We start from the raw sequence: 72,089 nt of genomic DNA, 5'->3' as shown, positions 1-72,089 counted from the left end.
GCATGTGCAAGTCAAGTGCTTGTTTTCACCTGGCTTTGGTGAAGCTACAATATTAGATCCATTGTCAGCTGCCATAAAGCACATTTGTACACAATAAGGAGTGAGACAATGTGCCACAACCTCCTTTCCTTTCTCCCAGAGATGAAGTCACTGTAGGTTCTGCTGTCAAGCTCTTATATATACAAAGTAGCTTGATGGTGAATGACATTTGGCGGATGCTGAACCAAGCTTTTCTGATGAAAGCTACAGTGGATGGTGATTCTGTGACCACTGATATCAAAGACTTTGTTGCCTTGAGCATGGGTCCACATGTCTTTATTGGACTTTATTAGCCTGAAAATGATCTATTGCCATGCCCACTTGATCTACACATTGTCGTAAGAGCATGGTACTGACGTTTGCATGAAGTATTGCTTATCAGCAAGGCCAAGTAGTATCTGAATCAGTGGCTTTCTTATAAGAAATAAGGCAGTACATCCATTGCCAGCATTATACCAAGGTCATAAAAGGGCACAACTTTTGGAGTCGTTTCTAATATTTTGTGAAGCACTCAGAAGGCTAAGCAATAGCGGGTTTATGCATTGAGGGAGAAATACATTTTCTACATGGAGCAGAATCTGCAGGACAAGATTTTGTTCCAAGAAAGCTTGTGAAAATCTGCAAATTAGCAAGAATCTCTGGTGTAGTGGTACGGGATAGTAGTTTAAATGTGCCAATTGCATGCAGTGAAATGGTGAGAGACTACCCTTGCACCATTTCCATTTCCCAAGAATGCAGATGATGCCATATCTTGTGGCCCCAAAAGGACATGTTACACACATCTTCACCCAGCCTAACTCAGAAGACACTTTTCTTGCAGATGTTGCAGATGGTTAGCTGAGCTTGTTGCTTTTCTGATGTTGAATAACTAACTCCATGTGGCTGACTGTTTGGGTGGACTGATAGGATCCTAACATTTTCGGCTCCTTTTGGTATGCTTGATGTAATTTGTAAAAGATGCTGTCAGGGTGCTGTTGACTGAGGGTCCAGTGCTGTTATTGTGAATGATTGAAAAACTGGATTATCACTAGCATGTGTTTTCCAGACCACTGTTGGCAAAGACTGTACATTGACACACAAGGAGTGCCTGAAGAATGTTTTCTGTGTACAATGCTTACACCTAACAAGGACATGGGCTTGTTTATGCTTCCATCATCCTCTTATGTATTTGTGTCATCCTCACAGTCTGCAGTATGCATTGTCGGAAAAGATTTGTCTGATTCTTGATCTTGAATCAGGGTATGAGGATAACCTTTGTCATTTGTTTCATTGTCATCTGGAATCAGAGGTGGGACATTTACAAGAGTCACCTCTTTTTCTTCATCTGTGTAATTGTATTTTTGTTCCTGAGCTAATGTCATGTCTTATCCCTCTTGTGCCCCTTCTTCTGGTAGCTCAACTGCTTCTCATCTCCTGCACTCCATCCTCTGGCCCCTGATGTATGTGCAATGGGTCTGCATTCACAATTACATTTCTTTCCAATGCCCTAGATTCTTCTCAGGGAATGGCCCTTGTTCTTTGAGGTTGAAGAGATCTTCAGCATCTGACTGACTGACATGTATGCACATAATCCACATATTATGTGGGCGTCTCCAACACAAACAGCAACTTCTGTAGTTGGTGTAAAATGCCCAACAGATACACTCATACACCAACTCTTTTCCCATATCCTACTATACTTGACTACAGAAGATTTAGTCATGTTAGCTTAATATGCAACATCCCTTCAATACATGCATGTGGGGATATCAAAGCTTTAATCTTTTCCTAGGTATGGTAAATGCACATGGGGTTCTCAATGCTATGACCTTCTTCTATGCCTGCCAAATGCTTTGGCCTTCTCATATGATTAGTAAATTCTGGTGTTCACACTCCTATTGCCATCTTCCACACCGGCACTATGTACATGGGGTTCATGGTACTTTTGCCTTCTCCTCCCCCTAATGGCATGTGTGGTTCACAGTGCTTTGTCCTACCAAATGCACATATAGTTCTAACCTCAGTCTTCACCTACACCCATAAAATGTATGTGGGGTTTCACAGTGTGTTTGCCTTCTCTAACAGAATGCGTGTGTGTTGCAGTGCTCACCCACACAATATTTGCGCAAACCCCCTGCAAATCATGTGTCCTCAAGCTCCACTTTAAAACAACCTAATACCTGACAACTACTTAGATCCTATTATTTATTTAAGTGTACTGTTACTTAACTATCCTGCAAATTGCATCTCTAAAAGACATAATCTGCTCCTGTTTCTTCAATGACAACTATTGACTGATGTGTCTTGCAACTAACCTGTATTTATATAGTAAGAAAGCTGAAGCACTTTGCTCGATCCTCTGACGAAACCCATACAGTTTGACATGGATTAAGCCACTGCAAAATCTATGTGTTCAAGTTGTGCCTTAACAGTTCCATCCATGCATACTTATGTTTGTTCTGGGTGTTTTTTACAATAAGGTTTGGAATGCAGATCTATGCTGTGTGTGAAACATTTGTTATATTGTAATTTTATGTTTTAGGAAAAATGTATTATTTTTAAAATAAAGATTTCACCAACCTATCAAATCTATACTTTTGTTTGTTTGTTTGTTTATTTTATTCATTTCTAATGCGCACCAGACCCGAGGGTAAACGGGCGCAGCAATAAGGGTATGCGAAGCTTACAATGGTTGCAAAGGTTACAAGATACATTTTACATAATGAAAATACTATAGACAGGATAGGCAGCAATACAGTATATTATATACAGGTATTATACAGAAATATACAATGAGTTATATACAGGATATGCCGTTAAATAATGCTTGCCGGTGGGGTATCATCAGGCAGAGCAGTACAAGGCCATTTATAGTAAACAATCTGTATCTCTAATAGAGGCAAGAGGATGGTGGGGGTTGCTGATTAGTTGATCGATTGCTTCAAGTGATTGATGTAGTTGGTTATAAATTTAAGGTAGGATTTCTCGGCACATATAGTTTGGGGCAGTGAATTCCATACTTGGGCTGCCTGTGCGGGGAAACTAGCACCTCCGGCCTTGGACAATTTAAATCTTGGGATGATAAGGGTATTGGCATAGGTGCTTCTGGAGGGTCTGGATGATTGTCTTTCTATGAATCTATCCGAGAGATAGGGAGGTGCCGCGTTGTTCAGGGCTTTGTGAGTGAGGGAGGCCACTTTCAGTAAGATTTTGTCTTGGGTCGATAACCACTTGTTATTTCGCCATATCTTAGAGATGTGGGTTCATTTGGGTATTCCAAGAGCTGCTCTCAGGGCATTATTTTGTAGAATTTGTATTCTATGCGGGATGGATTTGTTCGCTCCAATAGAAAGGGCATTACAATAATCAAGTCTGGATAAGATGAGGGCTCTCGCTAGGATAAGACAATTCTCATCAGAGATGAAATGTTTACCAGCTCTGATAAGCTTACATGTATAAGCTGTGGCTGAGGCCAGAGAATTTACCTGTTTGTTGAAGGAGAGGGTGGCATCTAGGTAGAAGCCAAGAGTCTTCACTTCCTTGGCAACGTTGATAGTGTTTCCATCGATTTCAAAGGCGTGGTATTTCTGGCCTAGTTTTTTGAGGGTGGAGTGTGTACCTAGAATGAGTAGCTCTGTTTTATCCTCATTCAGGCATAGACCATGAGTAGCCATCCATGCCTGGCCAAATCCTTGTTGTAATCCCCAGAAAGTGGGAGGAGAATCTGGGTATCATCTGCATAATTTCCGGTGACATTTTTTCTTCTCTAGCCAGCTATGAAGAGACACATTGCAATCAGGAGGCACATATGGATATCCTGATTCAACGAAAGGCAGCCTGCCTATGGACAGTGCTGTGTATATATCAAAGAACAATGGCAATTAAATAGTAATACAAGTACATGAAGTGATACCTAGAATGTCTGCTGGATAATGTAATTGAGCAGTACAATGTCTTATTTGGTGACAGTACACAGTCTACAGTCTCTGCGCTAATATCACCAAAACATACATGAGTCTGATTTACGAAGCTAAATGAGTAGCTTAAGTAAGAGCCTAAGTTCTACTTAAGCTATCTATTTTGTTTGAGCTTAGTAAATGTATTCTTAGACTTACTTAATTTACTTATTTAGGTTAGTAAATCAATTCCATATAACAGGGCCTGTGGTATCAGCCTGTCGTTATGGTTAAGTTGCTCAACCCATAGGAAGAACACTTTTTGGGTGGCTTATACCTTTGCCCCCCTTGGATGAATCCTCACCAAACATTAAAAAAAAACTATATGCCCCCCTCGGATTGATTCTGCAAAGTTTGGTGAGGTTTCGTACAAAGGGGGAACATTTATTGGGGGGTCCCAAAATGTGTGGTTTTCGTCATAGATGTAATGGAAAAAGAAATTGCTCATGCCAACAGCCCAAACCACTGGACGATTTTCATTAAATTTGAGACAGGCGTGGAGGCGTGGACCCAAAACCATGCTTTTGGAAATTGGGTGTAAATCCGTTCAGTCATTAAAAAAAAAAACGGGCAAAAAGTAGGTAAAAAAGTGTGTGATAATTGGGTTCAGCCTCCAGACTCACTTCCCGCTTCATACCGCAGACACTCCTCTGGACAAATCGGGGGGCGGAATGATGTCCATTGACATCTGACATGCCCGCTGATTGGATGGTGAAAAGTGTGAGGTGCGTCATATTTAATGAAAGGGCTGCCATGTTGGATCCAGGACAGCGGCCTGTGTCCATGGATAGAGCAGCAGGGAAAAAGTCTGGAAAACAGATTTTGGGTTATTTGGTGGCTGAAAGAGGGCCTGGAAAGAGTGGGGGAGTGGAAGAAAGATGATATGGAGCTTTTTTTATAGGTGAAAAAGGGGCGTGCAGGTGCCACTGAGACTGCAGACACTGCAGTAGTCCGCAAACAAAGCTGTGAACTAACAGCTTGGAAAAAACATTTGGAGATATTTGGTGGTTGAAAGAGGGCTTGGAAAGGGTAGGGGAGTGGAATAAAGATAATAATGATTTTTTTTTTATAAAAAAGGGGTTTGCAGATGCCACAGAGTCTGCGGTCAGTTTTGGTGTCTATGGACATTATTTGAATTGCAGAGAGGTCCGGGGGCAGTTATTTTGAAAGTGTATTATATGTACCTGTTATATGGTTTAATTATTGTGGTGGTTGTGGCCAGTGGCCAGATTCTTGGCCCAAAGAATCTGGCGACTGGCCACAACTATTATAGTAATATGTGTATAGTAGTTATAGTAACTCTAGGGGGAGTAGAAAGTATGTGGTATTTATGATTGTAGTACAATTGAGGGTAGTGCTTATGGAATATGTATTTGTCTACACTTGACACAGTTACTTAGTTTTATACAGTAGTAAAGCTGGAATTTCTGCCTCGTTTTCTGTGAGAAAAAAACAGTATAATTTGTTTTGCACAACGGTTGAAAAGTTTTAATTGCACACAATTTTCTACATTTACTTTTTAGACCCTCATAAACAGTGCATTCTAGGTACTATGTTTGGTATAACATTAGTGTGTGCTACACTGCTGTTCTATTGGCTTGAATAATAATTGGGTCATTGGGAAAACACATCCATAGAGGATAAAAAGAAACTACAATTATGTGAGTGTAAGTGTGATAGTATGTTTGTTTGAAGTGTGTTGTTATTTAAAGTAGTTTGATACCTGTTGGTGTACTCTAACTACAATAGACTTTAGAAGAAGTTTTGTAGTAAAAAGAATTGTTATGGTGTATTTCAAGTGTATTGCAATGAAGGGTATTGTTTAAATAGTTAGATACCTGCTGGTGTATTCTAACTATCTTGACTTTTAAAAGTACTATTGTAGAATTATGGATGTAGTTAGATACCTGTTGGCGTAGTCTAAATTTTATTGTGCTACAGTTTAGTAAGTACATTTGGGTTGAAGGACTATTAAGTAGGCATTTGTTAGATTTGATGGTAACATATGTTTTGCAGTAACAGAGGTGTTGTTGTATTCAAACCAGCCACTTATTTTATTGACATATGCAGTATAGTGCCCTGAAGTAGTTGTGGCACCAGTGTGGTATATTATACCTAGGGTTGTGAAGGTTTTCTTCCCAAGAGGTACTTGGCCGTTTGTGAAGCCAGTAAGTTTACAGTTATGTTTGGTACCATCTGCATTGTACCCTAGAAAAATGAGTATGACATATTGGCTATGTGAGTTGATTTGCATGCTGGAACGATTGTCTGAATTGCAAAAATGACATATAATGCCATGATTTGCATTCTGCAGAAGCTGGTAAAATGGAATGGATTCACAGGGATGTGTTCTTGTGAAACATGGTTGCATACAGTATATTCATGTTTACATGTGTATGAAATCTGAAAGATTTCATTTATAGGGATGTTTTTGCTTTCCAGTACTAATAAGTACATAAGGAATTATTCTGGATCTTCCTGGCTGTTTATGGTACATTTCACCATTCCTACACAGTAGTCCAATTCTTGTCTACTACCTGAGCCACTGGAAGTTTTGTCAGGATTATTTGAGGCCTTTTTATGAAGGATGAGCATTTGCAAACACAACTGGTCTGAGCCGTTTAAGTAAATGTTGTGAATGATTGTTGGCAATTGGAAGAGAAGATTGATTTGTACATTAGCATAGCAATTTACTGTTTGTATTAGTTTTCTCTATAAAGGTTTTACATATCTAATTAGGGGTGTACAGTGCACATAGCCTGTTGTATTCTAGGATGCAAGGAATGTCAGTGTTGCCTTTGTTTGCATCAAAGTTAACTATAAATAGACCATTGAGTTTACGTAGATGTGAAAGTGCTGCATAACGCATACCTTCCTTAAAGACTGTGCTGCCAATGTCAATCAATGCATGATTTAGGGTTAGACCTTGTGATCTGTGAATAGTGACAGCACATGCAAGAAACATAGAAATGTTTTCTCTGTGTACATACATGTATTTGAAAAGAAGGAAACATGCTATTGTGTGGCCAGTTTTTTAGCTTCTGCAGGTTTGTCAAGGTGGATGTTGACAAACCGAATGTTGTTGTCATGTGGATATGTTTGGAAGCCAACAACTGTACCAAATCCTCCATTGACTAGTCCTTGTTCTGCATCAAAGTTAGGTCTTAGAATGAATCTGATGTTTAGGTACAATGTTAATATTTTCTCCAATCCAGCTGTGTTTGAGATACCTTTTTTGAAGCTATTTAGATGTGCTGTTGCTTGTTGACACATAGAGAGGGTCATTTTGTGCACTTCTAGTTTGTCTGTGGAGCTGATATGCAGTATGGGTTGTATTTCCTTTTTTTAACATTGCCTCATTGAATTGACTACAACTGCAAGGGTTGGCATTAAGGACATGCATTTTATATTTTGTGATCAGAGATTAACATGCCCAATGCTGCAGAGTATGTTGCAGCATTGTTTGTATCCTAATGTTTTGTAAATAGGTTGACTTTTACTGGTGTTAATTGTAGGAGGTCTCTGAAAACTAGAATGTGTTTTCCTCCAAACAGGTCTTGGTAGTCGGTGTTTAGGACTTCTTGCATTCTCAGGTGAATTAAAGCCAACATGAGGTTGGAGACCATGCTTACTTCATCTATTAGGAGCACTTCCATTTGTTTCAGTATTATACGTACTTCAGTAGCAACTTCTGTTGATAGTCTTTCTATTGTAATTTGTTTTGGTGGTATACTGGAAGGAGCAGTAGTCGCTGTAAAGTTACACTTCCTATGTTTTAATGAGCTAAACCTATTTGGGTTGTTACAACAGCCGAAAGGTTGTTGTTTATTAAGTTTTGTAGAAATCCGCTGATTTTTTTAATTAAGAATGTTTGACCAGAAACAGCTTCACCACTTACATACAGGAGCAGAGGTTTATAATATTTACAGCTACAAGTTTTAGTTTCATGTTTAGTTAAAATCATGTTTATTTTTTTAGTGACTTCTAGATAAATGGTGAGTGGTAAGTCTGAAGATACCTTAAAGAAAGGAGGGGTTGCATAATTTACAGTGCAAATCTCCACAAAAAAAGAAAAAAAATGCGGCGTAAAAACACCCTTGCACAAAAAGTGTTAAACACCTCATCTCGCAATATCTTAAGAGACCAAAATCTGAGAGATGGGACAGGATCGGCCACATCCAGTAGTGAAGTGATACTTGTAGAGGACTTGAGTCAAAATAGACAGGTGCATTCACCCCCCATCTATGGAGGGTGAATCAAATCAAAAGCCACATAATGTGAATACTCAGATGGTCCCAATACATTATCTGAGGCGCTCAAAAACAAAGAGATGTCAGGTAGGATTGATAAGAACCTAAAATCTATTGAATTAGGGGTCCAAGATATATTTGACTTTAAAAAAAATCCTGCAGCAATTTCTCATACTAATACTCCTACATCTTCTGGCCCTGATCTAGCTGAAATAGTTGCATTGTTGGGCTCTTCCTCGTATTTAACATTAAATAGACTCAACACACCAATACCTGCTGGCTCAGAAACAATTCTATCTGTTAAACATACAGGTCAAGTATCACAACAAGATTTCAAAAGTAGCAATAAAAATACCCTAATAAAGGAAGTGGGTAACAATACCAAAAATCAATGCAAATCGACTCGGGAACATAGTGACCCGAGTGAAAAGAACTGGCTACCCACAGACGGTACTGTGCCCTTAAAATGTGACTTGCCTGAATCATTTGGTAAGCAAGACTCAACTTTTGCAGAAGTGTGTGCTCAAAGCCTAAGCATCAATCCAGTAAGAACCATTGGTGAACATATAGGTCAGACGCAGTTGACTGAGAATACAGTGCAAATGATTTTTGAGGAGACTTTGAAAAGAAGGAATGTGGAGGAGAAATCAACTAGAGTTATCATGAGTCCCCTAATACCGCATTTTGGCAGTAGTGGAATAAATTCATCACAATATATACCCACACATGGTGAGTATTTAAATACTAACTCAAATGTAAAAAACATATTAGGAGATGACCAGCAAAAAAAAGTAGCTAAATACAAAGTCAATGAGTCTAGATGATCTAATGAACAACCAAATTATCTAAGGAAAGTTACTTTCCCTCAAGAACCAAGTCTGATATTGCAGTACATTTTTAATGAGGATCGTCCCTGGTCATTGAACAGACCATATATCTTAAGTCTGTTCGTAGACATCCCAGAATGAAATCTAATCACGTCTGCAGATATAAAATTGGTAGATTATATCCATGCATAAAGATTTGATCAGGTGCGACTGGTGATTCAATCACCTCTTGATAGAGCCCTGTTGTTGGAAGAAGCCGGCACTTTACAGAGAAGAGGCTAAGATATTTTCAATTATCAACATGTCACTCCAAATGCGTCACCACCGTCACGCAACATGGAAATAATGGACCCGCCGGAATACTTGAGAGTTGAAACCATGAAATTTCAAGACCTGGATATCGGAATCCTCAAAGATATGCGTGAATGGCGAGTTTTGGCTTTATCTCTGAAAGTCTTGCAATTGAAAGCATTAGGGAAACCGCTTTAGTAGAACGGGTAACTTTAGTATAGTATCATGGAATTCAAGTGGTATTTCCCACCTGGCTTCAAAGAAGAAAGTATGTGAATCCCTTGCTTACCATGATTTAATTTTATTGCAGGAAACCTGGGATAAAGGATTCATGGTATGGGACGGATTTGAGATTTTGAGTATTCAAGCTAAATCTGGAATAAGGGGTCGCCCTATAGGAGGTCTTGCCCACGCATTGGGTAATGACAAATCATTAATAGTTGAATCCGAAGTTCATATCTTGGATTCTATAATGGTCGTGTCATTTGAAATATTAACGGAAGAGGGTATTTTGTATTTAATGATATTTAACATCTATTGAAATGCCCTAGAATATACTGACAGCTACTTGGAATTGGCAATTGGAAAATTGGATATACTAATAGATGATTGTCTGGGGTTGAAACTGGGTGGATCAATTATTCTCTCAGGTGATCTGAATGCGGACTGTAATATGTTTAATAGCGGCAGGATTTGGGCAATGACCTCCCAAGGCGATCGTAACTCTAATGACCGAAGTAAAATGTATAGAGGTGTCTATGGTTGGTGTTTGCGAAAAGATGGGGTCTAAATATTATGTATAACTCGAAACCAACATGGCAAGCAAGAGGTGAATCCTCCAAAATAGACTACATGTTTGTTAGCTCAGAATTACATCTGAGAATCGGAAATATGGAGGTTCTCTTTACAGAATTTAGCGATCATGCAATGCTGTGTTGTACCATGCCATGGATAAAAAAAGGGGAAGCACCAGCTATTCGCTGTGAGAATGTTGAAATCAATGTTAGAGGCTCACAAATAAAATGGAACCCAGGGAAAATTGAAAAATGTAACACCATGATGCTTTATGATTCTGATTCCCAGACGCTGGAGAGAAAACCTAAGACCTACACAGTAGATACATTCAGTGACCATCTTGAGCATGCGTTGCATAACCATCGTATGAATGATCACGCTGTAGTAAAACCAAAAATTATTCACAAGCACAGATACGACCTAGAAACAAAGCTTTGAAAAAGCCCTATTAATGAAAGAAATCGGAGAGATGAAATTTGAAAGATTAGATTGCTAAAATAAAACTGTACTCATGTAGGCAGCGTTATAAAAACTGGTCCATGAGTCACGGTGTTGCCATCCAACAAAAAGATGCTGAAGCTAATCTAATTCTAGATCTTTCTGGTCAATAATAAACCACACGGGAGCAACACAAATCCAGCTAGCAATGAACCCAATCAATGCGAAAGTTTGGACTGAGCACTTTGAAAATGTATACTGTAAATCTACATCAACATCACTAGATCTGGCAAAAAACAAAACTAAATGAAATTTAGATGTATCCATTAAGAACATAAAGTGATACATATTTAAGTCAAAAGCATCCAATACTCCGGGGCCGAATAACTTGTCGTTCATGACACTAAAACAGAATGCAGAGTTATGGGTATGTATTCTACACATTCTGTTTGGTGATGTGCTTGCCAAGAAGATTATACCCGAGTCTTGGTTATTGTCCCATATCCTGTTGATATTTAAGAAAGGAAATAGAATGTGTCTTACAAATTATCGTCCTATTTCTCTGATGAATGTAGAGGTCAAGATCTTTTCATCTATAGTATTAGAAAGGCTACTTTTGTGGATCAATGGCAAGGATTTACTCAATATTAGACAAACTGAGTTCAGAAAGGAAATAGGTACGGATGCTAGAGGGATGCCAGTGACCCTGTTGCAAAGAAATGCACATGCAAAGGGGGAAAGTGCTCTTTATGCCACATCTATGGATCTATCCGCGGCCTTTGATATGGTCAATAGACCAACTCTCTGGGGAAGACTCATGGAATTGGGAATTGACCAAGACTTATTGGATATACTGGTAAACCTCCACTCAAATACTGTTGTACGCGTAAGACTGAATAATGAAGGCCTGATGTCAAATGTTATTAAGGCCCTTAATGGTATGAATGAGGGCTGTGCGCTTGCAGAAATTTTATTTAATCTTTATGTATCCTCTGCCGGGTCATATCTCGATGGGTGCGGCCTTGTATAGCCAAAATTGGGTAACTTAAACGTACAATGGATTGCTTAATTGACACAACAAAAATCGGGCTGCAGCGACTCATCAATGTGTTTAATAAGTTCATAAATGATCTGAAATTTAAAATAAATGCATCAAAGACTTTCATAATATATTTGGGCCACAGTACTAAAAGATCAGCAGGATTTTTATGGCATTGTGATGGTACTAGAATTAAACAACAAAAAACTTTGAAATACCTAGGCTTTGCATTATCAAGTGTGCCGTCGTACAACTTAATTAAAAATTGTCTGAAACAGAAGGCCTCTGACGCTGCTAAAGAGTTAAAAATTAATAAAAGGAAATATAGGAGATATTCTATAGATGCTTGCATTGACCCCTACAGCAAAAAAATAATTATGGTTTAGAGTTTCTCCCGGAATTACTAACACCATATTTAAAGACAATTAAATCCATGATATGGAGAAATGTTTTGTTTTTCATGCCAAAATGCATTCCATTTGAAATAATCCGGTACGATCTCGGGTTGTCATCATTGGAAAGTTGTATGGTATGGAGAAAAGCTACCTTACTAAGGAAATGTCTGACCAGTGAAAATAATTACATTTATCGTAAATTAGCAGACAATACTGGTTATTTTATGTGTATGCTGAATGATGAAGTGGAACGTTCATTATTAAATCTAGGTTTGTCACTAAAAATTCTTATTGATAAACCTTTGAAAGTGAAATCTTTGATCAAAGCATTTGATTGAGTGGGGTATAACGCCACATTTTTAAATACAAAGTTATATTCTCAAACTGTGTTTTTGTGGAAATGGTTCCCAGAACCTGAATCATACATGCTAAAATATCCTGTCCGCTCAATTAGAAATAGCAAATCAACTCACATAGCAATGAGATTTATATCAAATGTGCTAAATACACAGGAAATACGATATATTCGATATCCCACAGTTGGAGAATACACATTTTGTAGACACTGCCTGATATCAAGAGAAAAGGAAACTTGTATACCATCTGCTTTTAATGTGCCCAAAACTACTTCCAAAAAGAATTGATTACTTTGAACAATTTGTGGTGGACATATCCTAAGTAAATAGTGAACTTTTATGGTTCGAAATGCTTTATGGTAAATCAATGGCATTGAAAATCAGAACGCTTGCATTTCTGAGGAACGTTTGTGTGCTTGAATAGCATATGTCAATTTAAGGCACAATAGGAATTTTATGTCTATTTCTAAAGTTTTATAATTTGTGATCGAAGACAATATTTGACCTATTACCTTTCTTAGAGTACTCTTGTCCACATCAAATTTTATTTCTTCTCCACTTATAGTGTGTATGAAATCAAGGTAATATGATGTATTTTAAACTTGTAAATTTGTAAGATTTTGTAACTCTGTAACTCTGTTATTTGTTGTAGTTCTTAAGTTTCTCTCCTTACTTTTTGTAAAGGTTTAAATAAAGCCAAAACAAATAAAACAAATAAAATAAAAAAAATATGTACAGCTACAAGTTAGTTAGTTTCATGTTATGTTTATTTTTTTAGTGACTTTTAGATAAATGGTGAGTTGTTCATCATTTAGCTGTGATTTGAGCAATGACAAGTCCTATTCAGATTGTTTATATTTATACATGTTATTTTCTACCTCATTCATGGCTATTTCTGCTTCATTTAGAATGAGTGATTCTCCAAGTAGTTCTTGGCTACCTGTAAGAGAAGGTTGACTGCCCTCAGGAGTATTTTTATCTTGTTGAGCTTCAATTCCTTCTTCTTTTTGGCGTTCATTGTCCAACATTTGTTTGTATTGTTTGAAATTGACATTTGTTATACTGCTTTCATTTTCTTTGAATGCAGCTTCAAATGAGTCATAGTCACCTAATAATTATTCTTCTTTTCTCCAAGGTTTAAAACGTTGCAGTGGGGCCATGTAATACAGTTCTCTATGTTGTGGATATTTAAATGATAACTTTATATGATTAATTAGGCTGGGTTTGGTAAGTTTTACTAGGCTTCCTTCACAAGTGGAGACTGAAAATGTGTCAGTTGTCTCATCTGGTGTGAATCATTTTTGTAGATGCAGTTTTGGGCTATGTCGTACAGGCACATTTTCCAAAGCAGTACTTCTGTTTGGGTAGTATCTGTCAATTACATTGTTTTTTAAAATGTCCTGGCTGTTGGGATGATTTGTGAATTTTGTTTCTATCTCCTGGTAGTATTTTAGTGTTCTTTTTTTGGGATGAAACTGGACCAAGGTTTACCCAGACGATGTGTTCAGATTTGGCATAGATGGCTATACCTGTTAAACGGTCTGCAGCTTCGTGAGCACACGCATTTGCTATGGGAGAGCATTCATATACCGAAGCTGTAAAATGTCTGCAACAGTGTTTTTTCAGATGATATGTCACCCCAGTGGTCTTTTAGCTCTGTTTTCTCAGCATTGGCGAGATAGGATGTGACATATCTTGCAACTGCAGTGGAATTGTCTGCAATGTATTGTATGTCTATGTTTGCATTCCACAAGAGGGAAATTATTGCATTGTAATCATGTATGTACCTGGATGCTTTGTCCCTTTTAATGTTCTATGTGTTTTTAGGGGATTTGCATTTTACACAGTGTCTAACAGAAGACATCAAGCTATATATTTGTCCTTTTTTGGAAACTGATCTAGGAAACCCAAAGCCACATTTGGTAAATAATTTACCTTTGTTTTTATATCTACTTTGGCAGTATTTGCCACATGTATGTTTTTGGAAGCGTAAGATTTGTATACATAGGTCACTATCTGTGATTTCTGAAGGGATGTTGCAGGCTATGTATTTTTCAATAATCTGTAAAACAGCAGCATCACTGTCATGGCCAAATTTAGAAGCACATGTTATCCACAAAAACATGTGGATGTGTGGTGCTCCTCTGGATTGATATTCTTTTCTCCAAAAGAAGTGTTGCACCTCTCTGAGCAGAGGGGTAGTTTTATAGAGGAAAAAATGCAGCATGGCAATGAAGCAATTGTGAAGGTACCTTGATACATAGACAGGATCAAGAGAACACAATTTTCATGGTGTTCATATATCTATTCCATCTTTGTTTTGGTTTGCAATGCATAAGAAGTGTTGCAGGTCATCCCATGTGTACTCTGCACAACTTAAAGTAACAAATCATGTGGGTGGGCCTATGTTCCTTACCATACAACATATATCAGCATGGCATCAGAACCAGGATTCCTTTGTACCATGCACGTTTGCCTAGAGATTTGTGATACTTCACTGCAAAACTTAATCTTTGTCTTTAATTTGTTGAAGCAGTTGGGTAGTGGATATGTTTAAAAAGTTAGAGTCTGTTTTTAATGTGTGTGTGACTCCATAACACAGTTCATAGTTCATTGATAGTTCACTTTTGAAAAAGGAGGTGGAAAATATATTCAGCGTTTTGTCTGAATCTGGGGTCTTTCTCAAAGATCGATATTCTGATGTACTAATTTATGTGGACCTTTCATCATATCTTCCTACTGTTCATATAGGAAAGAGTAGAGGAAAAGACTGTGGTTCTACAGTTTTTTCCCATATGCTCATTTGGGATCATTTGGTTTGATGCATTTGCTATATTTCTAATGCATCTTCAATGGTGTCTTTGGAGTCTAGTGGTTGCATTGTATATTGGTGTAAAATGGTGGCTGCAGTGACATGATCTAAATAATAATGATAATAATAAGAACATGTTCAAATTGGCCTGTTGATGGTGATTCTTGAATTATTTGGGTGGGTTCTCTTAGGTTTTCCTCTATGTTTATATCTTTGTAGTATTCTTTGGTTTCTTTTAGATATTGTAGGGCTGTAGTATCGTATTTGATTCATTAGCAGGTCTGCTTTTCTTTGTATATCTTTTTTTACTTTTAGTTTTTGCAAGAGGGTCCTTACATTTTGTAGTTGTGGCTTTGTGGTTTAGTTTTCTTGAGTAAGCTTACTAGCTATTTTGTTTTAGGGTTTTCTATAAATTGTTTAAAAGGTGGATGACTATAAGGCAAAAGGTGGATGACTATAAGGCTTGCTTTTTTCTTATCTTTTCTATTTTTTTCTTTCTGTTCTACAGAGTTGCTTTTTAGTAGACATGTTGTTGTTGTGTCTGTTGGACAGTTTAGGTTTTTGATAGTTGTAGAATGTATATGCATGTATGTTGCATGGGTGTGTGGATGTGATTGTAGAGACGAATAGAGTGTTGTTTGATTGCGAAGTTGCATAATAGGTGTTGTTGGTAAGGTTGGAAGAGTAAGAGTCTGCAGAGGTGTGATGGGCTTGGGTTAGTGAGGGAGGAAGTGGTGGTGTAATTGAATACGTAGGGACATTATTATGTTTTGAGGAGAACAGTGGGTGTTGTAATAGTGGTGTTCAGATGGAAATAGAACTAGTGTGAATGGTGCAATATAATGAGTTAGAATACATGTTGATTGGGAAAGAACAATCTGGGATAATATATAGTGGAAGTATACTACAATTAGAGAAATATACATGGTACATTGTAATTGTAATTGTTTATGTGTACAGTGCTAACACACAAGTGAAGTGCTTCAAAGCACTTGAAGGTGGGAAGGGTGAAGGGGGATACAGTAGTCATTCTTAGGGCTTGAGGTTTCCGAATGATCTAACAAAAAAGTAACTAGCGTACTAGGCCTGACGGCATTTCTCCTAGTGCAAGTGCACAAAGTGTTTCAGGCGCACCCAATCTAGGGGAGAGAGACAAAGCGGGACAGGACAGAACTTACTGCCTAGCAAATTCAGGTCATGCAAGTGTACAAACGGAAGTGCGGGGCAGGGGGGGGCACAAGTGCACCCAGTCCAGCAGGACCCTGGGTTAAATGCAGAGAGGTTACCCCTCTCAAGGAATGTATGCTAAGACTTCAGTAGTACTGAACCTAGTGCAGAGGGGGCCAGAGGCAAGTGCAAAGACTGGCAGGGGGCCTGGGACATATAAGGCTCTGGAGGTGAACCAGGAAACCAGTTAGCAAAAATCTGATGAGATTTAGGGATCAGAGGGAGGGTTGAGGCAGGAGAGAAAATAAGTGGAGGTTAGCAGGGGAGAGGGAGAGAGAAAGAGGAAGAGAAGAGGAAGGTCTTGAGGAGTTTCTGGAACTTAAGGAGCTCGGGCTCAAGGTGGAGAGAGGCAGAGAGGTTGTTCCAGAGGAAGATGCCCACAGAGGATAAAAATCTACCCCCAAATCTCTGCTTTAAGAAACATCTCACCCACAGAGAGTTGGAGGAGAGTGAGCAGAGGGCTCTAGAAGGAGAGTATTTAGGAAGTAAATACATTACTGTACTTACTTTGTAGGAGTAGAAGGGTATTCCTTTTTCAGCAGCTGGTTTCAGCAATCTTCTTCTTTCCTGTAATTGTAAAAGAAAGTAAGTGGGTGGGTATATGTGGTAATGGTGATGTATTTTTAGTAAGGCAGGTTGTTTTTTATGAAGGTAGGAGGAGTCCTTGGGAAAAACATTTAATGAAGTTGTGTCATGGCTGGTGTACTAATGTGTGTTAACTATGTTGTTAGAGGAATTGGAGTGTAAGTAGTTGTGGTTTGGACCTTGGAAGGAACAGGGGAAACAAGGGTATGAGGAAACAGTGCATATCTGGGTTATTTTTGTGTCACCAGATTTAATAAAGGAAGTGCTATGTTTGGGGTGTCATGTATTTGTATTGTGTTGCAATATTGTTTAAGGAATAGTGAAACTGGGGCCTAGTGGTAATGCAATGGTGGGTTGCTGTTGCAGCAGTGTTTGGTGTTTTACAGTAGAGATTGGGACAGAAGAGTACTTTAAATGTAAGGCAAAGTGTTGAATATAGATACTTTGGTGGTATACAGATAAGTGAGCAGATGGAGAATGGTGGTAGTGTAAGGGATGTAATGAGTGATGTTGGAACGTGTGACATTTGTATTGATGAAAAATGGAAAATGATGACCGATTAAAGGTGCTTCTTTTTAGGGATATGTGCATGAAAGTTAGAAAATGCATATGTGCATTTATTGGAGCTCTGTGTTCAACAATTTTGTAAAATAAAATAAAAGCAGATGCAACAGATTTGTAGGGCTTGGTGTGTGTAAGTTGGATATCTTAGCAGTACATGCATACTTGCCAACATAATGCATTCCAATCTGTAAGTGCTTATGTAGTCCTCCTTTATTTGTTTGCGTTCTGGGACTCGTGGTTTCACTTTTCTCATTATATTGACATGAACTACAAGTAACAGATTGCAAAGAAAAAAATAGGACTGGATAAGCTCCTACAGATTGGAATGAGTTATGTTGACAAGTATGCATCTACTACCAACATATTATACTTCCACATACCGAGTGCCACTTAAAAATGTTGCAGAAATGTTCTGCATCTGCTTTTTCTTTGTTTTAAGAAAGAGTTACACAAAGTGCTGCTATAAATGCACATATGCATTTTTAACTTTGCTGAAAATGCTCCTATAAAGGAAAACTTTTAAACACACATTTTATATTTTGTATTCAATATAAATGTCACACTTTCGAATATTCCATTCAAGTCCGTTTTTTTAGTTTACATTGTGGGAGTTGTAGTCTGTGTTTTATAATGGGAGAAATGGAATTACAAGTCACTGAATGGAAAGAAAAAAATAAGACTTAATAAGCACCTACAGATTGGAATGGGTCATGTTGGCATGTATGCATGTAATGCAAACATTTTAAACTTGCACACACCTAGTGGCACTTAAACAGGTTCTAAAAAATGTTTTGCATCAGCTTTTTCTTCTTGTTAGAAAAAAGTTACACACAGTCCTGCTCTAAATGGACATACTCTTTTTTTAACTTCCATCAAATTGCTCCTAAAAAGAAACATTTTAAATGCACAGAATTGTACGTGTTTGCTGCTTGTGAGAGCAGGTGCTGATTGCTGCAACGCTTGGATTTTGCTGGAGTGGTTAAAAGAGAGAATATACTAATTGAAAAGCATATTACAGGGTAAGGAGTAGGAACTATATATATATATATATATATATATATATATATATATATATATATATATATATCAGAAAAAAATCCCCGTACCAAGGTGCAGGAAAAATGGATGGCACTCCGGGAAGAGGTTTGGATTTGAAAAGTCCTTTCCAAACACAGAGTCAGGAAGTCAGGATGTTTGCAGGCACGAAATAGCTTTAATGATTGTAATGTCCAGAGAGAGAAAAAGACACGAAAACAACGACGTGTTTCGCGGCAACAAACCGCTTGTTCACGTTAGGGGTAAGGAACACAGAAAATGGACTATAAGTCTAACAGTTTCTCTATGGTTTCAGGATAGACAGTAGTAATGCATAACACACGATCTCCCAGTCAAAAACGGCGGCCATATTTGAAAATGCATTTACCTCTACCATTCATTACATTTTGAATCTAGAGTGAAAAAAGAATGAAAAGAGTATACACATTGCTCTGACTGTAATTACTTTTTTTTATATATACGTCAAACTAATGTGGCATCTAAGACTTAACTGTTGTGCCAAGATTACTGTATAAAACAAAATTTCCATGCTAATACATTTGCAAACGTCCCGCATTTATATTGCACTTTATGGTAAGTGCTCATTTTCAATTTATGTCCGTTTTCAATTAGCCAATTGTTGACCTTTATTGTATATAAATCTCTGATTAGGATTACGCAATGTTTAGCAGCTATTAATAGAGTGCCAATGTCCTTTAACAGTCCACTAGGCCAACACATTGTAGGTAAAGTGCAATGTGCTTTAGCAGGTACGAAAGCAAACCTCCCAATATAAAGATCAATAGAGTTTCTGACCTCTATTGTATATAAATCTCTGATTAGGATTTTTTGGTGTTTATATGAATATACTAAGGTGTTGAGATAGAATGCTTGGTGCATCTGCTAAAGTGCTAGTGCAAACGTAATGAGTAACTGTGCAAATACGCAATATTTTAGCTGCTGTTAATAAAGTGCCAGTGCCTTTTAACAGTCCACTGAGTCAACACTTTATAAGTAAAGTGCAATGTGCTTTAGCAGCTTCAAAAGTGAGCCTCCCAATACAAAGATCAATAAAGTGATTAGTGCTTTACATTTCTGTCGTAATTAATGCTCGCTAATTAAAATAGCATTTTAACTTTAAGAACACAGTACTAAAAACATATCTTAAAGGAACGAGACGGAAATATCGACTGTTAGCTATTCTGTGTTGACCCATTAAGGAACAAGAAAAAAAAGTATAAAAAGATGTTAAAATTGAGGTAGCAAAAAGGAAATAGAAATAGAGAAAAGTTGGTCCAAAATTCATTCAAAGCTTTTATATGGTATGAAACAGTTTCTTAGGTTGATAGACCTTCTATCCTTAATGCTAGTGAAAAAACATCTCTCAATGACAACCACATGTAAACATATATTTGTTAAACAAAACTTGTCTATATATAGAGAAAGGCAGAGGGAAGAGGAAAGGGAGGAAAGGGAGAGGAAGAATTAGGCATTCCATAATAATTATCATTCTTAGATTCTTGTCGAAGAGCAAGGCTACCCAAGATTGCAGTCCTTTTTGAAAAAATTATTATTATATGCCTAGAAAGGTGTACAATTCTTCATCTAGGTTGTGGCCTTTAGGTTTCTTGGTCTGGAGGTCTAAGATGTATCTCGTTTCGGATTGTCTGAGGGAGAGTTCTCGATTACCACCTCTGGCTGTTTTTGGAACTGTGTGTATGCCAAAATATTCAAAGCCTTCCAATCTGCTCCATGCTTCTCTCGGAAATGCAAAGCCATAGGGTATGTGGGGTCGACGTTTTTGATAGCTCTTATGTGTTGCAATATTCGAAGTTTCAATTTGCCGATTGTACTCCCCACATACCATTTGTCACATGAACATGTGAGCACATATACAACATATTCTGTTTCACATGTGATCCTGGATTTTATGGGCACATTTTTTTGTAAAACTGGATGTAGGTAGTTTTTGATGTTTCTGGCAAATTTACAGGCTTTGCATTTTGCACAGTTTTGGAAGCCTCTTGGGTTGGCATTTAACCAGCTCGAGGTACTTTGTGGGGTTTTCGGACTCATATAACTGGATACTAGATTATCCTTCAATGAAGTTGAACGTCTGAATGTAATGTAAACATTTGGACCTAGAATGCTCTTCAAATGTTCGTCTTGTTTGAGTACATGCCTATGCTTGTGTATAATATGGCGAATATGTTTGGAGGCTTCACTGAATGTCAAAATGAGTCGAGTATCTGTTTCTTCCTTTACATTCTCTCTCTGAGTTTCTGACATCAGTAAAGTGGAGCGATCCTTTTGTCGCGCTTTAATGTACGCTCTTTCCAGTACTTTTTTAGGGTAACCTCTTTGTAGAAATTTCTGGGCCATATCTCTGCAGATCTTATCATAAGTGTCTAATTGTGAACAGTTCCTCCTAGTACGAATAAATTCGCCATATGGGATGCTCCACTTCAGGGCTGTGGGATGAATACTTTTTACATGTAGAGGAGTGTTAGAGCTGGTGGGTTTGCGATAAAGTTCAGTAACTAGTCCATCTGCCGCCACAGTTACAAGAATGTCTAAATACACAATATCAGTCTTGCTGTGGCACACAGTGAACTGAAGGTTGTATTCGTTGACATTGAGTGATTTCACAAACTCCAACCATTCTTCAGTTGTTCCATCCCAAATTATAAATAGATCGTCTATATAGCGCAACCAAAGGACTGCTTTGTCCGTATGGTGGCTATTAGGGGGAACCCAGACTATAAACTTCTCCCACCATCCCATTGTTAAATTTGTATATGAGGGAGCAAATGTTGTACCCATGGCTGTTCCTTGCAAATGTGTGTAGAATTTGTTGTTGAATAGAAAACTGTTGTTGGTTAGGCAGATATTGATCATCTCTAAAATCATTTTGGTATGTTCCAAGTAATTCAATGATCTTGTTTTCAGAAAATACTCACATGCCTTCAAGCCGTCGGTATGTTTTATTGATGTATATAGTGACACCACATCTAATGTTGCTAGTAGATACGTTTTTTGCCATGGTATACCGTCTATTTTATTAAGGAAATCTTTGGTGTCTCGTAAATATGACGGTAAACTGGTGACAAACTTGATTAGAGTTTCGTCTACTAGTTTGGACACATTTTCAAGTAGTGCCCCGCATAGTGTCACAATAGGTCTCCCAGGTGGTCTGATTTTGTTTTTATGGACCTTGGGCAGAAAGTAAATGGTAGGCATTACAGGAAACTTTGGATGTAAATATTTGCACATTTCGTCTTCCAGTAATCCTTTCTCTTGCCATTTCATCAATAAATTGAATAGTTGATCATTCATACCTGGCGTGGGGTCTCTGTCCAATAGTTTGTAGCAATCAGGATCTTTCAGTTGCCTGTTGGCTTCAGCAATATAATCCTCCCGATTCATTATAACAATGTTAGTGCCTTTATCAGCAGGTTTGAAGACATAATTTTCCAATGCACATATTTTAGACAGAGATTCTTCTTCTCGATGAGTGAGATTCTTTTTGAAGTTACTTTTTGTTTTTCTGAATTTTTTAAGGTCATTGATAACCAAATCCTGGAAGGCTTCAATGCTGCCGCCAGGATTAAACATGGGGTTAAAACGAGATTTTAGTTTAAGAGCACTTTTGCAGGGCCAATCAGTGCTGATGTTCATAAGCTCCCATTGTGGGTCACTTATGTCTTCATCTTCCTGCCAATCTGTTTCCAAGTGGATGAGATCTCTCAGTACGTTCATCTCTTCTATGGCCAAAGGTGTATAGCCAATGCGTGGTTCATCTTCCTTTGCCTTTGATGGATTAGAGGCAAAACATTTCTTTAGGCGTAACTTGCGCATATATTTATCAAAATCAATTCTGGTTTCTGCGTAGTTGTAAGGGGCAGAAGGACAAAAATTCAAACCAAGTTTTAGCACATTTTGTTCTTCTACCGAGAAGTTATATGATGTTAAATTGATAATAGACATGTCTGGCTCATTACAAGGTGTTGTCATCAGTTTTTTGTCCCAGAGCGTGTTTGTCTGTCTGTTTTGTCCATTTGTGCGACATTTGAGGCGGTTGCTCCTCCTTGTTTTTTTGTTCCTCGAAGCTTGGTTGATTGCCCTCGTCCTCTGCCTCTTGTTTTTTTGTTGATACTGTTGCTTCTGCCATCCATTCCTAAGAGTCTCATCTCTTCTAAAAAATTCAGCTTTCTTTGGGGCTGTTCATTTTCGCTTTCTGTGGTATCAACATCTGAGGATGATGGTGCGCTGGATGCTTGATTCTCTGCATTCGACATAATGGTTGGGAGTTTTTGTCTTAAAGTGTCAAATCTTTTTGCAAATGTGAACACTCTCCCTTTCTCATAATCATCTTTGTCTCGCAGGAATTTGCGCTGTTTCCGCAGCTTTATTTCATCCTCAAATGTTATTAGCCAATTTTGCATGTTTGTTCGGATGGCTTTATATATATATATTGGTGAAAATTACACGAGGAGGAGAGTTCTAACACTACATAAAACTCTGCAAACAGCGTGTCAAACACAGTCCCTTGCACACATGACCATACTAAAATCTAGTGAAAAAATAGTCTTTATTTATTTTATAAAGACATGTAACCAACAAAACATGCAATTTAGCATAATCAGGGTGGACCCAAAGTTAGTGGCCTCTCCCCATGACATACAGGTCTAAAAAACACTCACCCCCTTGGGGAGGAAGTTTGCCACACGGTCCACTTGTCTCACCAAGCTTCCTCAGGCTGATTAACATCCACATTTGTGAAAAACACCATTTTAAATGAAAAACGGGAACAAAAGCGTCTCGAGCATTAGGCTCCTCCCCTTCCTCCTGTTATTCCAAGTCATGTGATTACCTTGGGTCTAGATCCCAATGGTGTAAATGATACCGCCATATTAGACTAGCTAGTTCGCCCAATGGGCTAATAGTGCTGTACATGAAGTAATTTCATCTAGCTATTACGTGTATAAATGACTTTTCCGTGAGGCACGGAAGTTTGCCCAAAGCTCAAGAAGCCGCGCTTTTAGTTCCCAACTAAAAAAACTTTTTATGCAACGTCCAAATCTGAAAGTGCCAGTGCTTGTTTGTAGGCAGCAGCAGTATATACATCAGATACGACGCAGCATTCTCTTAGTAAAGTGCATGATGTTTTAACCCATTGATGAAAAGTACAGCCACAGTCATAACATGGCAATTTAAAACAACAACGTCCAAATCTGAAAGTGCCAGTACATTGACAAAGCATACTTTACAAATAAGTAATAGATAAAGTGCTAACTATTATAAATTGCAAAGGCTTAGACACTCCGATATAGACCATCATTATGACCATCAAGTTATGATTGGAAGCGGCATAATCCGTATCTTAAGTGCCAGTGCAGTAATACAACATTCTTAGTGAATGAATGAACAGACGATGGATAAAGTGCTTGTGCAATATTGTCCTTGATTGTAGGGAGGAACTGCTCCCAGCCATAAATTAGGATAGGAGACATAAAATCAAAAATGCAAAATTTGTAAAAAATGTCGATTTAAAAGATATCAAAAATGAAATATCTACGTCTCAGTCATCACATTCATTACTTTTGTTATAATAGTAGCTAAGCACTAAGGGCCACGTATATTTATATATATATATATTACATGGCCTGCGGTAGCGGCCATGTAGTTATGGTTAAGTTGCTAAACCCATAGTAAGAGCACTTTTTGGGCGGCTTATAACTTTGCTCCCCCTGGACGAATCCTCACCAGACTTTGCAAAATAAGTATTTGGCCCACTCTGAATCTGTTTGCAAAGTTTGGTGAGGTTTGGTCCAGGGGGACAAAGTTATAGTGGGGGTCACAAAATTTCTTTTTTCCCATAGACATAATGGGAAACAACTTTGCTCACGCCTACAGCCCAAACCACTCGACATATTTTCACCAAATTTGCGGGAGGAGCAGCGATTGATCCCAAAAGCGTGCTTTTGTTAATTCGGTGTAAATCCGTCCAGTTGTTTTTTTTTAATGACCAAAATGTGAGGCAAAACTAAATTTGTGATATCTATGTCCGCTCACTTCCCAGTTCGGTCCGCGTTGTGGCCTCTGATTTTCTATCCTATCCACAGACTGGCCTCCGATTGGCCAGAAATTGTGCTGACTTTTACGTGGTCCGCGGACATCGGGGCGAGCTCACTGATTGGCTGGTGAGATAACGTGAAATGCGTCGGTTTTCCTGAAGCGCCCGCCATCTTGGATTCACTGACTTTTTGGGAGTCCGCGGACAGCGTGGTGAACATATTTTTAAAAAGCAGCATTTCTCTTGTCAAACTCGACAAACAATCTCTGGGGTTGTGGGGGGGTGAGTATTGGATTGGATATGGCCATAAGAAGCCAAAAAATGGGTTGTTTCACCCCTCAAAAATCTACGAACACTCCAGATGTCCTGGGGCAGTCCTGTGGTGTTCGCAGACACTTCAGATGTCCTAGGACATTTGTACCTATTTCTGCATTACAGGGTTGGGGAAAATCACTTTTTGGATGGCTTATAACTTTTGTGCCATTCAATGAAACTGCATGCAATTTAGCAATTTTATTCTAGAATTAATCGTGAATGGTTTTGCAAAGTTTTGTGGGATTCTGTCAAGAGCGGGCAAATTTAGAGGGGGGTCCCAAAATATTTTAAAGGCATATAAATGTGGTGTCATTTGACGAATCTGCACAACATTTGGCAAAGCGATTTTGGATCTAGATATAAATGCTTTTCTAAAGATTTGTTGGATTTTCTCAAGAGGGGGTGAAATTAGAGGGGTGTCTTAACATTTTTAGATGGCTTATAACTTTGTTGCTATTTGACGAATGTGGACACAAGTTTTGAGAATGATTATAGACCCAACCTTCAATGTTTGTGTAAAGACTGAATGGATTTTGTCAAGTGGGGGCTAAGGTATATGACTATTGTAAGTACATACATTTTGACACTTTAAAACCAAATTAACGTGGGCGGATTTCAAGCCAACTCGTGAGGAGCATTGGCAAGGACATTAAAGCATGGTTTTGCAAATGTGTCCGTGTTTTATTTTTTGACAAGTGTAATAATGTAGGTACAAAAAATAGTCATATTCCTTTGGTGACTGAGGTATAGCATGTGGCCGTGGGCACTAGCCAGATTGTCTGCGTCATGGCATAAGGTCATGACGCGGACAATCTGGCTACTGGCCATGACTTCTAGGGATGAAAAATGTGTTAAAGTGGCTATGTCTACCTGGGACCGGCTATGTGGTAAAGGTATTCGAAGGTAGGATAGGTTTCAAAGAGAAAAAAGTGCTTGTGGTAATATGTTCATAGGGTTTTGCAGGCTGCCATGGCAAGGGAAGAGGGGCTGTGTACATGGAGAGTAAAGTAAGCAAACAAGAGGCAGTATCATTAGCAACTGTGTATAATCTACATGATTGTATTCACACACAAAAATGACTGCTGTGTTTCAGGCCTGCTTCTTCCTCTATATATGTACATCATAAGATGCAATTAAATTCTAAGGAAAGTAGTGTAAGAACATGTGAGAATGTAAAGTGTAAGAACATGTGAGACAGTGAAAGTAATTACATTTATCGTAAATTAGCAGACACTACTGGTTATTTTATGTGTATGCTGAATGATGAAGTGAAACGTTCATTATTAAATCTAGGTTTGTCACTAAAAATTCTTATTGATAAACCTTTGAAAGTGAAATCTTTGATCAAAGCATTTGATTGAGTGGGGTATAACGCCACATTTTTAAATACAAAGTTATATTCTCAAACTGTGTTTTTGTGGAAATGGTTCCCAGAACCTGAATCATACATGCTAAAATATCCTGTCCGCTCAATTAGAAATAGCGCAATGAGATTTATATCAAATGTGCTAAATACACAGGAAATACGATATATTCGATATCCAACAGTTGGAGAATACACATTTTGTAGACACTGCCTGATATCAGGAGTAAAGGAAACTTGTATACCATCTGCTTTTAATGTGCCCAAAACTACTTCCAAAAAGAATCGATTAATTTGAACAATTTGTGGTTGACATATCCCAAGTAAATAGTGAACTTTTATGGTTCGAAATGCTTTATGGTAAATCAATGGCATTGAAAATCAGAACGCTTGCATTTCTGAGGAACGTTTGTGAGCTTGAATAGCATATGTCAATTTAAGGCACAATAGGAATTTTATGTCTATTTCTAAAGTTTTATAATTTGTGATCGAAGACAATATGTGACCTATTACCTTTCTTAGAGTACTCTTGTCCACATCAAATTTTATTTCTTCTCCACTTATAGTGTGTATGAAATCAAGGTAATATGATGTATTTTAAACTTGTAAATTTGTAAGATTTTGTAACTCTGTAACTCTGTTATTTGTTGTAGTTCTTGAGTTTCTCTCCTTACTTTTTGTAAAGGTTTAAATAAAACCAAAACAAATAAAACAAATAAAATAAACAAAATATTTACAGCTACAAGTTAGTTAGTTTCATGTTATGTTTATTTTTTTAGTGACTTTTAGATAAATGGTGAGTTGTTCATCATTTAGCTGTGATTTGAGCAATGACAAGTCCTATTCAGATTGTTTATATTTATACATGTTATTTTCTACCTCATTCATGGCTATTTCTGCTTCATTTAGAATGAGTGATTCTCCAAGTAGTTCTTGGCTACCTGTAAGAGAAGGTTGACTGCCCTCAGGAGTATTTTTATCTTGTTGAGCTTCAATTCCTTCTTCTTGTTGGCGTTCATTGTCCAACATTTGTTTGTATTGTTTGAAATTGACATTTGTTATACTGCTTTCATTTTCTTTGAATGCAGCTTCACATGAGTCATAGTCACCTAATAATTATTCTTCTTTTCTCCAAGGTTTAAAAAGTTGCAGTGGGGCCATGTAATACAGTTCCCTATGTTGCGGATATTTAAATGATAACTTTATATGATTAATTAGGCTGGGTTTGGTAAGTTTTACTAGACTTCCTTCACAAGTGGAGACTGAAAATGTGTCAGTTGTCTCATCTGGTGTGAATCATTTTTGTAGATGCAGTTTTGGGCTATGTCGTACAGGCACATTTTCCAAAGCAGTACTTCTGTTTGGGTAGTATCTGTCAATTACATTGTTTTTTAAAATGTCCTGGCTGTTGGGATGATTTGTGAATTTTGTTTCTATCTCCTGGTAGTATTTTAGTGTTCTTTTTTTGGAATGAAACTGGACCAAGGTTTACCCAGACGATGTGTTCAGATTTGGCATAGATGGCTATACCTGTTAAACGGTCTGCAGCTTCGTGAGCACACGCATTTGCTATGGGAGAGCATTTATATACCGAAGCTGTAAAATTTCTGCAACAGTGTTTTTTCAGATGATATGTCACCCCAGTGGTCGTTTAGCTCTGTTTTCTCAGCATTGGCGAGATAGGATGTGACATATCTTGCAACTGCAGTGGAATTGTCTGCAATGTATTGTATGTCTATGTTTGCATTCCACAAGAGGGAAATTATTGCATTGTAATCATGTATGTACCTGGATGCTTTGTCCCTTTTAATGTTCTATGTGTTTTTAGGGGATTTGCATTGTACACAGTGTCTAACAGAAGACATCAAGCTATATATTTGTCCTTTTTTGGAAACTGTTCTAGGAAACCCAAAGCCACATTTGGTAAATAATTTACCTTTGTTTTTATATCTACTTTGGCAGTATTTGCCACACGTATGTTTTTGGAAGCGTAAGATTTGTATACATAGGTCACTATCTGTGATTTCTGAAGGGATGTTGCAGGCTATGTATTTTTCAATAATCTGTAAAACAGCAGCATCACTGTCATGGCCAAATTTAGAAGCACATGTTATCCACAAAAACATGTGGATGTGTGGTGCTCCTCTGGATTGATATTCTTTTCTCCAAAAGAAGTGTTGCACCTCTCTGAGCAGAGGGGTAGTTTTATAGAGGAAAAAATGCAGCATGGCAATGAAGCAATTGTGAAAGTACCTTGATACATAGACAGGATCAAGAGAACACAATTTTCCTGGTGTTTATATATCTATTCCATCTTTGTTTTGGTTTGCAATGCATAAGAAGTGATGCAGGTCATCCCATGTGTACTCTGCACAACTTAAAGTGACAAATCATGTAGGTGGGCCTATGTTCCTTACCATACAACATATATCAGCATGGCATCAGAACCAGGATTCCTTTGTACCATGCACGTTTGCCTAGAGATTTGTGATACTTGACTGCAAAACTTAATCTTTGTCTTTAATTTGTTGAAGCAGTTGGGTAGTGTATATTTTTAAAAAGTTAGAGTCTGTTTTTAATGTGTGTGTGACTCCATAACACAGTTGATAGTTCATTGATATTTCACTTTTGAAAAAGGAGGTGGAAAATATATTCAGCGTTTTGTCTGAATCTGGGGTCTTTCTCAAAGAGCGATATTCTGATGTACTAATTTATGTGGACCTTTCATCATATCTTCCTACTGTTCATATAGGAAAGAGTAGAGGAAAAGACTGTGGTTCTACACTTTTTTCCCATATGCTCATTTGGGATCATTTGGTTTGATGCATTTGCTATATTTCTAATGCGTCTTCAATGGTGTCTTTGGAGTCTAGTGGTTGCATTGTATATTGGTGTAAAATGGTGGCTGCAGTGACATGATCTAAATAATAATGATAATAATAAAAACATGTTCAAATTGGCCTGTTGATGGTGATTCTTGAATTATTTGGGTGGGTTCTCTTAGGTTTTCCTCTATGTTTATATCTTTGTAGTATTCTTTGGTTTCGTTTAGATATTGTAGGTCTGTAGTATCGTATTTGATTCATTAGCAGGTCTGCTTTTCTTTGTATATCTTTTTTTACTTTTAGTTTTTGCAAGAGGGTCCTTACATTTTTTAGTTGTGGCTTTGTGGTTTAGTTTTCTTGAGTAAGCTTACTAGCTATTTTGTTTTAGGGTTTTATATAAATTGTTTAAAAGGTGGATGACTATAAGGCTTGCTTTTTTTCTTATCTGTTCTATTTTTTCTTTCTGTTCTACAGAGTTGCTTTTTAGTAGACATGTTGTTGTTGTGTCTGTTGAACAGTTTAGGTTTTTGATAGTTGTAGAATGTATATGCATGTATGTTGCATGGGTGTGTGGATGTGATTGTAGAGACGAATAGAGTGTTGTTTGATTGTGAAGTTGCATAATAGGTGTTGTTGGTAAGGTTGGAAGAGTAAGAGTCTGCAGAGGTGTGATGGGCTTGGGTTAGTGAGGGAGGAAGTGGTGGTGTAATTGAATACGTAGGGACATTATGATGTTTTGAGGAGAACAGTGGGTGTTGTAATAGTGGTTTTCAGATGGGAATAGAGCTAGTGTGAATGGTGCAATATAATGAGTTAGAATACATGTTGATTGGGAACGAACAATCTGGGATAATATATAGTGGAAGTATACTACAATTAGAGAAATATACATGGTACATTGTAATTGTAATTGTTTATGTGTACAGTGCTAACACAAAAGTGAAGTGCTTCAAAGCACTTGAAGGTGGGAAGGGTGAAGGGGGATACAGTAGTCATTCTTAGGGCTTGAGGCTTCCGAATGATCTAACAAAAAAGTAACTAGCGTACTAGGCCTGACGGCATTTCTCCTAGTGCAAGTGCACAAAGTGTTTCAGGCGCACCCAATCTAGGGGAGAGAGACAAAGCGGGACAGGACAGAACTTACTGCCTAGCAAATTCAGGTCATGCAAGTGTATAAACGGAAGTGCGGGGCAGGGGGGCACAAGTGCACCCAGTCCAGCAGGACCCTGGGTTAAATGCAGAGAGGTTACCCCTCTCAAGGAATGTATGCTAAGACTTCAGTAGTACTGAACCTAGTGCAGAGGGGGCCAGAGGCAAGTGCAAAGACTGGCAGGGGGCCTGGGACATATAAGCCTCTGGAGGTGAACCAGGAAACCAGTTAGCAAAAATCTGATGAGATTTAGGGATCAGAGGGAGGGTTGAGGCAGGAGAGAAAATAAGTGGAGGTTAGCAGGGGAGAGGGAGAGAGAAAGAGGAAGAGAAGAGGAAGGTCTTGAGGAGTTTCTGGAACTTAAGGAGCTCGGGCTCAAGGTGGAGAGAGGCAGAGAGGTTGTTCCAGAGGAAGATGCCCACAGAGGATAAAAATCTACCCCCAAATCTCTGCTTTAAGAAACATCTCACCCACAGAGAGTTGGAGGAGAGTGAGCAGAGGGCTCTAGAAGGAGAGTATTTAGGACGTAAATACATTACTGTACTTACTTTGTCGGAGTAGAAGGGTATTCCTTTTTCAGCAGCTGGTTTCAGCAATCTTCTTCTTTCCAGTAATTGTAAAAGAAAGTAAGTGGGTGGGTATATGTGGTAATGGTGATGTATTTTTAGTAAGGCAGGTTGTTTTTTATGAAGGTAGGAGGAGTCCTTGGGAAAAACATTTAATGAAGTTGTGTCATGGCTGGTGTACTAATGTGTGTTAACTATGTTGTTAGAGGAATTGGAGTGTAAGTAGTTGTGGTTTGGACCTTGGAAGGAACAGGGGAAACACGGGTATGAGGAAACAGTGCATATCTAGGTTATTTTTGTGTTGCCAGATTTAATAAATGAAGTGCTATGTTTGGGGTGTCATGTATTTGTATTGTGTTGCAATATTGTTTAAGGAATAGTGAAACTGGGGCCTAGTGGTAATGCAATGGTGGGTTGCTGTTGCAGCAGTGTTTGGTGTTTTACAGTAGAGATTTGGACAGAAGAGTACTTTAAATGTAAGGCAAAGTGTTGAATATAGATACTTTGGTGGTATACAGATAAGTGAGCAGATGGAGAATGGTGGTAGTGTAAGGGATGTAATGAGTGATGTTGGAACGTGTGACATTTGTATTGATGAAAAATGGAAAATGATGACCGATTAAAGGTGCTTCTTTTTAGGGATATGTGCATGAAAGTTAGAAAATGCATATGTGCATTTATTGGAGCTCTGTGTTCAACAATTTTGCTAAATAAAATAAAAGCAAATGCAGCAGATTTGTAGGGCTTGGTGTGTGTAAATTGGATTTCTTAGCAGTACATGCATACTTGCCAACATAATGCATTCCAATCTGTAAGTGCTTATGTAGTCCTCATTTATTTGTTTGCGTTCTGGGACTCGTGGTTTCACTTTTCTCATTATATTGACATGAACTACAAGTAACAGATTGCAAAGAAAAAAACAGGACTGGATAAGCTCCTACAGATTGGAATGGGTTATGTTGACAAGTATGCATCTACTACCAACATATTATACTTCCACATACCGAGTGCCACTTAAAAATGTTGCAGAAATGTTCTGCATCTGCTTTTTCTTTGTTTTAAGAAAGAGTTACACACAGTGCTGCTATAAATGCACATATGCATTTTTAACTTTGCTGAAAATGCTCCTATAAAGGAAAACTTTTAAACACACATTTTATATTTTGTATTCAATATAAATGTCACACTTTCGAATATTCCATTCAAGTCCTGTTTTTTTAGTTTACATTGTGGGAGTTGTAGTCTGTGTTTTATAATGGGAGAAATGGAATTACAAGTCACTGAATGGAAAGAAAAAAATAAGACTTAATAAGCACCTACAGATTGGAATGGGTCAAGTTGGCATGTATGCATGTAATGCAAACATTTTAAACTTGCACACACCTAGTGGCACTTAAACAGGGTCTAAAACATGTTTTGCATCAGCTTTTTCTTTTTGTTAGAAAAAAGTTACACACAGTCCTGCTCTAAATGGACATACTCATTTTTTAACTTCCATCAAATTGCTCCTAAAAAGAAACATTTTAAATGCACAGCATTGTACGTGTTTGCTGCTTGTGAGAGCAGGTGCTGATTGCTGCAACGCTTGGATTTTGCTGGAGTGGTTAAAAGAGAGAATATACTAATTGAAAAGCATATTACAGGGTAAGGAGCAGGAACTATGTATATATATATATATATATATATATATATTGGTGAAAATTACACGAGGAGGAGAGTTCTAGCACTACATAAAACTCCGCAAACAGCGTGTCAAACACAGTCCCTTGCACACATGACCATACTAAAATCTAGTGAAAAAATAGTCTTTATTTATTTTATAAAGACATGTAACCAACAAAACATGCGATTTAGCATAATCAGGGTGGACCCAAAGTTAGTGGCCTCTCCCCATGACATACAGGTCTAAAAAACACTCACCCCCTTGGGGAGGAAGTTTGCCACGCGGTCCACTTGTCTCACCAAGCTTCCTCAGGCTGATTAACATCCACATTTGTGAAAAACACCATTTTAAATGAAAAACGGGAACAAAAGCGGCTCGAGCATTAGGCTCCTCCCCTTCCTCCTGTTATTCCAAGTCATGTGATTACCTTGGGTCTAGATCCCAATGGTGTAAATGATACTGCCATATTGGACTAGCTAGTTCGCCCAATGGGCTAATAGTGCTGTACATGAAGTAATTTCATCTAGCTATTACGTGTATAAATGACTTTTCCATGAGGCACGGAAGTTTGCCCAAAGCTCAAGAAGCCGCGTTTTTAGTTCCCAACTAAAAAAACTTTTTATGCAACATATTCAATGTATAGGTGGTGTTTGGCACTAGTGCACTTGCTTTGAACAAGGTTATTGTTTATCTAACTTGATAAACATCTAACTTTTACGCCCCGAGTTTTGGAGTGTTACAGAGGCCACAAATCTTAGCGCAGCGCATCTAACAGTTACAGATGACACATATTTCTATGCGCTTCAGTATTCCCATGGGTTGACTCAGTGCCACTCGGTAAGTTGTCTACATTTTTTCAAGATGCAAATGCAAAGGTCTATCTAAAAATATAAGGGCAATGTAAATTACAAACGAGCCCATTAAAATTACATAATAAAATGCTTGTTTGTAGGCAGCAGCATATACATCAGATACGACGCAGCATTCTCTTAGTAAAGTGCATGATGTTTTAACCCGTTGATGAAAAGTACAGACACAGTCATAAAATGGCAATTTAAAACAGCAACGTCCAAATCTGAAAGTGCCAGTGCTTGTTTGTAGGCAGCAGTATATTCATCAGATACGACGCAGCATTCTCTTAGTAAAGTGCACGATGTTTTAACCCATTGATGAAAAGTACAGCCACAGTCATAACATGGCAATTTAAAACAACAACGTCCAAATCTGAAAGTGCCAGTGCATTGACAAAGCATACTTTACAAATAAGCAATAAAGTGCTAACTATTATAAATTGCAAATGCTTAGACACTCCGATATAGACCATCATTATGACCATCAAGTTATGATTGGAAGCGGCATAATCCGTATCTTAAGTGCCAGTGCAGTAATACAACATTCTTAGTGAATGAATGAACAGACGATGGATAAAGTGCTAGTGCAATATTGTCCTTGATTGTAGGGAGGAACTGCTCCCAGCCATAAATTAGGATAGGAGACATAAAATCAAAAATGCAAAATTTGTAAAAAATGTCGATTTAAAAGATATCAAAAATGAAATATCTACGTCTCAGTCATCACATTCATTACTTTTGTTATAATAGTAGCTAAGCACTAAGGGCCACGTATATTTATATATATATATATATATATATATATATTACATGGCCTGCGGTAGCGGCCATGTAGTTATGGTTAAGTTGCTAAACCCATAGTAAGAGCACTTTTTGGGCGGCTTATAACTTTGCTCCCCCTGGACGAATCCTAACCAGACTTTGCAAAATAAGTATTTGGCCCACTCTGAATCTGTTTGCAAAGTTTGGTGGGGTTTGGCCCAGGGGGACAAAGTTATAGTGGGGGTCACAAAATTTCTTTTTTCCCATAGACATAATGGGAAACAACTTTGCTCACGCCTACAGCCCAAACCACTCGACATATTTTCATCAAATTTGCGGCAGGAGCAGCGGATTGATCCCAAAAGCGTGCTTTTGTTAATTCGGTGTAAATCCGTCCAGTTGTTTTTTTTTTAATGACCAAAATGTGAGGCAAAACTAAATTTGTGATATCTATGTCCGCTCACTTCCCAGTTCGGTCCGCGTTGTGGCCTCTGATTTTCTATCCTATCCACAGACTGGCCTCCGATTGGCCAGAAAATGTGCTGATTTTTACGTGGTGCGCGGACATTGGGGCGCGCTCACTGATTGGCTGGTGAGATAACGTGAAAAGCGTCGGTTTTCCAGAAGCGCCCGCCATCTTGGATTCACTGACTTTTTGGGAGTCCGCGGACAGCGTGGTGAACATATTTTTAAAAAGCAGCATTTCTCTTGTCAAACTCGACAAACAATCTCTGGGGATGTGGGGGGGTGAGTATTGGATTGGATATGGCCATAAGAAGCCAAAAAATGGGTTGTTTCACCCCTCAAAAATCTACGAACACTCCAGATGTCCTGGGGCAGTCCTGTGGTGTTCGCAGACACTTCAGATGTCCTAGGACATTTGTACCTATTTCTGCATTACAGGGTTGGGGAAAATCACTTTTTGAATGGCTTATAACTTTTGTGCCACTCAATGAAACTGCATGCAATTTAGCAATTTTATTCTAGAATTAATCGTGAATGGTTTTGCAAAGTTTTGTGGGATTCTGTCAAGAGCGGGCAAATTTAGAGGGGGGTCCCCAAATATTTTAAAGGCATATAAATGTGGTGTCATTTGACGAATCTGCACAACATTTGGCAAAACGATTTTGGATCTAGATATAAATGCTTTTCTAAAGATTTGTTGGATTTTCTCAAGAGGGGGTGAAATTAGAGGGGTGTCTTAACATTTTTAGATGGCTTATAACTTTGTTGCTATTTGACGAATGTGGACACAAGTTTTGAGAAAGATTATAGACCCAACCTTCAATGTTTGTGTAAAGACTGAATGGATTTTGTCAAGTGGGGGCTAAGGTATATGACTATTGTAAGTACATACATTTTGACACTTTAAAACAAAATTAATGTGGGCGGATTTCAAGCCAACTCGTGAGGAGCATTGGCAAGGACATTAAAGCATGGTTTTGAAAATGTGTCCTTGTTTTATTTTTTGACAAGTGTAATAATGTAGGTACAAAAAATAGTCATATTCCTTTGGTGACTGAGGTAGAGCATGTGGCCATGGGCACTAGCCAGATTGTCTGCGTCATGGCATAAGGTCATGACGCAGACAATCTGGCTACTGGCCATGACTTCTAGGGATGAAAAATGTGTTAAAGTGGCTATGTCTACCTGGGACCGGCTATGTGGTAAAGTTATTCGAAGGTAGGATAGGTTTCAAAGAGAAAAAAGTGCTTGTGGTAATATGTTCATAGGGTTTTGCAGGCTGCCATGGCAAGGGAAGAGGGGCTGTGTACATGGAGAGTAAAGTAAGCACACAAGAGGCAGTATCATTAGCAACTGTGTATAATCTACATGATTGTATTCACACACAAAAATGATTGCTGTGTTTCAGGCCTGCTTCTTCCTCTATATATGTACATCATAAGATGCAATTAAATTCTAAGGAAAGTAGTGTAAGAACATGTGAGAATGTAAAGTGTAAGAACATGTGAGACAGTGAAAGTAATTACATTTATCGTAAATTAGCAGACAATACTGGTTATTTTATGTGTATGCTGAATGATGAAGTGAAACGTTCATTATTAAATCTAGGTTTGTCACTAAAAATTCTTATTGATAAACCTTTGAAAGTGAAATCTTTGATCAAAGCATTTCATTGAGTGGGGTATAACGCCACATTTTTAAATACAAAGTTATATTCTCAAACTGTGTTTTTGTGGAAATGGTTCCCAGAACCTGAATCATACATGCTAAAATATCCTGTCCGCTCAATTAGAAATAGCGCAATGAGATTTATATCAAATGTGCTAAATACACAGGAAATACGATATATTCGATATCCCACAGTTGGAGAATACACATTTTGTAGACACTGCCTGATATCAGGAGAAAAGGAAACTTGTATACCATCTGCTTTTAATGTGCCCAAAACTACTTCCAAAAAGAATCGATTACTTTGAACAATTTGTGGTTGACATATCCCAGGTAAATAGTGAAATTTAATGGTTCGAAATGCTTTATGGTAAATCAATGGCATTGAAAATCAGAACGCTTGCATTTCTGAGGAACGTTTGTGAGCTTGAATAGCATATGTCAATTTAAGGCACAATAGGAATTTTATGTCTATTTCTAAAGTTTTATAATTTGTGATCGAAGACAATATGTGACCTATTACCTTTCTTAGAGTACTCTTGTCCACATCAAATTTTATTTCTTCTCCACTTATAGTGTGTATGAAATCAAGGTAATATGATGTATTTTAAACTTGTAAATTTGTAAGATTTTGTAACTCTGTAACTCTGTTATTTGTTGTAGTTCTTGAGTTTCTCTCCTTACTTTTTGTAAAGGTTTAAATAAAACCAAAACAAATAAAACAAATAAAATAAAAAAAATATTTACAGCTACAAGTTAGTTAGTTTCATGTTATGTTTATTTTTTTAGTGACTTTTAGATAAATGGTGAGTTGTTCATCATTTAGCTGTGATTTGAGCAATGACAAGTCCTATTCAGATTGTTTATATTTATACATGTTATTTTCTACCTCATTCATGGCTATTTCTGCTTCATTTAGAATGAGTGATTCTCCAAGTAGTTCTTGGCTACCTGTAAGAGAAGGTTGACTGCCCTCAGGAGTATTTTTATCTTGTTGAGCTTCAATTCCTTCTTCTTGTTGGCGTTCATTGTCCAACATTTGTTTGTATTGTTTGAAATTGACATTTGTTATACTGCTTTCATTTTCTTTGAATGCAGCTTCAAATGAGTCATAGTCACCTAATAATTATTCTTCTTTTCTCCAAGGTTTAAAAAGTTGCAGTGGGGCCATGTAATACAGTTCCCTATGTTGCGGATATTTAAATGATAACTTTATATGATTAATTAGGCTGGGTATGGTAAGTTTTACTAGGCTTCCTTCACAAGTGGAGACTGAAAATGTGTCAGTTGTCTCATCTGGTGTGAATCATTTTTGTAGATGCAGTTTTGGGCTATGTCGTACAGGCACATTTTCCAAAGCAGTACTTCTGTTTGGGTAGTATCTGCCAATTACATTGTTTTTTAAAATGTTCTGGCTGTTGGGATGATTTGTGAATTTTGTTTCTATCTCCTGGTAGTATTTTAGTGTTCTTTTTTTGGGATGAAACTGGACCAAGGTTTACCCAGACGATGTGTTCAGATTTGGCATAGATGGCTATACCTGTTAAATGGTCTGCAGCTTCGTGAGCACACGCATTTGCTATGGGAGAGCATTTATATACCGAAGCTGTAAAATTTCTGCAACAGTGTTTTTTCAGATGATATGTCACCCCAGTGGTCGTTTAGCTCTGTTTTCTCAGCATTGGCGAGATAGGATGTGACATATCTTGCAACTGCAGTGGAATTGTCTGCAATGTATTGTATGTCTATGTTTGCATTCCACAAGAGGGAAATTATTGCATTGTAATCATGTATGTACCTGGATGCTTTGTCCCTTTTAATGTTCTATGTGTTTTTAGGGGATGTGCATTTTACACAGTGTCTAACAGAAGACATCAAGCTATATATTTGTCCTTTTTTGGAAACTGTTCTAGGAAACCCAAAGCCACATTTGGTAAATAATTTACCTTTGTTTTTATATCTACTTTGGCAGTATTTGCCACACGTATGTTTTTGGAAGCGTAAGATTTGTATACATAGGTCACTATGTGTGATTTCTGAAGGGATGTTGCAGGCTATGTATTTTTCAATAATCTGTAAAACAGCAGCATCACTGTCATGGCCAAATTTAGAAGCACATGTTATCCACAAAAACATGTGGATGTGTGGTGCTCCTCTGGATTGATATTCTTTTCTCCAAAAGAAGTGTTGCACCTCTCTGAGCAGAGGGGTAGTTTTATAGAGGAAAAAATGCAGCATGGCAATGAAGCAATTGTGAAAGTACCTTGATACATAGACAGGATCAAGAGAACACAATTTTCCTGGTGTTTATATATCTATTCCATCTTTGTTTTGGTTTGCAATGCATAAGAAGTGATGCAGGTCATCCCATGTGTACTCTGAACAACTTAAAGTAACAAATCATGTAGGTGGGCCTATGTTCCTTACCATACAACATATATCAGCATGGCATCAGAACCAGGATTCCTTTGTACCATGCACGTTTGCCTAGAGATTTGTGATACTTGACTGCAAAACTTAATCTTTGTCTTTAATTTGTTGAAGCAGTTGGGTAGTGGATATGTTTAAAAAGTTAGAGTCTGTTTTTAATGTGTGTGTGACTCCATAACACAGTTGATAGTTCATTGATAGTTCACTTTTGAAAAAGGAGGTGGAAAATATATTCAGCGTTTTGTCTGAATCTGGGGTCTTTCTCAAAGAGCGATATTCTGATGTACTAATTTATGTGGACCTTTCATCATATCTTCCTACTGTTCATATAGGAAAGAGTAGAGGAAAAGACTGTGGTTCTACACTTTTTTTCCCATATGCTCATTTGGGATCATTTGGTTTGATGCATTTGCTATATTTCTAATGCATCTTCAATGGTGTCTTTGGAGTCTAGTGGTTGCATTGTATATTGGTGTAAAATGGTGGCTGCAGTGACATGATCTAAATAATAATGATAATAATAAGAACATGTTCAAATTGGCCTGTTGATGGTGATTCTTGAATTATTTGGGTGGGTTATCTTAGGTTTTCCTCTATTTTTATATCTTTGTAGTATTCTTTGGTTTCGTTTAGATATTGTGGGGCTGTAGTATCGTATTTGATTCATTAGCAGGTCTGCTTTTCTTTGTATATCTTTTTTTACTTTTAGTTTTTGCAAGAGGGTCCTTACATTTTTTAGTTGTGGCTTTGTGGTTTAGTTTTCTTGAGTAAGCTTACTAGCTATTTTGTTTTAGGGTTTTATATAAATTGTTTAAAAGGTGGATGACTATAAGGCTTGCTTTTTTTCTTATCTGTTCTATTTTTTCTTTCTGTTATACAGAGTTGCTTTTTAGTAGACATGTTGTTGTTGTGTCTGTTGGACAGTTTACGTTTTTGATAGTTGTAGAATGTATGTTGCATGGGTGTGTGGATGTGATTGTAGAGACGAATAGAGTGTTGTTTGATTGTGAAGTTGCATAATAGGTGTTGTTGGTAAGGTTGGAAGAGTAAGAGTCTGCAGAGGTGTGATGGGCTTGGGTTAGTGAGGGAGGAAGTGGTGGTGTAATTGAATACGTAGGGACATTATGATGTTTTGAGGAGAACAGTGGGTGTTGTAATAGTGGTTTTCAGATGGGAATAGAGCTAGTGTGAATGGTGCAATATAATGAGTTAGAATACATGTTGATTGGGAACGAACAATCTGGGATAATATATAGTGGAAGTATACTACAATTAGAGAAATATACATGGTACATTGTAATTGTAATTGTTTATGTGTACAGTGCTAACACACAAGTGAAGTGCTTCAAAGCACTTGAAGGTGGGAAGGGTGAAGGGGGATACAGAAGTCATTCTTAGGGCTTGAGGCTTCCGAATGATCTAACAAAAAAGTAACTAGCGTACTAGGCCTGACGGCATTTCTCCTAGTGCAAGTGCACAAAGTGTTTCAGGCGCACCCAATCTAGGGGAGAGAGACAAAGCGGGACAGGACAGAACTTACTGCCTAGCAAATTCAGGTCATGCAAGTGTACAAACGGAAGTGCGGGGCAGGGGGGCACAAGTGCACCCAGTCCAGCAGGACCCTGGGTTAAATGCAGAGAGGTTACCCCTCTCAAGGAATGTATGCTAAGACTTCAGTAGTACTGAACCTAGTGCAGAGGGGGCCAGAGGCAAGTGCAAAGACTGGCAGGGGGCCTGGGACATATAAGGCTCTGGAGGTGAACCAGGAAACCAGTTAGCAAAAATCTGATGAGATTTAGGGATCAGAGGGAGGGTTGAGGCAGGAGAGAAAATAAGTGGAGGTTAGCAGGGGAGAGGGAGAGAGAAAGAGGAAGAGAAGAGGAAGGTCTTGAGGAGTTTCTGGAACTTAAGGAGCTCGGGCTCAAGGTGGAGAGAGGCAGAGAGGTTGTTCCAGAGGAAGATGCCCACAGAGGATAAAAATCTACCCCCAAATCTCTGCTTTAAGAAACATCTCACCCACAGAGAGTTGGAGGAGAGTGAGCAGAGGGCTCTAGAAAGAGAGTATTTAGGACGTAAATACATTACTGTTACTTACTTTGTAGGAGTAGAAGGGTATTCCTTTTTCAGCAGCTGGTTTCAGCAATCTTCTTCTTTCCAGTAATTGTAAAAGAAAGTAAGTGGGTGGGTATATGTGGTAATGGTGATGTATTTTTAGTAAGGCAGGTTGTTTTTTATGAAGGTAGGAGGAGTCCTTGGGAAAAACATTTAATGAAGTTGTGTCATGGCTGGTGTACTAATGTGTGTTAACTATGTTGTTAGAGGAATTGGAGTGTAAGTAGTTGTGGTTTGGACCTTGGAAGGAACAGGGGAAACAAGGGTATGAGGAAACAGTGCATATCTAGGTTATTTTTGTGTTGCCAGATTTAATAAAGGAAGTGCTATGTTTGGGGTGTCATGTATTTGTATTGTGTTGCAATATTGTTTAAGGAATAGTGAAACTGGGGCCTAGTGGTAATGCAATGGTGGGTTGCTGTTGCAGCAGTGTTTGGTGTTTTACAGTAGAAATTGGGACAGAAGAGTACTTTAAATGTAAGGCAAAGTGTTCAATATAGATACTTTGGTGGTATACAGATAAGTGAGCAGATGGAGAATGGTGGTAGTGTAAGGGATGTAATGAGTGATGTTGGAACGTGTGACATTTGTATTGATGAAAAATGGAAAATGATGACCGATTAAAGGTGCTTCTTTTTATGGATATGTGCATGAAAGTTAGAAAATGCATATGTGCATTTATTGGAGCTCTGTGTTCAACAATTTTGTAAAATAAAATAAAAGCAGATGCAACAGATTTGTAGGGCTTGGTGTGTGTAAGTTGGATATCTTAGCAGTACATGCATACTTGCCAACATAATGCATTCCAATCTGTAAGTGCTTATGTAGTCCTTATTTATTTGTTTGCGTTCTGGGACTCGTGGTTTCACTTTTCTCATTATATTGACATGAACTACAAGTAACAGATTGCAAAGAAAAAAACAGGACTGGATAAGCTCCTACAGATTGGAATGGGTTATGTTGACAAGTATGCATCTACTACCAACATATTATACTTCCACATACCGAGTGCCACTTAAAAATGTTGCAGAAATGTTCTGCATCTGCTTTTTCTTTGTTTTAAGAAAGAGTTACACAAAGTGCTGCTATAAATGCACATATGCATTTTTAACTTTGCTGAAAATGCTCCTATAAAGGAAAACTTTTAAACACACATTTTATATTTTGTATTCAATATAAATGTCACACTTTCGAATATTCCATTCAAGTCCTGTTTTTTTAGTTTACATTGTGGGAGTTGTAGTCTGTGTTTTATAATGGGAGAAATGGAATTACAAGTCACTGAATGGAAAGAAAAAAATAAGACTTAATAAGCACCTACAGATTGGAATGGGTCATTTTGGCATGTATGCATGTAATGCAAACATTTTAAACTTGCACACACCTAGTGGCACTTAAACAGGTTCTAAAAAATGTTTTGCATCAGCTTTTTCTTTTTGTTAGAAAAAAGTTACACACAGTCCTGCTCTAAATGGACATACTCATTTTTTAACTTCCATCAAATTGCTCCTAAAAAGAAACATTTTAAATGCACAGCATTGTACGTGTTTGCTGCTTGTGAGAGCAGGTGCTGATTGCTGCAACGCTTGGATTTTGCTGGAGTGGTTAAAAGAGAGAATATACTAATTGAAAAGCATATTACAGGGTAAGCAGTAGGAACTATATATATATATAATTATATATATATAATTTTCACCAATATATATATATATATATATTGGTGAAAATTACACGAGGAGGAGAGTTCTAACACTACATAAAACTCCCCAAACAGCGTGTCAAACACAGTCCCTTGCACACATGACCATACTAAAATCTAGTGAAAAAATAGTCTTTATTTATTTTATAAAGACATGTAACCAACAAAACATGCAATTTAGCATAATCAGGGTGGACCCAAAGTTAGTGGCTCTCCCCATGACATACAGGTCTAAAAAACACTCACCCCCTTGGGGAGGAAGTTTGCCATGCGGTCCACGTGTCTCACCAAGCTTCCTCAGGCTGATTAACATCCACATTTGTGAAAAACACCATTTTAAATGAAAAACGGGAACAAAAGCGGCTCGAGCATTAGGCTCCTCCCCTTCCTCCTGTTATTCCAAATTATGTGATTACCTTGGGTCTAGATCCCAATGGTGTAAATGATACCGCCATATTGGACTAGCTAGTTCGCCCAATGGGCTAATAGTGCTGTACATTAAGTAATTTCATCTAGCTATTACGTGTATAAATGACTTTTCCATGAGGCACGGAAGTTTGCCCAAAGCTCAAGAAGCCGCACTTTTAGTTCCCAACTAAAAAAACTTTTTATGCAACATATTCAATGTATAGGTGGTGTTTGGCACTAGTGCACTTGCTTTGAACAAGGTTATTGTTTATCTAACTTGATAAACATCTAACTTTTACGCCCCGAGTTTTGGAGTGTTACAGAGGCCACAAATCTTAGCGCAGCGCATCTAACAGTTACAGATGACGCATATTTCTATGCGCTTCAGCATTCCCATGGGTTGACTCAGTGCCACTCGGTAAGTTGTCTACATTTTTTCAAGATGCAAATGCAAAGGTCTATCTAAAAATATAAGGGCAATGTAAATTACAAACGAGCCTATTAAAATTACATAATAAAATTCTTGTTTGTAGGCAGCAGCATATACATCAGATACGACGCAGCATTCTCTTAGTAAAGTGCATGATGTTTTAACCCGTTGATGAAAAGTACAGACACAGTCATAAAATGGCAATTTAAAACAGCAACGTCCAAATCTGAAAGTGCCAGTGCTTGTTTGTAGGCAGCAGTATATACATCAGATATGACGCAGCATTCTCTTAGTAAAGTGCATGATGTTTTAACCCATTGATGAAAAGTACAGCCACAGTCATAACATGGCAATTTAAAACAACAACGTCCAAATCTGAAAGTGCCAGTGCATTGACAAAGCATACTTTACAAATAAGCAATAGATAAAGTGCTAACTATTATAAAGTGCAAATGCTTAGACACTCCGATATAGACCATCATTATGACCATCAAGTTATGATTGGAAGCGGCATAATCCGTATCTTAAGTGCCAGTGCAATAATACAACATTCTTAGTGAATGAATGAACAGACGATGGATAAAGTGCTAGTGCAATATTGTCCTTGATTGTTGGGAGGAACTGCTCCCAGCCATAAATTAGGATAGGAGACATAAAATCAAAAATGCAAAATTTGTAAAAAATGTAGATTTAAAAGATATCAAAAATGAAATATCTACGTCTCAGTCATCACATTCATTACTTTTGTTATAATAGTAGCTAAGCACTAAGGGCCACGTATATTTATATATATATATATTACATGGCCTGCGGTAGCGGCCATGTAGTTATGGTTAAGTTGCTAAACCCATAGTAAGAGCACTTTTTGGGCGGCTTATAACTTTGCTCCCCCTGGACGAATCCTCAACAGACTTTGCAAAATAAGTATTTGGCCCACTCTGAATCTGTTTGCAAAGTTTGGTGAGGTTTGGTCCAGGGGGACAAAGTTATAGTGGGGGTCACAAAATTTCTTTTTTCCCATAGACATAATGGGAAACAACTTTGCTCACGCCTACAGCCCAAACCACTCGACATATTTTCACCAAATTTGCAGCAGGAGCAGCGGATTGATCCCAAAAGCGTGCTTTTGTTAATTCGGTGTAAATCCGTCCAGTTGTTTTTTTTTTTAATGACCAAAATGTGAGGCAAAACTAAATTTGTGATATCTATGTCCGCTCACTTCCCAGTTCGGTCCGCGTTGTGGCCTCTGATTTTCTATCCTATCCACAGACTGGCCTCCGATTGGCCAGAAAATGTGCTGACTTTTACGTGGTCCGCGGACATCGGGGCACGCTCACTGATTGGCTGGTGAGATAACGTGAAATGTGTCGGTTTTCCTGAAGCGCCCGCCATCTTGGATTCACTGACTTTTTTGGAGTCCGCGGACAGCGTGGTGAACATATTTTTAAAAAGCAGCATTTCTCTTGTCAAACTCGACAAACAATCTCTGGGGATGTGGGGGGGGTGAGTATTGGATTGGATATGGCCATAAGAAGCCAAAAAATCGGTTGTTTCACCCCTCAAAAATCTACGAACACTCCAGATGTCCTGGGGCAGTCCTGTGGTGTTCGCAGACACTTCAGATGTCCTAGGACATTTGTACCTATTTCTGCATTACAGGGTTGGGGAAAATCAGTTTTTGGATGGCTTATAGCTTTTGTGCCACTCAATGAAACTGCATGCAATTTAGCAATTTTATTCTAGAATTAATCGTGAATGGTTTTGCAAAGTTTTGTGGGATTCTGTCAAGAGCGGGCAAATTTAGAGGTGGGTCCCAAAATATTTTAAAGGCATATAAATGTTGTGTCATTTGACGAATCTGCACAACATTTGGCAAAACGATTTTGGATCTAGATATAAATGCTTTTCTAAAGATTTGTGGGATTTTCTCAAGAGGGGGTGAAATTAGAGGGGTGTCTTAACATTTTTAGATGGCTTATAACTTTGTTACTATTTGACGAATGTGGACACAAGTTTTGAGAAAGATTATAGACCCAACCTTCAATGTTTGTGTAAAGACTGAATGGATTTTGTCAAGTGGGGGCTAAGGTATATGACTATTGTAAGTACATACATTTTGACACTTTAAAACAAAATTAACGTGGGCAGATTTCAAGCCAACTCGTGAGGAGCATTGGCAAGGACATTAAAGCATGGTTTTGCAAATGTGTCCGTGTTTTATTTTTTGACAAGTGTAATAATGTAGGTACAAAAAATAGTCATATTCCTTTGGTGACTGAGGTATAGCATGTGGCCGTGGGCACTAGCCAGATTGTCTGCGTCATGGCATAAGGTCATGACGCGGACAATCTGGCTACTGGCCATGACTTCTAGGGATGAAAAATGTGTTAAAGTGGCTATGTCTACCTGGGACCGGCTATGTGGTAAAGTTATTCGAAGGTAGGATAGGTTTCAAAGATAAAAAAGTGCTTGTGGTAATATGTTCATAGGGTTTTGCAGGCTGCCATGGCAAGGGAAGAGGGGCTGTGTACAGAGCCCCACCTTCTCTTTCCATGTTGGTTGTCTTGGAAAAGGATTTTCCTTCCTACAGCGGGATGCCGCAGGCGTCCTGCTGTAGGAAGAGTAATCCTTCCTTCTTACAGAGGGACACCGCAGGCGTCCCGCTATAAGAAGAAAAATCTGTGTTTTAGCACCCTGGGTTCCCGCTTTGAGAACCAGGGGTGCTAATGGCCTTTATCCCAAATTTCAGGGGCTGCAATGGACGATAATGGTCCGTAGCCTTCTTATTTATTTATTTCTTTATTTATTACGCACCAATGCCCGCAGACATCAGGCTGTGTGGTTACCGTATTTGTTGAGGAAGATGAGGTGGAAGACGACAGCTTACTACTTGATGAGAAAGGAACAACCTTTCTGAGAGCATTGCAGTCATTGGATCTGGTGTGGCGGCGCATGGAGGTGGTCCCGTAGGAGTACTGTCCATGTAGTCTGCGACTGAGTACAAAATTGCACTCAGTGCATTTCACTTTGGTAGCTTTAGCCTTTGGTACACTCCCAACAGTAGCAAAGAATTCGATCTTGGTGCTAGAAGTAGGTTGTTCCTCGACCTCATCTTCTTGGTCCTCTTCAGTGTCTTTGAAAGTACTGTACTTTTTTTGTTGTGAAGGTCCTCCAGCTGGTTGTGGCGGTGGCTATTGGGGAGGAGGGATGGCAATAACTAATGTCATTTTAAGATAAATAGCAGTTTTGATACATGTCTTCCAAGTATGTACTGTGTACTAGATTGGTAATAGATGATGAGTATGAAAAGGTGTAGGAGGTGTGCAAGGGATATTTTGAAGATGAAAGTTCCTAGATAAGTAGAAAATGCAGTTCCGAACTGTCCGCGAAGGACAGATCTTATTGTGAAGTGCGTATGGCTTCTCGGACACGTCATCATGCCGCGTGCCAGCGTATGGTCATGTGGCACTGTCCGGAAAATCCGCACTGAAGTCAGATGTTCGTAGACGTCTATGGATGCAAAACTAGTTGAAATAGTTGCAAAAAGTGTGTAGAAGTGTTTAAAAGTGATTCTAGAAGGTGGGAAATGGCACAGTGTTGAGGTGACACTTTGTAAATTGAACACAAATATTATTTTATTTGGTAAATATGATATTAGTAAGTTGTAGGAAAATTGCATGCACTGGTAAAAACACTTTGTTGAAGGGACATTATTGTTAATAAAAAACTATAAAAATGTACTGAAAAAACTTTGTTAAAGGAATGTTATGGTTATGTTGCACTAATAAAAACCTATGAAATTCAGTAAAAAAACGTTGTTAAAAGGACGTTATGGTTACAAGTAAAATCGAAAACCCCCTGAAATTCGCCAGTTATGGTAAGCTAAGCAACCATAATTCATGCCACCACTGTGCACTGCTAAGACTAACACCCAGGACATCAAAGATGACATCACAAATATCATTGATGACATCACTGATGACATCACATGTGCATTTACTTTTCATACAAGGGGTTGTGAATGTAATATTGGCAAAAAGTATCAGGGATTATCGGGAAATGGGTAATAAACTACATACTTCATTACGCAATGCAGTGTTCTAAAGAACATTCCATTGCAGTGTTCTTTCTAGTACAGGAACCTACTCATACAGAAATGTAGGTATTGGCTGCAGCATGCACCACACAGTGGCTATATTTGTAATTTTCCAAAGTTATATAATAAAACGATGAATGTTTCTATTTCAGACTTTTCTGTGCTGTGAAACATGTACTAAGTAGCTAATAATGCATCACTTACTACATATTTCTACTAATACACACAAAACATAAATAGACTACAATGCATACAAATATGGGGCTTATATATGGAGAGTAAAGTAAGCAAACAAGAGGCAGTATCATTAGCAACTGAGTATAACCTACATGATTGTATTCACACACACAAATGATTGCTGTGTTTCAGGCCTGCTTCTTCCTCTATATATGTACATCATAAAATGCAATTAAATTCTAAGGAAAGTAGTGTAAGAACATGTGAGAATAGCAATATCTATAAATGTAATACCATTTGAAAGTTAAGTTTCTGACTGTCAGTAAATAAAACCACCTGGCCTAGATATGGCAGTGAACAGAAAAGAAGGGGGTAGACATGTGATGTCATCAGTGATGTCATCAATGATATTTGTGATGTCATCTTTGATGTCTTGGGTGTTAGTCTTAGCAGTGCACGGTGGTTGCACGAGTTATGATTGCTTAGCTTACCATAAATGGCGAATGTCAGGGGTTTTCCGATTTTACTTGTAACCATAAATGACTTATATATTATATATATATAAATATATATATATTTTCTTGAGGTCCTTGTACCTAGGTACAAGAAAGGTGGAGTGCACTCCAGGAAGCGGTTTGAAGCCAGTGATCTTCGCCAAACATGGTGGCAGGAAACCAAAGATTCTCAGGCAGAAAATAATTCTTTAATTGATGTAATGTCCAGGACAAGAAAGATAGCACGATAACAATGACGTGTTTCATGGCAAACACACCGCTTGTTCACGTTGAGGGTGTAAACATTAAGGAAGGACTTTTAAACTAACATCATCTCTATGGTTTGTCGTATAGTGGCACAGCAAGTAGAGCACTCGCTTTGACATCTGTGCAGAGCCTGCTGACGCAGGTTCGAATCCGGCAGGGCCAAACTCAGCCTTTCATCCTTCCAAGGTCAATAAATGAGCACCACACACCGTGGGTAATAAAAAGCAGCGCTCAGATACCTGAGGGTTCGTAGCGCTATATAAATGCCAAATTATTATTATTATTATTATAGAGAGTCTCATGTACATCCAGACCATCTATGATAGAAATCTGCCATGTTTGAATGGTGTATTCAGCGCAATTAGTCACAGTAAGTAAACGAAAAAATATATTTACAAAGAAGTGTAAAAGTAAATGGACATTATTACTTATTGCCGTTTTTCAACAATGCGCAGAAATCGCTTTCAGGCATATATCCATGGCCAATATTACCATTAAAAAATAATTTTTCACAAGTTATGTGCAATCACATTAGCAGCTTACTAGTGTAAAAACCTCGAAAGCAAATCTCATTACATGCAATTTAGCTAACTTTTCCTTTCACGTGACTAGAGTTAGTTCGTTCTGGGAACATTGCATTACTGTGCTCCTTTCAGTAAGCTGAATACTTAACTTTGTTGGATGCCCAGTTCAACTCGGCAACGTGCTGTGACTTACTGTGAGGGCTGGTCTTACAGTTTAGGCATATAATGTATATTAGTCATCAGGGCTAATACTAACAAAGTAATACAGTGTTCAAAATAAGGTGCATAGTGCACATGGCAGGAATATGTTTTAATTCATATATCCAGAAATTACCTCCTAAAGTGCAAATGCTTATTTTTGCTAGCTGTGCAAACTTGCGATGTACAACATAGTGTTGACAAAGTGCAATGTGCAATTAGCAGCCTGAGAATACAACATACTGTTGATAAAGTGCAATGTGCAGTTAGCAGCCTAGAATTAGTGTTCCTTATATGGGAATACATAAAGTGCTTAGTGATTGGAATTTCTATGCTTTAGATATTCATATTAGTCACTGCCTGCTATATAAAATATAATTGCTAAGCGTAGATAAAAAACATTAAAACACTGTCATAAACCTTAATTATAAAAAACCCTAAATAGTATTGCCCACCATAGGTTTTAGTCTAAAGGGCAGAAAATGAGACTGAAAGGATAATGTACATACAACTGTTAGTTTTCCTGTGTTCATAAATATTTCAACAAAAGTATTGCTCACCCTATAATAAGAGAAAGGTATAAAATAGAAAAAGCAAAAAGAAAGAGAAGAGTCTAAAATTCTTGCAATTCCCTTACTAAGAGTAAAATATTGAATTGATAGACCTTCTGTCCTAGATGCTATATATTAATATATATATATATATATATATATTTGTAAACGAATTGCAGGAAATGCTTAAAAAATATAAGCATACCTGTACTATGTATTGTTAGATGCAGATGTTCTTGAATCTGGAAATGGAAATCTTGGAGAGTTTCACAGTCGTTTTTGATGCAGATGGCTGTGATTAACAGGAGCTATGTACTCCCTGAGTTCAAGTGTTCATCTGAAATGTTCAACTGAGATGACAGGGTTAGGTGGAGAGTTTGTGGATGTGATGGGTTGATGGATGTTTTACTGTTTGAAACTGCCAATGAGGGAGTGTTAGAAACAATCAAATGGAAAGTGTAGAAGTGCTGCCCTGTGATACGGCGCCCAGGGACACCCGGTAGTCCGCGGACACCGGGTGTGCCATCCAGGTTTTTTAAAAATGCCTGCCATGGAAAGGGGAATGTGGGGATTAGCTATTCAGGTTTCCTGGGTGTGGAGTACAAGAATCAAAGCTAGGACCAGTTGTGTTTGTTGTGTTCAGTGAAATTGCTATGGCTATGGTTTTGAGGAAGCAGAGTGTTTGGATTTTGGGAGATTCTTCGATCCAGTAATGGAAGGTGTATGCTGAAAATCATGGCATTTCTGGAACTAATGGTTTGGAAGAAGTGAAAGTTTTGTGGCATGCAGTTTGTAAGTTAAACGGGGCAAGCTTGTTTGCATTCTGTGAGAGCATGGCTCACTTTAAATGTACAGACATTATATTTGTGCATTGTTGAGGGAACCGTTTGGGGTATGTGACTGCAATGTATTTGCAGTTTGCCCTGAAGAATTCTTTCAAAAACCTAATGGAACTGTTTCCTGCTACAAAGATAATTTTTTTCTGAAATTAATCAGATGTAAACACATGTCCAAACTTTTTCAGTTCACAAATGGAAGCATCGAGGCAGGTTGTGAATAAAGCTGTATCTGATTTTTTTAATATGCTGCAGTAATGTCATCTTTTGAGAATGACAATATAAGGTCTGATGGTGTGAATCTTTTTCATGAAGATTGGAGTTAATTTCACAGATGTCGGAAATGCGATTATTCTTCACAGTATTTACAATGTTACAAATCCATTGAAAAAGTTCCTGTAAGAAAATGGGTGTAGATAAAAGCAAAAAAAGTTATAAAAAAAGGTGTCTGTTAACAAACCCAAAATGATTTACAATGAGTTCAAACCTACCTACCCCTTTCAATTGGACATTCTGTCCACGGACACTGCGGTAGCCTGTGGACAGCACGTGCCACTACCAGGTCTTTTGAGAGTTCCTGGCATGGAAGAAGGACTGCAGAGTCCGCAGACAGTCGTGGATGTCCACCGACATCAGGCAATCAGCCAATCAGGTTTCCTGGTTCTTGTGTGCAGGAGGAGAGGGTAGTAGGAGTTTTGTTTGGTGAGAGCACTGACAATAGCTATGTCTTTGAGGAGGCAGAGTGTTTGGATATTGGGGCACTCTTAGATCCATTGGCTGAAGGTATATTCTGAGCACTATCTTTGATTCCATTAATTTGAAGTGTCATGGTATGGAGTGCGATGAATGAAGTGGGTGCGATGAATGAAGTGGGCTGACTTACTCCGGATTTGTAAGAATATGGTCCACTTAAAACATCCTGACATCATTGTTATTCATTGTGGAGGGAACAGTTTGGGGTAAATTACCAGAATGCAGGATACATTCCAAATTCGAAATGTTTTCTCAGATTGCTCAGAGGCAAATGTGGATGAGGTTGAATTCATTTTGTCTGCAAATGGAAAAAGCAAGTCCCAATGTGAATAAAGCTTTTTTGCGAGATGGTGGCATAACATATTTTCATAATGAAAACATTAAATTTGATATTGTCAACATTTTTCGAAGAGATGCACCTAACCGATGTGGACAGTCAGATTTTTCTGGAAAACTTTCAAAATGCATTGAGGCAGACTCTGTAAATACATAACATTTTTATTCAAATGTTCATTAGAAGTTGCACTAAATAAAAGTAAAAGGGAAAAACCGACGTACAGTTGGAGATGATTAAAAATCAAATTAAAACATCACTGTATCATAAACGCACAGACGTCAATAGTCTACTACACTATGCGAGTTTCCAACCAAAGTCAATGATGGCCAGTCTACCATACAGTCAGATCTTACGCCTAAAAAGAATAATCACAGACACTGAGGTCTTACAGAATGAATGCAGCACATTGGTTTACCTCCAGAGGGTACCCTAAGGAAATCGTTGAGGGTGCTCATGTGAGATCATTACCTATCATGAGAGAACAACTACTCACTCCAAAACCAAAGAAAGAAAATGCTTCAATTCTGCATATCTCCAAATACTCCAGACAGAGTTTTCACATTAAAAGAATTGTGCAAAAACATTGGTCGATCTTACATCACAACCCTACTTTCCTTGACCTCCAATGATGGTATACAAATGAGGTACCAACCTGAGAGACAAGTTAGTGAAAGCTGAACAGGGCCCTAAACAAACTCAATTGACATTTACACCCAAGAAAAAAGGTACATTCCCTTGCTTAACGAGTAGTCACTGCAACAATGTGGTCAAAGGAGAGTACATTACACATCCTCACACAGGGAAAAAGATAAAACTGAGAGATTTTGCAACCTGCCGGTCAACTGGAGTTATTCACAATATTAAATGCCCATGTGGCCTTATGTACATTGGCGAAACAGTACAATCTGCCAGGGAGAGATGGACAGAGCACAAATCAAACATTCGCTGTAAGAATGAGAAATCTCTGGTTGCTAGACACTTTACAGAGGCCCGCAACACCATTGCACAGATTAGATTTACCATCTTGGAAGTAGTGAAGAGACCCTATAGGGGAGGGGACTATATGAGGATTCTTGCTCAAAGGGAGATGTTTTGGATTGATTTCCTAGATACAATATCACCAAAGGGACTCAACAAAGAGTTTTCTCTTAATTGCTTTATTTAAAGCAGCCTTCTTTGTCTGGTTATTATGATAAATCCACTTTGAAATTGGCACACTGAGGCGCCATGAGTTCTGGACGATGATATGCGGGTCCATATATGTTATGAATGGATTGACTCCGCCTCCACTGTTTTTATGTATTTTTATTAGTTAGTTGCTTTTAATCGCTCCAACTTTTCTACTTTGAATTTTATTGGTTTTCGCATTACTTGGAGTCTATTTTTTAATTGCACCACATTCTATTTATGTTTTAATTATATTTCCACTCTCATTCCTTTAGACACTTTTCTTGGATTCTTGCGTCAGGTTTGCTTTTTTAAGACCATATTTGTTCATTAACTCTGTTCTGGAACGTGTGTACGCTCCGCATTACATCATTTGGGAGGTCGATGCCTCCTTCTGCACCTAACACGAGATGCAGTTAATAGTGGACTCCGAGTTACCGATACATCTACCTCCTAGATGTATCGGTCTATCTGTATTCGACATCCGCACACTTGGACGTTGTCTCGTCACGTGCCCGGGTCACGTGACGAGAAGTGTTGGTCCATTTCATACATATCAGCTATCTAGATAGCTCTAACTTTTTCGTATGTCGCTGATGAGCACGCGGATACATCAGCTAGCAGCCACTTCTCACAGAATATTTGTGAACCAGTCGAGCTAAGAACCATGCATTGAACACACTGTTCTGCACGCTTTTTGATCAAGATATTACAACATATGTTCTAGAAGGGGACGCCGCCGTGTAATTTACGTTATGTGATGGTCACTTTAACTAGCAGGTTTAACTCACTAGTTGAATGGGAATGAACAGTTCTGTAGTTATGGTTGACACGGGTTACTATGTAACCATAGTGGATTCTTGTGGCTATTACACTTGCTTCAGGGTCCGTGTATTTATATGGTTAACGTTATACTCCACAAAGCCTAAGATCAGGCGTATAAGCAGTTTTGCATGTGGTTTAGGAAACGGCTTAATTTTGGCTTTTTAACTAATCTTGGGCGGTCAACATTGACGGTGTCTTCGTTTAATGTTTATTGTAGCATTCCACACGTCTGTGCACAGTAGATGTTATACTCTGTACTCGAGAGGCATGCTTATATTTGTATAGGTCTGTGAAGAGAATGGGGACATACTACCAAGGTGCAAGTGTCTTTCCTAAAGTTGTTTTCGGTGGATGTTCGTCTATCAGCAGCGCGTGTAAGCCACTTAGGTAAGCTTTTTATTTAGACCATAGTGGATTGATCGGTTAACCTTGTGCTCAGGTACTTTAAATTGATCAACTTTTCTGCACAGCTTCTTTCAGAATCCAGTTGAGCACGGGCTATACCAGATTAGATATGACACACAGGACTCCTTTTTGTGGGTGCTAGTGTATACCCTTTACAGATTAAATCTAGGAAACCAGCATCTTCTGAGAAACCAAATCCTTAAATTGTGTTTGAGCAAGACAGGTACTATTTAGGGATACATTTTGTCTATGTGTATTTGTTACTTTTCTGAGTTTTAACATATGTTTCACTTCTAGTTTTACTTTTTGGAGTCACACTATATGCATACATGGTCACATTGCGCATTATGACATTGTTCGGTTTAATATGAATCGTACTCATGCTAGAGAACCGTGTTAGCTGCGGCATGTCAATTTATCAATATGTTTTGTGAATAACAGTTTACAGATTCTCCTTTTCTTTGTAAAAACGGTTTGAAAAAATTGTTTGAAATATGATCTGATGGATATTCTCTATAAATATGTATGATTACAGATTTCATCGCTCCTGAGGGAGGGGGTGTTCCCCGAAACGCCTAGAGCCTGAATTTGCATCTCATCACAAGAATTCTGTATATACAGACAATTCTTTTTCATGATGGCCATAGTTTATTTTCCTCTTGATATCTATATTCAAATGTCAAACAGAAGTTACTGAATATGAAGAGCTTTGTTTTGTTTGTTTAAAACTTAATTACACCATTGTACATGCTCAAAGAGTGTCTTCACTGATTATGTATCAGCTTAATTGGTGTGCAGGGGATGGGGGTGTCTTTACAAATAGACACTTTTTTCTTGTTCATGTTGTGCACTAGCTCTGTGTCAGGGCCTGTATTCCTCCCCAGCACCCTAAATATATTTATGTCCATACTAAGAATCTAACAAAGTATTGTACCTAGGTGTGCTCCTATTGAACATTTTTTGAGTATAATATAAGGAACATGTAACAAATTCAGGATGCATTGTTAAAAACCTATGTTGTTAAAGGGATGTTACGGTTAAGTTGCACAAATAAAAACCTATGAAATTCAGTGAAAGTGTTAAAGGGAGTTTATAGTTACAAGTAAAACCGAAAATCCTAGAAATGTGCCAGTTATGGTAAGCTAAGCAACCATAACTAGCACCACTTCTGTGCACTGCTAAGACTAACACCCATAACATCAAACATGACATCACAAATGTCATTGATGACATCACTGATGCTATCACATATGTAATACATTTTGATAAAAAGTCCCTAAAAAGGGTCGTGTTTATAATGTTAGTAACAAGATGCAAGGTGATGATCGAGAGAACAATTAAAAACGACTTCATATATTAAAGAATGTACAATCTAAACAAAACCTTATATTGCAGTGTTGTTGTCAACACAGGAACCTTGGCCACGGCCACTGACTACAGTTTTCAATGTTGCCCACTGTATATTTTAAAACAGTGATGGGCTTTTAGCTATGGACATTGGTATTTTTTAACACTAACCGGCCGCTAGCTATGGCCTTTGGTGCTGGCCAGTGACCCCAGCCCTTGGCATGGCCAAGTCCATGGCCTATATTGTTATTACGGCAATCAAAGTTTTCATGAGATAACTTATAAGTGATGTTATGTCTAATTCCATTATTAATTCCATTATTGATGTAATCAGTTATGTACAATGTAATTAGTGTTGTCACCAGTGATGACAGCAGTGAGAAGATTTGTAATGCCATCAGTGTTCTCATACAACACGTAATTAGTGATGTCATCAGTGATGTGATCTGTTATGGCATCAATGTGGTCATAGGCTGCTCAATGGGGTATGAATTTAAGGTGGCTTTAACTGAATTAAAGGGGTTTTGTTGTGTTAAGTTCTCACCTTAATGTCCCAGCAAATAACGTATCTTCCTTGAATTTCAAGGGTTTTGTTATTCCATAGATTTTTAGAATGCTTCCAGACCACTAACATGGTCTTCGGCCATGGTCAGTGGACACAGCCTTTGGACATGCCCAATGTCAATTTTAAAACACTACCAGACCTCTAGCCATGGTCATTGGTCATGGACAGTGGGCACGGCCATTCTATATTTTAAAACACTTGCAACCCATCACTCAAAGACATTCATCAATTACAAACTAATTTTGTCCTGTTTTGACAATGGTATTGTTATGTATAAAGGATTGCAGGCTTTGATAACTCACAATTCTTTAGGCAATGCACAGTGAAATAAAAATATTTGTCAAGGATCACACACTTTGTTTAAGCAGCGTGCTACACGCCACTTGTTTTATAGCCAGTCTCTTGGTGACTGTTGTGATACATCACACAACCCCAACTAACGGCATTTAAGCAACACGTAAAAGTGAAAAAAAGACTAGCTGCAAGAATAATATATGCCCAGGTACTATTGCCCCCATAGGGAAAATCAAAAGCTGGCACTAATTAATATATGCACAGTAAGTGAACATATATATTAAAGTAAAATATACAAATGTAGTTCAATAGTCCGACTCCTTAGACAAAAGTGTGCAAGACAAAATAGCATTGGACTTTTAAAAAAAAGTATTGAACACCAGAAAAATAACATGAGATAGGAAATGTTCCAATACATTTGCTGGCAAATTTTAAAAGGGGCTCACATTTTAAACCCATCAAACCGCTGTGAAATATTCCCTGGAAAACTAAATCCCAATACGAAACAAGTGCTTGTGTTCTTGTGAGGAATCGTCCGCACTTGGAACATGAAAGCCTGAGTAAAATCCTGGTAGTCAAATACTTGAGCAAACTTGCCAATCTCAAAAAAAAAGAAACAAGAGGCTGCGTTTGACCTCTGAAGAAAAGTTACGCTGTACACTCATATGTGTCCTTTACTTGTGCCCTGCAAAGAAGCCAAATTTAGGGGAAAATAACTGCACCATTGTCCAGGATTGCAAACTCTCTTGCCACATTGTGGGAAAATACTCATGACTTACTTGCCTTCTCATCATTTGTGCTACTCATACCCATGTCTGGCTTTCAACAATACTCTGCTTTATAAAGATAACTTGTAAATTACACATACTATAGTGTCACTCGAATATATAAATCCTTATAGATCTATGTTATGCAAAAAGTGTACAATTATTCCACCAATCTTTACTGGGAGACTACAATACCAGAATGCAATTCATCAAAAGGCAAACAAATGGTCTCTGAGTACAAAACCTTCAAGGACTGACAGTAGCACGGTTTAAAAAAAATAAAGTGGATGCTGTGTGTTATGAGATATATAAAAATAAGAATACACACGCATTCAGGACTTTGGACAGTCTCCTATCCATGCAAAAACCGGGACTGACACTGCTTAGTTTCAAAGCGAGGAAGGATCCATCACCCTTAGGCCATGTTTTTCTAATTGGTCTTGTAAGGTGGGCTCATTTGTTAGGCAACATGGTCTTTCAGGGCTGACTCCTTCTTCGCTTTGAAGCTAAGCAGTGTTTGTCCCAGTTACTTCAGGGATGGGAGACCCACTGTTGCTGTAAACATATCTATTTATTTTGTATTATTGACAGGAAGAATGCAAATTCCAGAATACAATTCAGCGAAAGGCAAAACATGGTCTCTGAGTGCAAAACTTTTAGTAGCAAGGTTTAAAAAAAATGTTGATGCCCATTTGGTCGCAAATCCATGCAATAACCTGGACTGACCATGCTTAGCTTCAAAGCGGGACTGACCCCGCTTAGCTTCAAAGCAATGAAAGGGCCAGCCCGCTTCCCTAAGTGCTCTTGTAACTTGGGCTCTTTTATCGGGCAACATGGGTTGAGGAGGCTGGCCCCTTCCTCACTTTGAAGCGCCGCAGGATCTAGCCTGCTTACTGCGTGGATAGGAGAACTGGAGGGATTTTCCACCCCATACAACACTATAACTGTAAAAATATCTTTATAAAAAAAACAACTCTAACCGTGCGTACTCAACAACACATACCCTCAGCTATAAGTAGTCCTTTATGGCCTTGAATGTCGGAAAAACAACCAAAGAAATCCTGCCCCCCAGGCCCTCACCAAGTGCCCCCCTCATCTGTGTCAGCTCCCCCCACTCTCCAGATGGCCTCCTCACCTCCCCTGCACTCTCCCTTTCCTCCAACAGCACACACTGTTTCTGTGACACAGTTTGCTTTGAGATGTCAGCTATTTGTGAATGTAGCTGAGATACATAATGCTTTATGTTGCAGACTCAGCCCTTAGACCCCTTCAACTCCCAAATTTAACTTGCTGCCCTCTAGCCACACACCCACCTCTAGCCTGATGGCATTTGCATGTTTTTGACCTGCACATAGCTTTTTTCCTACTGTTCATTTTCCCATATCCTTGGCTATAACCTTGAATATCGCTCGCATTGGAGAAAAATAAGATGGTGGCTGTTTCATTTCTAAAAACACCCAGTTTTGGGTAAATCTCTGAGATATAGCTATCAATTTTTGAGAAGGGGGTACCCCTTTCTCCATCAAATATTTAAATAACGTCTGCACGGAATAACGAGAATCCACGCATGGATTGGACCTGTGCAAATCTATCCAGTGGTTTGGGCTGTGCACTTTGGCATATATTGACCTTGTTTGGCTATGGAAAAATGAATGGGAAGAGGGCCACATATTTGGAAATATTTTTTTTTGTCTTCTTAGTAATTTTCTTATTTTAAACATATCTTTATGAAACCTTGCTGTCCGGGGCGGCCGCGAGTCCCTAATTACTTTCAGAGTTTTGGTGAAATCCGTCACTCAAATCAAAATAATGAACAATTGAATTTTAAGGGGTTCCTATGGGAGCCCAACTCACCTTATCGGTAGAGTGGTTATTTGTAGTTACTCAACCCATAGAAAGAAGACTTTTTGCGTGGTTTATAACTATGCTCCTCCTGGACGAATCCTCACAAATTTTCCATAAAAAGTATTTGGTGCTGACAGATTAATCCTAAAAGCTTGGTGAGGTTTCATTAAGGGAGGCAAAGTTATGGGGGGTCTCATAATTTGTGTTTTTTTCCATAGAAGAAATGGAAAGAATAATTTGCTCACACACACAGCCCAAACCCCTAGACAGATTTTCACCAAATTTGCGTCAGGAGTGGCAGCTTGGTCTCGAAACTGTGCTTTTGGAAATTTGGTGTAATTCCGCCCTGTATATTTTCTTTCAAATTACCTAAAAGTACACGTTTGTGATGTCAGGTGATGACAGGTGACCGCAGACAGCGTGGTAGGGGAAGAGTTTCGAAAACACATTTTGGGTTATTTGGTGGTGGAAAAAGGGGCTGGGTAGGGCAGGGGAGTGGAAAAAAGATGATATGGCGCTATTTTGTAGGTTGAAAAAGGTTGGGCAGGTGTCGTAGCTGTCTGCAGACACTGAAGTAGTTTGCAGACAAAGCCGTGAACGGGCGACTCTGAAAATGCATTTGGGGTTATTTGATGGCTGGAAGAGGGCGTAGAAATTGTTGGGAAGTGGAATGAAGATAATGTAGAGCTGTTTTTATAGGTGCAGAAGGGCATTGGAAATGCTGCAGAGTCCACCATCAATTTCGGTGTCCGCAGACATCATTTCATTTGCAGAGGGGTCAGGGAAGTTTTATTAGTCAACAGTGTATGGTACATATGGTTATATAGTTAATTGCATTGTAGAGGTTGAGGCCAGTGGCCAGATTCTGGGGGGCATGGCCAAAAGCCATGGCCCCAAGAATATGGGCACTCGCCACTACCACCACAGCGTAATATGTATATTGCAATTATAGGTAATGTAGTAGGAATATGGCCACATTCACCATAGTAGTAATATGTGTACAATAATTATAGGTAAGGTAATGTAGTGGGAGTACAAAGAATTTGCAATATGGAGGATTGCGTAATTGAACTGTATATGGTACTTCTAGTTGTAGTACAATTGATTATAGTGCTCACACAATATGTATTTGATTATTATTGCTGTGGTTACTTAGTTGTATAGTGTTATGAAGCTGGAATATCTAGTTTATTTTCTGTGGAAAAATGTGTTAAGCAGGATAGTTTAAAAGCTGTAGTTGTATCCAATTTTACATATGCATTTTTTTAGACCTTCATAAACAGTACATTCTACGTGGGCTCGGGAGGATAGCTCTGGGGCAACATCCTCCATTGGAAACAAGAGGACACGGAGCAACACAGGTTCGATCCTGGGGTGCGTGCTTGGAAAAATCTCGGTTTTAAGCGCATTATAAATAACCAATCATATCATATCATACAATGTTTGGTACAACATTAGTGTACGACATGCTGTTGTTGTTTTGACATTAAATAATCATTGGGTCATTGCGTAAAAAAATCTGTACTGGATAAAAAAAAATGATTACAGTTACGTGAGTGCAAGGGTCATAATATGCTTGTTTGGAGTATGTTGTGATTAAGGGAATGCTTGAAGTAGTTAGATATCTGTTGCTGTAATCTAACTACTTTAGAGGTTAGAATATGTTTGTCACATAAGATTTGAGATGGCGTATTTGAAGTGTTTTGGAATGAACAGTGTTTTTCAAGTAGTTGGATACATGTTCTAAGTAGATTGACTTTGAAATGTACTATTGTGTTATTATGGATGTATTCAAGAAAAGTGAAGAAACCGAGAATGAGACTGCGCCCAGTTTAGAAGAAAAAAATACATATTTTTAATGTGTTGAGGTGCCCTTTGTGTTGACACAAAGAACCAAGTCACATATCCAATTCATATAATTGATAAGTCAAAAAACAAAATAAAAATGTAAATTAAGAAGACAGACAAAAATAGGTGGGGGAGTGGGAGGGTCAGGAAGGATCAGGAGGGGCACAAAGAGCTCAGATAGTTAATGATTCATCCATAATCTCATATTTCCGTTTTACAATGTATAGTAAGTAATAGTTGTGTTACCTCTTATTCTTTAAACTGCCCCTATTATTTTAGCTTGTGCAGATATTATCCGCTCTTCCAATAATGGGTTAGATCCCTTTAGAAAGAATGACATAAATTAAGATTAACTAAAGTATTCTGCAGATGCTGCTTGGCATTGTAAACCTAATGCAGTAGGCGGGTTCCACCCGAGAAAATAAACACGCTCCAAAACAAAATACAGCAAAAAAAAAACATGATGAATCTACAGCACAGCACATGCCCAATACCCAGTTGCCTAGTGATTCACTCGGGGCGAACAACAACAAATTTAATTTTTCTAAAACCCCTCCCTTATAGGTAGAAAAAATCATTCTCTCGCTCAAACCGTCTAACTGCAAAGGTGATGCCCAGCACAGTTAATAAAAGATGCGGCTAGAGACGTATCACCATTAATTTCCAAATTGATTAACACTTCCTTTCCATCAGGCACCATCCCAGCCAACTTAGAACACTCCTGGGTGCTCCCACTCCTTAAAAAGCAGACACTAGACCCTCTCATCCCAACCAATTACCGCCCTATTACCACGGTACCATTCCTCCTCAAAATACTGTAACACCTTGATCTACATAAGCTCCTAGGAGCCAGACAATTCTGCTTCCGTCCACTACACGGAACGGAAACTGCTTTAAACGATTTAAAGACCGAAATTGATGAGCTGAGAGATAAAGGGAGGACAGCACTCCTGCTCCTACTTGATCGCTCAGCTGTATTCGACCTGGTCGACCACAAGGTCCTGCGCAGACACCTGGACTCTGCTGCTCACTTCTCTCCTGAGGCGATCAGATGGTTAGAATCATTACTGAGTGAGAGAACTATGATAGTATTCTCCCCATCGGCAGCAGCGAACCCCACCCCTATCTTGTGTGGCATGCCCCATGGCTCTTGTGTCTCGCAAACTCTATACAACATCTTCACCAAACACTTGTTCGTTGATCTGGATCTTCTGGGTATCCCCTACACTAACTATGCAGATGATACACAGATTTTCCTCCCACTTTCTGGGGATCATAGTAAGGACTCGGAGTTGGTGAATAGGGTGTATCTTTTCATTCAAGCATGGAAGGCCACCCATGGCCTGTGCTTGAATGATGATAAGACAGAGCTGATAATCTTGGGCACACACGCAAACATCAATAAATTAGGCCAGAAATTTGCCTCAATCAATATTGATGGAAACATTATTAGGGTCTCCAAGGAAGTAAAAACCCTTGGCTTTTACCTCGATTCCACTCCATCATTCGACAAACAAGTAAAATCTTTGGCCTTCACCACTGCCTATAATTGCAAGCTGATAAGAGCTGGTAAGCCATTCCTTTCTAATGACAGTTGTATGATCCTAGCCAGAGCATTAATACTCTCTAGAATAGACTACTGTAATGCCCTCTATAGTGGCGCTAACAAAATTGCCATTCAGACATTACAAAATACCCTCTTGCGAGCAGCGCTTGGATTAAACAAAAGAGTACACATCTCCGCCATCAGACGCCAACATAAATGGCTATCCACAGACAATAAAATACAGTTAAAAATGATCTCACTGACACATAAAGCTTTAAACAATGCTGCCCCCAGCTACCTTACGAATAAACTACATAAAAGAATCGCTATCAGACCAACCAGAGTTGCTAACGCCAATTGCCTAGTAGTACCTAGCTATAGGTTAACTATGATTGGTGACAATAGCTTCCCAGTGAAGGCTGCCAACATTTTGGAACTTACTACCAAATAATCTGAGAGCAGTCCAACCTTACCCACTTTTCAGAAGGAATGCCATCCAACATATCATCTCCAATGACCATTAGCTACCTTATCTCCTAAGCTAGGTTATTTTGCCACATTCCTTTATTCCTAGCTGAACTAGGTCTCACTGTCTATATTGCTATGTGTAATTTACTTTGCTATGTTGTGTATTTTGTGATTCCTGTACATTATTGTAACTTGTATAATATGTAACATTGTAAGCCTTGCATTATCTTATTGCTGTGCCCTGTTACCTTTGGGTCTGGTGCGCATCAGTAGTTAATAAACAAACAAACAAACAAAATGCCATGTTGCACTCCTCATTCCATCTGACTTTTTTAGGACAATTGGGTGAGGAGACCCCATTCATGGGAGAAGCTATGGACCCATAATTCTCAATGAAGTTCCTATAATAACCAGTGAGACCTAAGAAGGCTTTCACTTGGGTTTGATTAGTAGGGGTGATTAGTAGGGGTGGCCCATTATTGTACAGCTTGTACTTTGCTAGGCAATGGCCTTATTTCACCTCCTTCGACCTCATGTCCAAGGTATACCACTTTGCTCTGACCAATTTGATATTTACTTGCCTTTATGGTCAATTGGGCCTGCTCAAGAGCCTGCAAAACATTCAATATGTTATTTTCAGGTAGGGCTGAACACTGCTATGTCATCCAAGTATACCATGCAGAAACCCTCGTCCCATTGAGAACTTTAATAACCATCCTTTGGAATGTTGCAGGTGCATTCTTTAGTCCAAAAGGCATGACCTTAACCTGGTAGAGGCCTGTTGGGGTTGAAAATGCAGATTAGTAGAGAGATCAACTCCTTCTATTTTCTCATCTAAAGGTTGTCCCCTGAAGAGTTCAGGTAGATGTTCACTCTCTTCCTCCTCTTGAGCTGAAGCTAGAAGCAAAGCTCCCACTTCTCGTCTGGTGACATAAGCTTTTAGACGGTTGGTGTGAAAGACTCTGGGGGCCTCCTTAGGATTGCCTAAGTCCACCAGATAGTTGACCTCTACAAGTCTCCCCACAACCTTGAACCGTCCTATCCATTTGTCCTGTAAGGCCCACTGCCTTGCAGGTACCATAACTAAAACTTGCTGGTCTTGAGTAAACTCAACCATGTTGACCTTCTGGTCATGCCAATGTTTCACCAGAGCCTGACCTGCTGTTAAATTATCAGATGCTTCTGTCATTATATGTGTCATTCTCCTTCGGAGACCTAAGCACCTGGAAGAACATAACCTCCTAGTATCTAGACAATCTGGGTTCCGGCCCCAACACAGGACTGAAACCGCACTCATTGACCTGAAAGCCCAGATCGATTCACTCAGAGATAATGGGCAAGCTGCCTTTACTCCTTCTCCTTGACCTATCTGCAGCTTTGATCTGTTCGATCACTCTGTCCTATGCTCACACCTCTACACTGCAGCTCACTTCTCAACGGAGGCCATCATGTGGATCACATCCTTCCTTAACGGTAGGACCATGAGGGTCTTCTCCCCCATGGCTGCAGCAGACCCCATACCTATCACCTGCGGTGTTGCTCAGGGCTCCTGTGTCTCCCCCACCCTATACAACATATTTACCAAGCCCCTTTTTGATGATTTGGATCATCTCAGTATCACCTACACTAATTATGCAGATGATACTCAGATCCTCCTTCCGCTTTCTGGAGATCATGGAAAGGGTTTGGCCTTGTTAAATAGGGTGTACATCATCATCCAGGCATGGATGGCCACTCATGGACAATGCCTGAATGATGATAAAACAGAATTTATCATCCTAGGCACCACACTCAGCATAAAGAAACTCGGCCCGGCCTACAATTCCTTCATGATTGACGGAAACAACATCAAAGTTGGACAAGAGGTCAAAACATTGGGATTCTATCAAGACTGCAATTTTTCCTTCAGAAGACAAGTGAGCTCCCTTGCATCCTCCACGGCTTATACATGCAAATTAATCTGCGCAGCTAAACCGTTCCTGTCGGACTCCAGTTGCCTGACACTCGCTAGAGCTCTTATTCTGTCTCGCCTTGACTACTGCAATGCCCTATACCTGGGATCTACTAAGGCTACCACCAGTAAACTGTAAACCCTTCAGAACAATGCTCTCAGAGCAGCTCTGGGCATTTCCAGAAGGGAACACATTACAAATTTTAGCCAACAGAACTGGCTATCCACTAAAGATAAAATTCTATTAAAAACGGCATCACTCACTCATAAGTCTCTGAACAATGCTGCCCCAACTTACCTGATCAATAGATTCCACCGACAGTCCTCATCAAGACCCACCAGAACCGCATACAAAAACTGTCTATCTGTTCCCCACTACAAGCGGGCCACCATAGGGGGCAACAGCTTCCCAGTAAAAGTTGCTCTGTTGTGGAATTCCTTGCCTCCAATCCTTAGAATTGACATGCCCTACCAGAATTTCCACTCACTGGTAGTCTCATGGTTGAAACTCGAGACCCACTAAAACTATGACGTGCCCAGCGCCACCCGCACATACTGTAACCACGTATGCCTTCCTGCTCACCAGTTTGTGTGCCTTCCTGCTTACCTGTATATAATGACCTGTAGGCCTACTATGGATTTGTATATAACATTGATGTATCTTTCTTGTAATATGTATATTCTTTGTACTGTAACCAAGTTTTGAAAATTCTTGTAAAGGCTGCGCCCTGATACCCACTGGTACGCTCGCACATCATAAATAATAAAAACAAACAAACAAACAAACATAATCAGTGACTCTCATTGGTTAGGGAGAAGGACCACTCTCCAACCCCTCCTTAATTAGGGCCAATGGACCTCTAACTGGATGGCCATAGAGAAGCTCAAGTGCACTAAATCCAGCTCCCTCCTGAGGGACTTCTCTATAAGCAAATAGAAGTCATGGCAGTAGAAGGACCCACTTTCTTCTAAGGGGTTCCTCTAAAACACCTATCATGCTCCAGAGTATGGTTAAATCTCTCTACCAATCCATTTGTCTGTGGATGGTAGGCAGTTGAGAACTTTTAAGTTACGATACAGATTTTCCATATGCCCTGTATGTAGTGGGACATACAGTTTGATCCCCTGTCAGAGATGACTTCATTAGGAAAACCTTCCCTGGTAAAAATACCAAGAAGGGCCTTAGCAACAGCCTGAGCTGTAACAGTCCTCATAGGTATGGATTCAGGATACCTAGTAGCATGGTCTACTACAACCAATATACATTGATTGCCTGAAGAGGTTGGAGGGTCTAAGGGACAAGCAATGTCGATTCCACCCTCTCAAAAGGGACTCCCACCACTGGGAAAGGCACCAAAGGTGCCACATTCTTGGCTCCACTCTTTCCAGATGTCTGACAAGTGTGACAGCTCCTACAGAATTTATCTACATCAGACCCCAGCTTAGTCCAGTATAAATATAGAGAAAGCCTTTCCTTGGTCTTCTTGAAACTCAAGTGACCAGCCAAATTAATCTTGTGGGCTAACTGAAGGAACTGGTGTCTTGTATCTAGCGGCACTACAAGTCTTCTGTAGTCCCCTGGGATAGACTCAGTTGGTTCACTGTAGAAGAGGCCATCTTCCCAATACAACCTATGCAACCCAATACAACCTATGCTTCCCTAGCTCTTGCCCTTCAAGCTGGGAAGCTGCCTGTTGGCAAAGACCTTCAAGAGTAGGGCACTCTCTTTGACCTCTTCCGAAGTCTGTCCTACAGGGGCCACCTTTTGCCAGTAAAGACTGCAGCTCAGGATGGTCTTTAGGATCCAGATCCAGGATACAGGTGTTAGCCAAACCAACCTTTAATATAAGTCTGTACGACACAGTTTTTGGTAGCGAGATGAGCAGCCAGGCTTATTTCAAGAGTGAAATTGAGCAGCACAAGTAATTACACAGAGGACACTTATAATCAAGGTTCCGTGGTAAAACACTTATTAATTTATTACACAATCATTTAGAAAACATTTCACTCGAAGAAGACAACGTAATATTATATACCAATACACTTCAATACAAAACTCTAAGATTTTGAGACAGTTTGAGCTCCCCATGAAATAGGAGCCAAATGGCAGTTCAGTTACTTAGAAGTGAGCAAAAAGGACAACTTAAGTAGAATAGAGCACATATACTTGTTATACTATGCAAATAGTTTTGGTTAACCAGAAGAGTTCAATTCAAGTCAATAGGCCAGGGCAAAGTCAATGGGCTTGTGTTCTGAATAGGAAAGAGAAGTTCTGGTATGAAACCGTAAAGTCTTTGCAAAAGTTCTCAAAAGTAGTTTAGGCGAAAAATAATCATATGTCGGGTCACAAGCTGATTAGGCCTGTACATTGTGAAAGTTTCACGAACTTCACCGCAAGAGTGGCGTTCTCTCAATCGGGTTGGCACAGTACCTTAGTATGAAGAACAAAAATGCAGCTGAAGATGGTGGTTCCTGGTAGGTCCTGCAGATCTCACTGTTCCTGAGACTCAGTCGTGGGGACAAGAGGGAGGACATCAGGGGACTCCTACACTGCACGGGATTGTCAAAAAAGCAAACAAGATGGAGTCACTTCAGTTCCAGTAGCTGTAGATTCAAGCACACAAGCTGGTATCCCTCTCCCTGGTTAATCCTAACCAGCCTTGAGAATGGGATCCAGGTGGCTTACGAGTTGATTGGTCCCACCAACTCAAAAGAAAAAGTCGTCCTTGAAGGGGCTTCTCTGTCGAGATGAACTTGGCAATTCGGAACTGCAGCAGGGCTTCACCGGGCAAACCAACGGTCCAGGAGTTGCAGCAGCCATCATCTTCCAGCTCTTTTTCATTTCTTTCGTTCCAGTGGTCGATTCTGCTTTCCAGTCCAAGAGTCTTGCCTTTTAAACAGTTTTCTCCCTTTCATTCCAGCCTAGCTGTCTCTCAACTAGCAGGATGGCTGTCCTTGATGGACATTCAGCCAGCCAATCACAACAGAGAGCATTTGGGTCTCCTAGGAGACTTAGCACAGGGAGTTTCAGGCACCTCCCTCACTTCCTATCCACCCCAGACACCAGAGGCGGTCTTCAGTCCTGAAGCCCACCAAAGGCATATGAACAAAGAGACCAAACCTGGTTTGGCACACAGAGACAAACACTAGAAGGACCTTTCCAAAAAGAAACAGTGAAAAAAGAAGACCGGGATCTGTTTAAACCAAGGGGCTTAAGGTGCCATCTTGAAAAACATGGCTCCTGTGATTTTTAGCTACCGGTGTTCGCGGTTGGGAAAAATCATAGTAGTTTGTTGTAAAACCACTGCCACCAGCCTTTTCAATAGGAAAGGGTAGCATGTGACTGCTGCATGAGTATTTAGACACACTGGATAGTATGTAACCCCTCCAGCACTATATTGTAAGATGATGTGTGCTGGGCCTCGGAATTTGGAAAGACTAGTAAAGTCAATTTCACTTTACATTCTCTAGGAAAGAGTAGTTTATCCCAGAAAAGGTATATAAACCTTTGGGAAGTCTAAAAACACATCCCTGTGTCACTGCACTGAGGGTGCTGTGTAACCCACATGAAAAGATACCTATGGAGTTATCTTAAAACTCCATAACCAAAGAACACAAGTCAAAAACACACATCAAAATACACGAAAGAGTGGGGAAAAAAGGCCCACATTCTTTCCAGGTAAATAAATCATGTCCTCAAAATCCAGCAAAGTTGCTGGGAGTCTCTAAGGTGAAGGGAATTAGCACTTTATGAAAATTCTCCCTAACACTCTTCTCTCTATCTCTTGCATATGCTGTCCCTATTCACAAATGGCAAGGTCTAACTCTAGAGCATGCACTTATCTACATTGGCAGCACAGTCTTCAAAGAAGGTATGAGTTACATAGCACTTTCACGTATACGTACACTCGAGGGTCTATTCCTAGTTAACTGTGATGCAAACAAAGTCAATGTTGACATTCCTTGCATCCTAGAATACAACAGGCTACGTGACTGTACATCCACATCTAGATATGCGCCATGTACCTAAAAAAACATAACTTTTGATAATAAAACTAATAAAAACAGAACTTATACCAGATCTCTGTGCAATACCACAACACAAACAAAGCACAACTGCAGTCCCATCAAATGATACAGCGGCACAACTCTCTGGTCCATTTAAATTCAGCAACACAACTGCAGTAAATTGCTGTGCAAATGTAGCAATCAATCTTCTCTTACAACTGCCACCAATTGTTCACAACATTTACTTAAAGGAATCAGACTAGTTGTGTTTGCAAATGCTCATCCTTCATACAAATGCCACAAATAATCCTGACCGCACCTACAGTTTATCAGGTATTAGGCAAGAATTGGACTATTGTGCTGGAATGATAACATTTACCATGAAAACACAGGAAGATCCACAAGAATTCCTAATGTACTTACTGTAAGCACTAGAAGCCAAATTCATCCCTATAAATGACATTTTCCAGATTTCATACACATGGAAAAAGAAATACACTCTCTGCAACCATGTTTCACAAGAACACACACCTAATGAACAATTTGTGTATGTATCCATACCAAATTCTGAATACATTCCATTTCACCAGCTTATGGGGAATACAAATCATAGCATATTATGCTATTTTTGCATTTCAGACAATCGCTCCAGCATACACGTACATTTTCATGACCAGTATGTCATACTAATGCTTCTAAGGTACAATGTAAATGGTACCAAAAATAACTGTAATCTCACCAGCTTTACACACAGTCAAGTATCTCTTGGCAAGAATCCCTTCACAACAGTAGGCATGATCTACCACACTGGTGCCACAAACACTTCAGGCCACTGGAGTGCATATGTAGAAAGGAAGTGGTTGGTTTGAATGTAATGACACTTCCCGTTACTCCAAAACGTAGGTTACCAGCAAGTCTAACAAATGCCTTCCTAATATTCTTGCAACCCAAATGCACTCACTAAAGTATAGTACAATACACAGTTAGAATATGCCAATGCGCATCTAACTACTTCAAACATACCCTTCATTATAAGACACTTCAAATATACCATCACAGTTATACTTGCACAATACATCCATAGTACTACAATAGTCATTGTAAAATCCAATACATTTAGAATACATCAACGGGTTCTAACTACTTTAAACTTACCCTCCATTACAACACACTTCAAACATGCTATCAAACTTATACTTATATAATATATCCAGACTACCACAGACACGTATTCTCTAACATGTATATATTTTAAAACCATGTAAATGCCAGAAACTGTATGTAAGTACAGCAGCCTTTTTTTTATCCACCATGGATTTATTTTTCCAATAACCCAATAATTAAAAAAGTTACCACGCACAAATGTTGTACTAAACACAGTACAAACAATGTACTATTTATGAGGTTAAACAAAGTAAATCTATATGTACAATTGTATGTAATTCAATGTTTTAAATTATCTTGTTTAACAAATTATGCTTTTTTTTTTCTTCACAGAGAAACAACCACTGATTCCAGGCTTCTTACCATATTCAACGAAGAATCCGCACAAAATACACTTTTTTTCTTCATAGAAACAAGCACAGATTTCAGAAGCAGTATCCAAAATGGTGTTGGGTTTATACATACCATACATACTTAAATGATATCATTAACACATATTACAAATACTGATTCTTGGGGGGCCATGGCCACAACAATAGTATGTAATCGTATCATAATTTACACACAATACACCTTCAAATAACATGACTCATCCAGAACCACTTCCAATCCCAATAGTGTCTACGGACACATGTCCCGGTCCGCGGACAGATGCTCGGAATATGGCCGTGGACAGTGAAATTGACCACAGACCCATCAGCACCTGTACAGCCATTTTTACCCATAAAAACGGCTCCATATTAACTTTTTACCATTCACAAAACCTACCTAGACACACTTTCAGTGACAAAATAACCCCAAATGTATTTTCCAGAGATTATTCTCCCTGCATTGTCCGCTGACAAAAGGCTGTGGTCTGCAGATAGAACATGGAGACTGTTTAAAAACATATGACACAGCTAACTTTTGTCAACATTCAATCAGAATGCATGGTTGATGTCCGTAAACACCACACCATCCTCTAGATGCAGATATCACACAACATTTTGTACCTAGTTTTTACTCATTTTTAAAAAAAACTACTGGACAGATTTACACCAAGTTTGAAAAGCACGCTTTTGGGACCAATCTGCTGCTCCCTGTGCATGTTTCATGCAAATCCGTTCAGTGGTTTAGGCTGTAGGCCTGAGCAAACTTGATTTTCCATTATGGCTGTGAGGATTTCAAATGTTTTTGGACCCCCTATAACTTTGCCCCTACCTGGACAAAACCTTGGCGAACACCAGAAAATCATTTGGAGGTGGCCTATACATTTTTTACAAAGTTTGGTGATGATTCATCAAATGTCGCCAAAGTTATAAGCTGCCCCAAACTGCACTTCCTATAAATTGAGCAACTTAACCATAACTTAACCACAACTATATGGCTGCTACCACAGGCTGTGTAATATATTGTGTACCATATGCCAGGGTAATGAAAAATGCCATGTTTTTATCCTTCTTTACATATACAAACAAAATGTTTTAAGCTAAACACAATTAGCTTACTTGTGAAATAGTGAATAAGTATTGGGTTATATGTTCTCCCATGAAGCATTTTTAACATATCTGTTACACCTACACTTCATATGTCATGTAACAATCTACACATGTGCAAGTCACCAATCCAAATACTATTGCAACTTATCCATTCACTACTTGCTGTCACACACCATCAACACATGTAAAATCCCCAAAACATCAACCATCACTCTTACTGACCCAAAAACATAACATCTAGGAACTATGGACGTTTCAACACTATATATTACAAACCTGCACACCAAATTACACTGACACAATAACCTCTCCCATCAAACAAAGTACCATTACCGAACCTCTCCCATCATACAAAGTATCTATTGGCCAGAGTAAAACTACCTCTCCCATTGTATAAAAGCCAAGTGGCCACAGTCAAAATGAATAGGCCTGACATTCACCAATCCAATAAATATTGTAACTTATAATTTCACTATTTTCCCTCAAATTTCATCAAAACATAGTACACCCCCAACAAACATTTCTACTCTTCCATTCTTAAAACTGCATTACAATGCCTGCAATATCTATCAGCTTACTCTCCCAATAACCCAACATTGTTTATGTAATTGGTTATTTATAGCACGCTTAATACCCAGAGGTTTCCAAGAGTGGATCCAGGGATAAAACCTGTGTTGCCCTGTGTCGTCTTGCTTCCAAGGTGAGCATGTTGCACCTGAGCTATCCTCCAAAGACATGGCACAAAGAAACCCCTGACAAGGGTTGATTGGCAGCTGTGACTGTCCAGTCGTGTGATGAAGGATGAGT

The sequence above is a fragment of the Ambystoma mexicanum genome, chromosome 8 (genome assembly GCF_040938575.1).
Source record: "Ambystoma mexicanum isolate Mex_15411 chromosome 8, UKY_AmexF1_1, whole genome shotgun sequence".
In the NCBI taxonomy this organism is placed as follows: Eukaryota; Metazoa; Chordata; class Amphibia; order Caudata; family Ambystomatidae; genus Ambystoma; species Ambystoma mexicanum.
The sequence above is the reverse complement of the archived record's forward strand: the minus strand, read 5'-3'. Positions refer to the sequence as shown.